The sequence below is a fragment of the Aegilops tauschii genome, chromosome 6 (assembly GCF_002575655.3).
Source record: "Aegilops tauschii subsp. strangulata cultivar AL8/78 chromosome 6, Aet v6.0, whole genome shotgun sequence".
Classification (NCBI taxonomy): Eukaryota; Viridiplantae; Streptophyta; class Magnoliopsida; order Poales; family Poaceae; genus Aegilops; species Aegilops tauschii.
The window spans coordinates 422,905,624-422,977,712 of NC_053040.3; positions in this window are offsets into that span (position 1 = coordinate 422,905,624).

Genomic DNA, 72,089 nt, shown 5'->3' on the forward strand with positions numbered 1-72,089 from the left:
ACGTGATAGGGCGATTAGGTTTCTAGGGAGCGTCTCCTACGCGACTGCTCGCCATCGTTCGTCTACATCAACTACTCCGTCTATGTCTGCGCCGTCGTCGTCATCAACATGGCAACCGACGTCGAAAGACTCGTTACCGAGAAGCTCGCTGCTGACAAGAAGGCCGCCAAGGAGACTGTTGTTGTCGCCGCCGCGGTTTCGTCCTGGCCGACTGAGGGTATAATATGCTTATCCCGCTCCTATTTATTTATGTGTTAGCCGTACTAGTGTTATACATAGACATGTCTGCTATTGGCATAGTACGTGTTTAGGTGATCGAATATCAGTATTTGTTCAATATTGTTACTTTCATGCTCATGATTTATATATGGATTAATGTAATCAAAAAAATTCTAACATACTCAACAGCACAAATTACTCCATGGCACTATTCCTTTGAACTACCTTCGTCCTGATTACGGGCCCCCTTCGTTTTTGTGTCAAATTTGACCATAGATTTAACTACTAAATGCTAATGCATGTCAGTAAAAATTATATTATTTGATTCGTATTTAAGCACAATTTCTGATGATGTTTTTTATGACATGCATTAATATTTTCTTAGTTAAATCCATGGTCAAAATTTAACATAAAATATAAAAGGAATCAATAAACCAGGAGGTGGTATGAGAGACATACATATCAATAAAATGACCATCAAACTTATTCAAGGCTACAATCGGTGTGACAATGTTTGTCTCACACCAGCTAGTAATTTCATCTACAACCCAACACCAAATTCGGTATTCTTTCTAGCCCATTCACGAAAAATTAGATTGATTTGGTACTCACTTCCAAACGGACCCTTACACTTTTTTTTGCGGTGTAAAAGGAGTTTTATTCCAAGATTATGGTGTTACAGCCGAGAGGCAAAAGTTCCTCAATACAAGGGGGATCTTGACCTAACCACATAGCCGTGGTGCTCTCTACGCGACTATATTTTGCCAAACAATCTGCCACACCATTTTGCTCATGATGTAATTTCCGAAGAATAAACTCCTTGTCCTTCATTATTGCCTTGGTCTCCGCCACGAGATGACCATATGCGGATCGAGATAGACTATCAGAGGCCAAAACTGCAATTGCCTCCGAGGAATCTGACTGAACTATGATTGGTAAGCAAGTATGTTGGAGAGTCAACGCCATGCATTGCATGATCGCATGCAGCTCCGCCTTCAAAGAATCGTTACAGTTGAAGATATACCGATAAGCTGCAAAGTTGACGGACCCTTACACTATTGACCGAAAGAATCCAAGAGCAAATTATGGAGAATTGCAAAGGATGCCTGTCCCACTTCTAATAAAAAAATCAAGGATATCTGTGTATCCGAGAATACAATAGGACGCATTGTTCTGCCTTTGTTTGCAAAAACAGAGTAAAAAAATCGCCTACACAACTACTCCCACTTGAATTGATGATGGCGAGGTACACCGCCGTCTTTAAGTACTCCCTCCGTTTAGGTGTGTAAGTCACCTTACGAAACCAAGTAATCTCAAAACACTTAGGCACGGTACATTAACTCAGTTCTCGTTCCTTGTTTCGTGACATATCAACCAATAAAAGATGTGGGCAGTGCATGCTTTAAATGACTTGAGACTAGACTACCAAACATGGCATGCATTGGTTAGTTTATTGCATGCAATGCTATTAATTAGCAAAAAGACATTAAGTTCTCTCATTTTCTCCTCCGCCTTGGTCGTGGTGCATAACCTAAGATGACTTACTCACCTAGACGAAGAGAGTACTCAAGTAGCAAACGCATACTCCCTGATAATCCTGAAAGGGAATACGGCGGGACCACGTTCGGTGAAGAGCATTATGCGCTAATGTGGGATTTGATGTGGACCGGTGGAGCATATCCCGGGACAGCCAGGGCCCTCTGGGTTGCTGTCACATTAAGTGCCTTGTTGGGGTCCTTCTGCTCCCTTCCTGCCCTTTTTTTATCCTCCTTTTTCTTTGCACTCTGCTGTGCTAATCCGCTGCCAATCAGTTCCGTTAGCGCAGGGTTCCTGCTAGTGATATATCATTAAGAGATTAGGGTCCAACAACTGTTGCATCTCAAGAGACTTTTCAGTGTTATAAGTCCCTTTTAACACCACATGAACTATGCAACATCTTCTTTTTATGCAACATTCGCAACTGTCGAACCGGCATCACCCTCTTTCGGGCTCTTAAACCGAAAAAAAATAGCAAGTCTGTTTTTTGTTTTTCTAAAGGAGGGTTAACCCCTGACTTCCAAAAATAGCCTAGCAAGCTTATTACAGGAGCTGAACTAGTAGTCCCTTTTATCTTGTTCCAAATCCTTTTTGAAGCATAGGCTGAAGTCTTTCGTAGCTAGTAGCGGCAGTTTGTTGCGGAAGATCGCCATTAGCGCAGTGTGAACTGAATACCCTAATGCGCCAGTGTTACATAAGATTAGTGTTCCCTTCATTCCTTTTGACAAACGAGGCTCTCCAAAAGGAACCAATTAGCCTCGCGAAGAATGAGGGAATGCGAAAACTTCTTTTTACCAAACAGCATTGACCGGTAAATCAACCGGATCCATTGCATCGGATAAAATGCTAATGCTCGAATATAAAGAACAGAGAAAATTTGCCTCGCTTGAAGTAACTTTTGGAGGGCTCCGGGACCCAATGAGGTGACAAGAAGCTCTCGGCCCACTGTTTCGGAAGATGTCCGGTTTGCGCTTTGCCCGTGCACGAAAAAGTCCGGGGGTGACCACGGGCCAGCTCGCGGCATGCATGCATATGCTATGCTCTGGGCTACCATGTTCACTTGGTCTAGCCTAAGTGATCCACGAGTGTGAGCACTTCACATGTGCTAATGTACGATTTCCCCGTGGCCTTTTAATTACCTGGGATCCAACTGGTCAAAACCTCACCGGCATGAGGATCAAAGTGCATGTGCATGCACGCTCGATGGACAAGCCGTTAGCAACAGTGAATGATGAGGAAGCATCATGCATGCATGCATGCATGGTTAGCAAGTTAACATAGACACGAACGGTTGTCCGAAAGCCAGCGGATCGATCTGGCGAGCGAAACTTTGGTGCGCGACACGGAGTGACAGCGGCAGCGAGGACACTTCGTCGGACGCGCTGGATAACCCGGCCGGTCCAGAGATTCCAGACACGAGCGGGACTTCCATCCGTCGGCGCAAAGGGGACGCGACCAGCCATGGATGGATGATGGATCGGCCGGAGAAGGCGAGAGGGATACAAGAGCGACTGAGCGAGAGGCTGCCGTCAGGGAGCTCATGATGGTGCGCCTGGATGGAGGAGCAGGCCAAGATGGGCAGCCCGTGAGGGCCCTCAGCCCCTCATCATGGCCGCGAAGATCAGAGTGGGTCGTGGAGGAAGAGGATAAGCAAAATCATACACGCATCTTCTGTGTTTCGATACGTCACAAACAACAAAGACAGAGAAGGTGACATGGTCGGTTCATGGGTCGCCGACATGGAGAACTGACTGTCGAACTCAGCGCGTACAGCCGGCATTGCTAGCTCGCCTCGCCGGCGATTGCCTGCCCCGCCGCGTTTTCAGTTGGCACGAGGCTTCTCGCTCTCCCGGCGTCGGCCAGCACGGCGGGGCGCGCGCACATGGCTTGCCTTTTCGCCCCGGGCCTCGATCCAGTTCTGCTCCTGCATTGGCGCCCTTTCGGCAAAAGGCGCCGGTGCCCGATACCGCCGGCACGTGGGGACGCCCGTCGTCCTCGCCCGAGCCAAAGGAAAGTGCCCCGCCATGCCCACGCTTGCAGCAGTAGAACGAACCACGGGAGTTGCGGCTTTTGCACCTGCAGTTCTTCCTCTGACCCGTATCGACCCGTCCATCACCATCAGTGTCGCTGGGACTCGGCTGTGGTTCGATCGGGCATCTGATGATGGCGCTGCGAGACCATGGGCGTTGAACCATCGCATGCATGCCATCCTCTGACACGCACTGACACGGACGCCCGCGCAGAGACATGTCACACCGCCGCGCCATGCCGCCGGACGCCCGTTTCCCCGCGTCGGCTTCCTCTCACCCGGCCCGGCAGGCTGAACTGTGCCCGAGCAGTGCGCCGAGCGGGCGCCTCCGTGTGGCAGCTTCCGATCATCCACCGCCACCACGGGACCATCGATGGACGTCGAGCCTCGCCAACGCCAAGCGTCCTCGGTGTGCACCGTATCGGTCAGCCGGACACGCTCGATCGCGCTGACACGGACGCATGATCCGGTCTTGGCGCGGCGCGCACGATCACCGCTCGCTCGATCCCCTGTTATGTCTGTCGCTAATCTGGATGTCTCGCGCGCATGGGCGCCGTGGCCGCACAGCGGGGCGAGCAGCGCCCATGGGTGGTTCCTCCGCGGACGACAACGCCCTCGCGCTCCGCGACAGCGGCTACCGTCCGTCCGTCGCTGTGCTCGTGGTTCGTTGGAGGCTTCGCAGCCGCGGCCACTTCCCATGCCTGGGCTCATGGCGCCCACACCAACACGGCAGCACGCACAGTAATTAACAGCACATCGCGCGGCCAACATCACGACTATTCGCAGGCCGAAGGTGACGCCCGTGTGGCGCCAAGGCGGCTGGCCTCGCCGTCGCCGCTGTCAGCAGCGACAGCGGGCGCCGGAGGTCAAGCCGGGGCAGCGACGGCGCCCTGTTTGGAGCTTGCACGAGAACGGGTGGACTAGCTCGCGCGAGAGCCCACTAGCAGTGGCCCCCCCCCCCCCCCCCCCCCCCGCGCCCAGGAGCAAGGAGGATCAGCGACACGTGGGCCTGGACCCGGAGCTTCCCCGGCTGCCGGCCTGGGCCCCCACGGACTTTTGGCCCGGCGCCTTCCTCCCTAAAAAAAAGTTACCGTGCAGAGGCAGCCATGAACCACTGAAAAATCGAGTAAATTTGCCCCGACAGGCTTTGGGTCGGGCCATTTCCATCTCGTCTTTCTCGACGCACTGGGCCCCCATTTTTCTGTCCCGTCCACTCGCATGTCAGAGAGAGGAACACCGGAAGCAAGCACTGAAAGAGGACGGGCAAAGCACACGCAGACGACATACGGTTCTCTGAATTTCTGACCTAGGCTGCACATAAAACAACGTCGGTATCATGCCGATACTGCTCCTTCCCAGGTTCACCGTCGTCTACGCCACCGCAGTGCATGCATTAGCAACCCATGCATGCATGCACGCTTCTTCCCCTGCCATTGCCTGCGCCCCTGCATCGACGTCCCGTACGTGGCCCCAACCGTGCCCGTGCAAGCACGGTGAAATCCTTCAACCACAGTGGCGTTTCTGTTCCTCTCATGGTGAAATCGGCACCGTTCATGAATTGCATCGCTGGCGACATGAACTAGATGTTGGCGAAACTTGCGGGGCCATGTGATCGATGCTACGCCTCCGTCTCCGTCGTAAACGTGCTTGTGCCCCGACAGCATCTTTTACGCGGTACAAGAGCCGGACGGGGACGGATCTCCCCTGCTGAGCTTTCGGGAAGAGAGCGGGCTCGATCGATCACCACGTCGCCGTCCGGCATATGCGTCCATGCAGCCCGATGAACGCCCCGAAAGCGATCGTCGAGCGCTCTCGGCCAGGCGGACGCACCGTCGCGCTTGGTGCCGCGTCGCCAGCGCCACCTCACTCGGACACCGCCGCACGCATGGCGTTAATGGCATGCCATTGCGGCATTGCCACGCTCAGACACTCCATCGCCCCTGCCGAGCTCTGGACGTGGGACGGGCAGCAGGCCACCCTGGCTGCGAGCGCGCGTGAACGGCCACATCCGGAGCCAGCCAGCAGGCACGAACGAACGTACGGGGACTTGGGGCAAGTGGACTAGAACAGGCGGGTGTGCAGTTTCTCTCCTGGGCTGCATGCACTTGGAGCGGTGTCCATGGACGCGTCGATGACCTAAATGAGGGCTCCGCCTCCGTGTTGCGTTGCAGTCGACGACATGATCGCGGAGAGGGACGGTGATTAGCATCTGCACCGCAACAATCATGCCCTGACAGCCAAACAGCTTCGACGGTCGATCCGTCGGTTTCCATTGACAGCTCGCCAGCATTCAACCTCCCGACTACGATCATGCATTCCGCACGCGGCCGGAACGAACAGCGCATCAACTTCCGAGCAGTTCACGCTCGAGGCTTGACCGACCGGCGGTTAAAAACTGAAACAGGTGCGTTCGTGTGTGCATAGAAACTGAAACAAGTGTGTAGATAATGGTCAGTGAAGTGAGCATGGCGTCATGGAGCACAGGAGAAGAAGCATCAGGGGCGCGCGACAAGCGTTCGCAAGTTGCGATTAATCCAAAGAATCAAAGATAGTTTATGCTGTGCGTGTGCAGTCTAGGAGAAGAGGACAATGGCCGTCCCATGCGGGAACAGTCGGAGCCTGTAGCCGGACAAGAACGGAGCCTAGCTAGTGACATGGTGGGTGTTCTCCACAACGGAGGCATCGCACATCCACCAATTCCTTCCCGGCCTTCTATTCCATCTATCTACTATCCACATTGATCCCTCAACTGGATGGACATATATGTGCAGACAACGATAGAACCTGGAACAGTCAGGACATTCGTTCTCCGAGGCGCTAAAATATTCAGACCGAGGGGCAGCACAAGCACAACGATGCTTAAACTAAAAGCATTCATCAAGGATAGAAATACACAATTCTGACCGCAATAAGCAAGCAGCGAAATGAATCAGACGACGTAGATTATGCTTCCTGTCGCTCACGAGTGCGCATCAGCTAGTGGACTGAACACCAAACCTGGTATAAATGTGCTGGTTAAACCGCACATGTCTAGGAAAAGGAACGAGCTGATCACCTGGTATTTAAGCATTTTTGGCAACGCATAGGTGCTCGTTTTGTCGGGCGGCTTTATTAAGCTGATGGAGAAGCATCATGTACAGCAGTGTCTTGACCGTCAGGTGGATGGTAATGTCAGTTCATAATTTATAGGCAATAAGATTATAGGAAGATCGTGTCGCGGAGATTTGACAGTATGCGCGGCAAAGGCTCGCGCTTTCAGATGCAAAGTGGTAATAAAAATGAGGAGATTGCATGATGCGTCATCCTCCGGAGGATCGGCCGAGGGCGACGTGAGTGGGTTTTCTCACATCGATCGTCACTTCAGTACGTAGTGCTAACTGCCTAGGCCATTATTTTGCTGGCTCGTTGTGGAGGCTCTGTAGATTTGAAAGAAAGAAAGGAGGGTGGAGGAAAAGGAAATCGCAACAAGGGAGTGGCCCGTCCACTTCGAGTCCCAAATGTGTTTTGGTTTGGAGGCTAGCAAATCCAGTGCTACATTTTCCGATCGCGGGACCGATCTGCGACGAAGGTCCAAACAAATGCAACCCTTCGCCTAAGGTCCCGCAAATGCGACGCCTCGCTCGCAAGGTGGCCATCTATCTATCTATCTATTCCGACAAAATGGATTGATTATCTTTACGTGCATCTTTTTCCACACAAAGATCGTAAACCCGCAACGCCGATACGCTATAGAGAAGTTCCATGTGCAGCATGGGTTTTGGTGAGTTCATTCTGAAGCTTTGCAGGCCTGATGGAAGCTATGCTACAGGAAGGCAATGGGGCTAGATTATATTCGGTTTAATTCTTGACAGAACAGGAACGGGGCTGCCTGTGACAGCCTTGACAAGCAAGGGAATGCTCTATCTGAAAAGGCGAAAATATCAGACACGCTGAAAGATATGCACTGGAATGTTTCCACGGACAATTTGGCACCTTGCTTGCTTGCTTGGCTACGTTGTCGTCCGTTGCCCATAACTCAGGACCTCTCTAGACATCTAGCGCGTAGAGTTCCAGATCCTCCGAAAGCCACGGCTCACTTAACGGAGATGAGATAGGGCGCATCACATGAGAAGAAATCATTCGATGATACCACTTCATGGATTTCATCATAGAGAAAAACCAATCAAGAGAGACACCTGCTCGTCCATGCTGAAATAGGCCGTTTATCACATGGAAATCGACACGAGCGGATGAAGGATCGATGATGGAAACATCGCTCTGCTGCAAATGCTTTCCATGGAAGATTCCTGCTCCTGCAAACGTTCACTGCCAGCTTGGAAGGAGCGCCAATCAGTGGGATCACCCCAAGAGCGAAATCTGCTATAACGGCAGGCTCGGGATTCTCGAAACTGTGCAGATAGTAAATTAATCTGTTCTCCTGATGCGTATGTCGCGATCGTATTAGTGAAGAGCAGCGAGAGTGATGTGTATGATTCGTCTTATCTTTCGCACTGTGGAGTTAGCCTTGTACAGTACTGTTATTATTCAGAGCGATGGGGGCTCGGTCTAACAACATTGGTTAGAAATGGCAATCAGGGCATTAGATTACATCACAATCATTTGCTCATGTCTTGCACCCATACATCAGGCAATTAATGTGCCTGGTCTTTTTTCCCCCTGATTCTCTCATTTGTAACCACTTAAGCAATGATTGAAATAAAAGGGTTAGCTCATGGCAAAATTGGAATAGTTATAAACTCTTCAAAGCAGCGAATCAACATGATCTTTACAAGGCCTCGGCCTAAATTTGGTATGTACTACTCCCTCTGTCCCATAATATAAGAGCGTTTTTTACTTTTTTACAGAGAAGAACATTCAGCCTCAGCCGCCCATAAAAAAGTTCAGTTGTTTCGGTCATAAAAAAGTTCAGTCGTTTTCCAAGAACAGCCAACCTCAGCTCTCAGGTGCGGTACTCTTTACAACGTACAATCCTTCCTTCTCCTGTAAACATCATGATCTTAATCTGTAAAACTGCGATTGCACCTTCCGATCTCCTCCCATGCGCCAAGCTCGTCAGAGTCTCGCCGGCCGATCCGCCTCGACGCTCGTGGCTCGTAAGGCCCAACAAACTCAGCACACACACTGACACGCGTATTTGTAGAGAACTGGAATCTCCCGTGAGCAGGGGCGGCCGGGGCTTCATGCTCGCCGGCGGAGACTGTTTCTGTTCAGCTTTCCTTGGTGTCTGCAGTGGCCTCGCGCATGAGTTTTTTTTTTCCTCCTGAGGGGGTGCATCGAGCGTGAGTCGATCCGCCAGTCGGCGGCCTGGTCACTCTGTCGGTCCTTTTTCTTGCAACCTCTACCGATGGGCTTCACACGCCGTTCCGGTGAACTAAGAGGCTTTTCGAGCCAGCCGCGTTCAGGAAACGAGCCGCGTAAAATGGCGCCGGCATTGTCGGCGAATCCTATATACCGCCCGCGGGCGTCATAGAGGCGAGGCTTCGCTGAAGGCGTTCCACCCAACGCCGCAGTTTGGGCCGGCCCACGGTCGGCTTCACCGTTTCTTTCTCTTTTATGGCAGCAACTAGTTGGCGAGTGCCTCTTCGGAAGCCTCCCAACGATCACTACTTGACGTGCTCTCAGTCGCCGCCATGTGTCGTCCTCTGGCGCTCTCTCTGGATTTTTTTTCAGCTCGCGTTTTCGACTTTTAAAACTGTTTCTTTTACTTTTTATTTTTCACAGGTCTTCCTTAGCTTTTGGACCCAAAGAAATTCTGATTATTATTTTTTTGCACGAAAAAATATTTTTTCCCTTCCGCAAGAGGCACGATTTTCCTTTCGCGAAAGGCACGGCCATGCCTCTCGGAAATAAAAAAATGCGTTTTCGGTTTTTTTCCTTCCACGAGAGGCACGGTTTTGGTTCCGTCAGAGGTACGGTTTTGCTTTCGCGAGTGGCACGGCTGTGCCTCTCGAAAACGAAAAAAAATATTTTTTATTTTTCTTTTCTTCCGCGAGAGGCACGGCCGTGCCTCTAGAAAACGTAAAAAACGTGTTTTTTGTTTTTTTTCTTCTGCGGTAGGCACGGTATTGCTTCTGCGAGAGGCACGACCATGCCCATCGAAAACAAAAGAAAACACGTTTTCTATTTTTCTCTTCCGCGAGAGGCACGGTCGTGCCTCTTTCGGAAAGGAAAAAAATGTGCTTCCGGTTCTGTTTTTTCATCCGTTTTTTTCTGTCGAAAAAATTTCGTTAAAACTTATCAACATGAGTCTAGTTTTGAAAATCTCGACGCGAGGAATCCAACGGTAAAAACAGTTCGAGATTTGGACGCACGGTTTAAAAGATATGGCATTTTGAATAAACGGATGTACGAAAAAAAGAAAACTCCAGGTTGCGACAAATGACGCGCATACAGTGCGTTACTTGTCGCAACCTGAGTAGGTAGGAGTGATCTTTCAAATGAGTACTCCTTAATGAGTGATTTTGCTCTTTTGTTTTTCTTTTCTTTTCTTTTTTATTACCTTTTCCTGTTTCTATTTATTTTATTTATTTCTTTTTTGTGTATTATGAAAAAAATCAATTTTCTATTACAAATGTTCAGCGTATACAAAGAAAATGTTCACGTATAATACAAAAAGGTTCACCGTGTATTATTGAATGTTCATCGTATATTAAGAATTTGTTCAACGGATACTACAAATATTCACTGTGTATTTGAATTATTGTCAGCACATATTACAAAAAAATGTTCAATGTGTGTTCGAAAATTGTTCAATGTACATTACATGAATGTTCAATGCGTATTCGAAATTGTTCAACGTACATTACAAAATGTTCAATGCATATTTGAAAATTGTTCAACACACATTAAAAGATGTTCGATGTGTATTGAATTTTTTTCAGCGTATATATTCATATGTTCAAGATATTCGAAAATAGAACTGAGCAAAAAAAACATGGCGCTACAGTGAAGCGGATGGTTCAGAACCGTCCCACTACAGTGTTCAAGCATTATTTTCTATTTGAACTGCAATTGGGCCGGCCCAGTTGGATGGACCCTGTGTGAAGCCAGAGCTTCTTGACGCACATGGGCGTCCGACAGGGAGTCTCGGCATTGTCTCTATCAGTCTCGCATGTACCAACGAAATCACTAATTAAGGAGTACTCGTTGCAAAGAACACTCCAATTTTTCAGGTCGCGACAAGTGCCGCACATGCAGCGCGCCACTTGTCGCAACCTGGGAGTTTTCCCTTTTTTCGTAGATCCGTTTATTCAAAACGTTTTATCTCTTAAACCGTGCGTCCAAATCTCGAACCGTTTTCATCATTGGATTCCCCGCTTCGAGATCTTCAAAACTAGATCCCATATTGATAGGTTTTGACGAACTTTTTTTCACGAAAAAAACTGGGCAAAAAAACCGGGCGAAAAAACCGAACCGGGAGCACGGTTTTTTCCCTTTCCGAAAGAGGCACGCCCGTGCCTTTCGTGAAATCACAACCGTGCCTCTCGTGGAAGCAAAACCGTGACTCTCGTGGAAGGAAAAAAAATAGAAAACGCGTTTTTTTCCGTTTCCGAGAGGCACGGCCGTGACTCTCGCGAAAGCACAACCGTGCCTCTCGCGAAAACAAAACCGTGACTCTCGCGAAAGAAAAAAAAACAAAAAAAACGTATTTTTTTCCCTTTTCGAGAGGCACGGCCGTGACTTTCGCGTAAGCACAACCGTGCCTCTCGCGTAAGCAAAACCATGACTCTCACGAAAGAAAAAGAAAAACAGAAAACGCGTTTTGTTTTTCCCTTTCCGAAAGGCACGGCCGTGACTCTCGCGAAAGCACAACCGTGCCTCTCGCGGAAGCAAAATCGTGACTCTGGCAAAAGAAAAAAAAACAGAAAACGCGTTTTTTCGTTTCCGAAAGTCACGGCCGTGACTCTCGATAAAGCACAACCGTGCCTCTTGCGGAAGAAAAACTGTGACTTTCGCGAAAAAAACAAACGCGTTTTTTCGCGCAAAAAAATCGAATTTTTTTTATCGAAAAGCTAAGAAAGACCGGAGGAAAACCAAAATGTCGAAACCCCAAAAAAAACCGTTTAAAACGCCGAAAACGCGTGCGGAAAATAAAAAAACAAAATCCGAAGAGAGCGTCCAGAGCGCGATACGTGGCGAATGGTTGAGAACGCGCCAAATAGCACTGATCGTTGCGAGGCTCCCGAAGGAGCGCTCGTTAACTAGTTGCTCCCATGTACCGATCCCTAACAAGAATCGCTAGTGGGCTTGCTCAAAACTGTAGCATTACGTGACTACGTTTTCTCCACTGTTTGTAGCCCAGTTTTCCTCAGGTTTTTAATGGGTTTCTCCATTTTTTCAATTTTTCTTTTCCTGTTCTTTTTGCTATGTTAGTTTGTCCTTTCTTTTGTTTTTCTTCCTTTTATTTTTTGTTTCATTTTTGTTTGGTTTTCTTTGTTACTTTACCAGTTTAGTCTTTCTTTCTTTGGATTTTCCCTATTTCCTTTTTGTTTTTTTCAGTTTTCTTTTTCTTCTTTTCAACACATTTATATATTTTCATGTGCATGGTACATTTTTTAGGAAAAATACACATGTTAATGTTTTTCAAATACATGATTAATATTTTTTACAACATATGTTTTGATGTCTGTTTTTTTGCATACATGGTACACATTTTTCTTATACATCTAAAATTTTATTTATTAATATTTTGTAATTTGAAAATACATGCTTATTTTTTTCCAAAAACATGTTTTGAATATTTTATCAAACACATATTCATTTTTTTTCTTCCAAAAACATGTTTTGAATATTTTATCAAATACATGTTGGAACTTTTTTAAATAAAAACAAATTTTCCGAAAAATGCACACCCTATTTTTCCGAACAATCGACGGCGAAAAATTCCTTCATGAATAGCTTTCCTCTTTTATGACAGATGGCCCAAAGTGTAACCGCTATCCTGGTGAATTGATTGTGTGGGATTGACTCCATCAGCATGAACAACCAATTCCGTGCATTTAGCTCTGTCGTTGCAACAAGGTGCTAAGCAATATCATCATCCACTAGTGCCCACGTACACTGGGCCACGGTGCTCTCCGAAAGTGAGTGCCTCCACGAATCTAGGGAACCACATAAACCGCATGCGTCAGAGTTGGTCATATGGCGATGGGCTCTTACATCCTCGGTTGGAATTGAGTGCTTGGACAATCTCCATAGAAACATCATGATTTTGGTCGGGACTTGTGTTTTCCAAAGCATATTCCAAGACTTCTCTTCAGTATTAGTGGTTGAGCATCCGACCGTGCCCTCTAGCCATGCCTCCCTTATTTGTTTTGTCGCCACAAGCATTCTATATGTTGATATCACAGAAAAGACTCTGCTTCTCTCAAAGTTCCATCCCAGAAATCCTCGAAGTTGCTTGTACACAGCGGGATGCCCATGATGATCGGAATGTCCATTGGCATGAACACCTCAGTCACCCGTTGCATGTCCCAAGTGGCAGATGTAGCATCGATAATTCAGACACCAATACCGGAGGGTTTACAATCCTGCACCCATACGGTCTTAACATCTCATCATGAGGTGACCAGTTATCCTCCCATATATTAGTTGTCGAGCCATTACCGATCCGTCTGATCAAGCCATGTTTCAGAACATCTCTACCTTCTATGGTAGCTCTCCATATCTGACTAGGGTGACTGCCATAGCTAGCATGTAATATTTGATGAGTTAGGGTGATAAATGCTTTTCACCAAGCGAACACTCAAAGATTCAGGTTGTTGCAACATGTGCCAGGCTTGCCTAGCCAACGCGGCCAAGTTGAATAGTTCAAAACCTTTGAAATTCAGACCAACCATACATTTAGACTGTGTCATTACCTTCCAAGAGACCCAATTAGGCTTGTGATGGTCGTCCTTGCTGCCCCACCAATTTTTTTATTAACATATTAAGATGCTCACAAAGCCCTCTGGGCAGTTTGAAACATGACATGGAAAAAACTGATGCTGCCTAAGCCATTGCTTTAACCAAAATCTCCTTGCCAACACACGACATTGTTCTCTCTATCCATCCCCGGATCTTACTCCACAATATGTCCTTCAAGTACTCAAAGGCCCATTTTTTATGTCCCAATGTCAGATGGCATACCAAGATATTTCTCACTGAGAGTTTCATTTTGTACATTTAGGAGCCCTTTTATTTCACCCCTCACTGAATGAGGAACTCCCTTACTGAAGAATATTGAAGACTTATCATAATTAATACGTTGCCCAGTGCCTTGACAATAAATATCCAACAGCTGGTGCACCTCAACAACACCAACACCATTTGCCTTGAAAAACAGCAGGTTGTCATATGCAAATAATAAATGGCTGACTGGTGGCGCCGTGGGTGCCACTTGCAGACCATGAAGATTTGATGACCGTCTTCTAAATTTTAAGAGGCACGAAAGGCCCTCTACCGCTATCAGGAACATGTATGGGGATATTGGGTCCCCTTGCCGTATTCCACGAGATGGTGTAAACTCCTGCCATTTCCTTCCATTAAATAGGACCGAGAATTTAACTATGCTAACTAGTCCCATCACTATATCAACCCAGTTATTAGTGAAGCCATGTTTAAGTATGATTTCCCTCAGGTAGCTCCACTCCACCCTATCACAGGCCTTCATCACGTCAAGCTTTAGAGCACAATGTTGGTTCCTCTTGGCCTTGTTGCGTTTCATAAAAAGAAGACACTCATAAGCTGTTATGATGTTATCTATGATTAACCTTCCTGGAACAAAAGCAGACTGCTCCTCCAAGATTATATCAGGAAAATAAGTTTCAATCTATTTGAGATGACTTTGGATGCAATTTTGTACAACATGTTGCACAAACTAATGGGGCGGAATTGTGTCAACAGAGTTATTTTTTTACCTTTGGAATTAGCACAAGGATGGTCTCATTGATACATTTTGCTGATTATGTTCCATGCACAATTCTGAGAGCTGCCTGGGTCACCTCTTCACGACACACATCCCAATGGTGCTGTAAAAAATGCGCCGAGAACCCGTCAGGTCCCGGTGCTTTTATAGGGAACTTCTGAAAAAGCACTTGTTTTACCTCCTGATCAATTTATGGGGTGTTTAATTTTTGGGATTTCTATTTTCGTGCCCCTGGTACCTTAGTTGTGCTCAGTTTTGTCCAAGCCAACTAACTTCACTCGACTTTCCCCTCCCCCTCCACCACCTGCTCACAAAAGGCCAAAACGAAGCACTGTCATCCAGTCAACGCCTTTGACCATTATCGCCTGACTAGTGGGCCGACGTGATATCCTGACAGGTGGGGGACCTTACTTCCTGTGTGACGTTTTTAACGCATAATGGAAGGAGCGGGATGCGGTTGGTAATAAAAAAGTTGTTGTGCGACGTTTTAAGGCATAAATAACTAAGTTATGACCAGGCGATAAAGGATCGTCAATGGAATGAGCTTATGTTAAGGCAGGTGGGTCCCACTTAATTCAGCAGTGCATCGAGTGAAATGTGCCCCCGTGCCAGACTGAACCCTCCCTGCTCCCCTCTTCGTTCTCGACGACGGGCGGCTGAGCTATCATTCTCGGTTGCGGCGGATGAGGTGAGTGAATTCTGAACCCTACCCAGTGTCGATTTTTCTTGGAAATATGCCCTAGAGGCAATAATAAATGGTTATTATTATATTTCTTTGTTCATGATAATTGTCTATTGTTCATGCTATAATTGTGTTATCCGGAAATCGTAATACATGTGTGAATACATAGACCACAACGTGTCCCTAGTAAGCCTCTAGTTGACTAGCTCGTTGATCAACAGATAGTCATGGTTTACTGACTATGGACATTGGATGTCATTGATAACGGGATCACATCATTAGGAGAATGATGTGATGGACAAGACCCAATCCTAAGCATAGCTCAAAGATCGTGTAGTTCGTTTGCTAGAGCTTTTCCAATGTCAAGTATCTTTTCCTTAGACCATGAGATCGTGCAACTCCCGGATACCGTAGGAGTGCTTTGGGTGTGCCAAACATCACAACGTAACTGGGTGACTATAAAGGTACACTACGGGTATCTCCGAAAGTGTCTGTTGAGTTGGCACGGGTCGAGACTGGGATTTGTCACTCCGTATGACGGAGAGGTATCTCTGGACCCACTCGGTAATGCATCATCATAATGAGCTCAATGTGACTAAGGAGTTAGCCACGGGATCATGCATTACGGTACGAGTAAAGTGACTTGCCGGTAACGAGATTGAACAAGGTATTGGGATACCGACGATCGAATCTCGGGCAAGTAACGTACTGATTGACAAAGGGAATTGTATACGGGATTGATTGAATCCTCGACATCGTGGTTCATCCGATGAGATCATCGTGGAACATGTGGGAGCCAACATGGGTATCCAGATCCCGCTGATGGTTATTGATCGGAGAGGCGTCTCGGTCATGTCTGCATGTCTCCCGAACCCGTAGGGTCTACACACTTAAGGTTCGGTGACGCTAGGGTTGTAAAGATATTAGTATGCGGAAACCCGAAAGTTGTTCGGAGTCCCGGATGAGATCCCGGACATCACGAGGAGTTCCGGAATGGTCCGGAGGTGAAGAATTATTTATAGGAAGTCCAGTTTCGGCCACCGGGAAAGTTTCGGGGGTTATCGGTATTGTACCGGTACCACCGGAAGGGTCCCGGGGGTCCACCGGGTGGGGCCACCTATCCCGGAGGGCCCCATGGGCTGAAGTGGGAAGGGAACCCGCCCTTAGTGGGCTGGGGCGCCCCCCCATGGGCCTCCCCCTGCGCCTAGGGTTGGAAACCCTGGGGGTGGGGGGCGCCCCACTTGGCTTGGGGGGGAAGCCACCCCCTTCCCCCTTGGCCGCCGCCCCCCTTGGAGATCTGATCTCCCAGGGCCGGCGCCCCCAGGGGTCCCTATATATAGTGGGGGGGAGGGAGGGCAGCAGCACCACAGCCCCTGGCGCCTCCCTCTCCCCCTGCAACACCTCTCCCTCTCGCAGAAGCTTGGCGAAGCCCTGCCGAGATCCCGCTACTTCCACCACCACGCCGTCGTGCTGCTGGATCTCCATCAACCTCTCCTTCCCCCTTGCTGGATCAAGAAGGAGGAGACATCGCTGCTCCGTACGTGTGTTGAACGCGGAGGTGCCGTCCGTTCGGCACTCGGTCATCGGTTATTTGGATCACGGCGAGTACGACTCCATCAACCCCGTTCATTGGAACGCTTCCGCTCGCGATCTACAAGGGTATGTAGATGCACTCCTTTCCCCTCGTTGCTAGTATACTCCATAGATGGATCTTGGTGATGCGTAGGAAATTTTAAAATTCTGCTACGATCCCCAACAGTGGCATCATGAGCCAGGCCTATGCGTAGTTACTATGCACGAGTAGAACACAAAGCAGTTGTGGGCGTAGATGTTGCCAATTCTTCTTGCCGCTACTAGTCTTATCTTGTTTCGGCGGTATTGTGGGATGAAGCGGCCCGGACCGACCTTACACGTACGCTTACGTGAGACAGGTTCCACCGACTGACATGCACTAGTTGCATAAGGTGGCTAGCGGGTGTCTGTCTCTCCCACTTTAGTCGGAACGGATTCGATGAAAAGGGTCCTTATGAAGGGTAAATAGAAATTGGCATATCACGTTGTGGTTTTACGTAGGTAAGAAACGTTCTTGCTAGAAACCTATAGAAGCCACGTAAAAACTTGCAACAACAATTAGAGGACGTCTAACTTGTTTTTGCAGCATGTGCTATGTGATGTGATATGGCCAGAAGATGTGATGAATGATATATGTGATGTATGAGATTGATCATATTCTTGTAATAGGAATCACGACTTGCATGTCGATGAGTATGACAACCGGCAGGAGCCATAGGAGTTGTCTTTATTTTTTGTATGACCTGCGTGTCATTGAATAACGCCATGTAAATTACTTTACTTTGTTGCTAAACGCGTTAGCCATAGAAGTAGAAGTAATCGTTGGCGTGACAACTTCATGAAGACACAATGATGGAGATCATGATGATGGAGATCATGGTGTCATGCCGGTGACGAAGATGATCATGGTGCCCCGAAGATGGAGATCAAAGGAGCAAAATGATATTGGCCATATCATGTCACTATTTGATTGCATGTGATGTTTATCATGTTTTGCATCTTATTTGCTTAGAACGACGGTAGTAAGTAAGATGACCCCTTATAATAATTTCAAGAAAGTGTCCCCCCTAACTGTGCACCGTTGCGAAGGTTCGTTGTTTCGAAGCACCACGTGATGATCGGGTGTGATAGATTCTAACGTTCGCATACAACGGGTGTTGACGAGCCTAGCATGTACAGACATGGCCTCGGAACACACGCAATACACTTAGGTTGACTTGACGAGCCTAGCATGTACAGACATGGCCTCGGAACATGGAGGACCGAAAGGTCAAGCATGAGTCGTATAGAAGATACGATCAACATGGAGATGTTCACCGATCTTGACTAGTCCGTCTCACGTGATGATCGGACACGGCCTAGTTAACTCGGATCATGTTTCACTTAGATGACTAGAGGGATGTCTATCTGAGTGGGAGTTCATTGAGTAATTTGATTAGATGAACTTAATTATCATGAACTCAGTCTAAAATCTTTACAATATGTCTTGTAGATCAAATGGCCCACGTTGTCCTCAACTTCAACGCGTTCCTAGAGAAAACCAAGCTGAAAGATGATGGCAGCAACTATACGGACTTGTAGCGAGCAGACCTCAAATGGTCTGTGCTGCTGTGCACCAGTGTCATCCCTGGATCAGTAATGCTGACACGCACAGTACAAATGGAGGATTTATAACAGAGTAGCAATCACACACTTATTACATCGAGTATCTCCAAAGAGAATAAGTATGATAAATATGGCTTAAGGCCATCTAATAACGATAACAGCGGAAGACTTGGAAGATAAGTGAGTCCTTCAACTCCATCGGCATCACTGAGTATAAGACCACGACCTAAGGCACCTTACTCGTCGTCTGAAAAGTCTGCAACATGAAACGTTGCAGCCCGGAAACGGGTCAGCACATGGAATATGCCGGCAAAGTAACACATAGAGAATAATGAACAATAATAAGGCTATACTACATGCATATATGGCTGGTGGAAAGCTCTATGGTTACAATTTTGCGAAAAGCCAATTTTATCCTACTTCAAAGGAATAAATTTTATTTAACTATCATGGTGGTTGTGAAACATTGAGATGGTTGACAGCATCTCAATCCCAATTAAGAAATCATCATTAACCCAACAAAATTAATTAAAAGTAACATGGTGATGAGATTCACATGATAATCCAAGTACTAGATACTCAAGTTGTCCATAACCGGGGACACGGCTAACCATGATTAGTTTGTACACTCTGCAGAGGTTTGTGCACTTTTCCCCACAAGACTCGATCGCCTCCGTTGGATTACTCGCACTACATGGTGTTTGAGTAACGGATGACCGAGACACAGTCTTTCAGAAGTGTTTGCACCTTACGTATGGGTAGACAGTTACACCTACTTTCCCCTACATCTGCTAGTCTACCACTGTAAGAGTTCACACAACTTAATCAACTATGCTAGAGCCCATAATAGCTTGCGGCTACACACGGAAGTTTCTAGCATGAATAATCTTATGATCCCTTTGAACCTGGGTGGCGGTCCAAAAGAAAAACAGGCAATCCTGGAATACCCAGGTACCTCAATCCACCCAGATGTGAGTTTTAGTTGCCACCTTAAGTAAACCATTAATTAACAATCTCACATCTGTCATGGAAATCTCTCAAACCCAATCCACGTCTACGAGCATAGCATGGCAATATAATAGGAGCGTAGAAGTAACTCCCAAGGGTTTGATAAACAAAACAGGTAATAGGTACTACCTCAACTACTTCCCAATACCCACAACTTAATTAGATTCTAATCATGCAATTGTTTGAGGAAAATAGATCTAATGCAATAAAATATGGGTATGGAAGGTATGATCAAAGTGTTACTTGCCTTGCTGATGATCCGCAAAACCTAGCGATTCGAAGTAACAAGCGGCACACTCCGGGTACTCTATCGCAAACAAACAAGCAAACAATCAGTACTCATCTAATGCACAGGTAAAACTCGAATGAAAGATCCAACCAGAAAGTTCAACTTAAGAACTCCGGTTTGCAAAAAGAATCAACTCGAAAGAAACAACGAAAGTCAAACGGCGAAAGAAAGAAGCTTCGTTTACTAATCTGGAGCTGGGTCAAATTTTACAGTATCAAAAACTTGTTTGAGTAGGTTAAACGGAAAGAGAATTTCGAGACGAAACTCTAGGCGCTTGAATCGCCTGATTCCGATAAACGAGCGAAAAGTTAAACAGAAACGAAGATTCGATCAGAAATCGAGATATGAGATAATCGCGGAAAAATCCGACGAAAAGAAAAACGGACGAACGGTTAAAGAACGGACGTTCGTTAACAGAGAAAATCCGACGAACGCGTTCGTTAAAACGAACGGTTCGGTGAACGCTCGCAAAATAATAAAACCGAAAAAAAACGATCTAGGTTTTTTTTTAAACGAATGGTTTTTTTTAAAGAAAACCAGCAAAACGAGGCGAGGCAGTACCTCGTCGGGGCGGGGCTCCGGCGGGGCTTGGCCGGCTCCGGCGAGAGGCGGCGGGGTGCGGGGTACTCGGGGAAGGGCGAGGGGCGGCGGCAAACGGCGGCGGCGGCTCCCGTGCGGGCGGCGGCAGCGGGCAAGTGCGGCGGCGGCGGGGGTGAGGTGGGAAGGGGGGGTGTGGGGTATAAATAGGAGGGGGGGTGCTCCGGTGGCTTGGGGGAGGGGCAAGCCGAGCGGGAGGCGGCTCCCGTGTCCATGGCGGACACGGCGGCGCGGCGGCGTGCTGGGGAAGGAGAGGGGCGCGGGGTGGGCCGGCGGCCTGGCGCGGCTGGGCTCAGCCCGGCGGGCGCGCGCGTTTTTTTTAAAACGTTCCGCGGAAAAATATTCGTAGAAAAATAAATAAAAGTCCAAAAAATATAAAATAAATTTGCCCCATCTAGTTAGAAAATCTAGAATAGGGTGAACATTTTTTAACACAAAATAAATATTTTGAAAACATGCAACATTTTTAATGCAATAAAAATTGCAAATAAATTCCAATAAATGATTTTAACATTTTACCTCCAGTATTTCAATAGTTTTGGAGAAGTCATATTTTCTCCTCTCATTTATTTTTTTAAAATGAAATATTTTTCTGGAGAGAAAATAATTAAAACCAAAATCCTCGTCTTATTATTTGATGAAAATCAAATATGAAAATTCGAGAAAAATCCCCAACTCTCTCCGAGGGTCCTTGAGTTGCTTAGGATTTATCGAGGATTTGTCAAAATGCAATAAAATATGATATGCAATGATGATCTATGTATAACATACCAAATTGAAAATTTGGGATGTTACAAACCTACCCCCCTTAAGATGAATCTCGCCCTCGAGATTCGGGTTGGCTAGAAAACAGGTGGGAGTGGTCCTTCCGTAGATCTTCCTCTCGCTCCCAGGTGGCTTCATCTTCCGTGTGGTGACTCCACTGGACTTTGCAAAACTTGATAACCTTGCTGCGGGTAACTCGGCTGGCATACTCAAGAATCTTAACTGGTTTCTCCTCATAGGTCAAATCACTTTCCAGCTGAATCGCTTCCAGTGGCACAGTATCTCTCAGTGGTATCTCAGCCATCTCTGCGTGGCACTTCTTCAACTGGGAAACGTGAAATACATCGTGAACTCCAGACAATCCTTCGGGCAATTCCAGCTTGTAAGCAACCTCTCCCATACGTTCCACAACTCTGTATGGTCCGATAAAACGGGGCGCTAACTTTCCCTTAACTCCAAAGCGCTTCACTCCTCGAAGTGGTGATACTCGAAGATAAACTCGGTCTCCGACTTCGTGAACTGTCTTCTTTCGTTTAGAATCAGCATAACTCTTCTGCCTGGACTGGGCTACCTTGAGCCTATCGCGAATCAACCTCACTTTATGTTCAGACTCCTTAATCAAATCTGGTCCAAACAACTGACGGTCTCCAACTTCGTCCCATAACAACGGTGTTCTACACCTCCTTCCGTACAAGGCTTCGAAAGGGGCCATCTTCAAACTGGTCTGATAACTGTTGTTATAAGAAAACTCCGCATATGGCAGTTGTCGTCCCAACTAGATCCATAATCTAGGGCACAAGCTCTCAACATGTCCTCCAAAATCTGGTTGACTCTCTCGGTCTGTCCATCTGTCTGCGGGTGAAAAGCTGTACTAAATTCCAGCCTGGTTCCCAATGTTTCATGTAACTGCTTCCAAAACTTTGAGGTAAATTGGGTTCCTCTGTCTGATACAATGGTCCTCGGAACTCCATGCAAACATACGATTCGGGTCATGTATATCTTTGCCAACTTAGCACTGGTGTAAGTGGTCTTCACTGGAATAAAATGAGCCACTTTCGTCAACCAGTCGACTACAACCCATATTGAGTCATAGCCTGAACGAGTCCTGGGTAATCCTGTGATAAAATCCATGCCTATTTTATCCCACTTCCATTCGGGTATCGGCAATGGTTGTAGCAATCCTGCTGGCTTCTGATGCTCTGCCTTCACTCTCTGACACACATCACAAACTGCTACATACTCTGCAATATCCTTCTTCATTCCGGTCCACCAGAAAGTATTCTTCAGATCCAAATACATCTTGGTATTCCCTGGGTGAATCGAGTACGGTGAATCATGGGCTTCTTGCAAAATCAACTTCCTGATCTCCGGATCATTTGGCACATATACTCGGTCCTCGAACCATAAGGTATCGTGCTCATCCTCACGAAATCCCTTGGCTTTACCTTTGCTCATCTTCTCCTTTATCTCTTCAATCTCCTTGTCTGTCTTCTGAGCTTCTCTGATCCTTTCCATCAAGGTAGACTGAATCTCCAATGTCGCTAAATAGCCTCTTGGGACTATCTCCAAACATAGCTCGCGAAGGTCCTCGGCTAACTCCTGAGGTAACTCTCCTGTCATGAGGGTGTTGACATGACTCTTGCGGCTCAGCGCGTCTGCTACTACGTTAGCCTTTCCAGGGTGATAATGCAATCTCATATCATAATCTTTAATGAGCTCCAACCATCTCCTCTGTCTGAGATTTAACTCCTTCTGCGTGAAAATATATTTCAAACTCTTGTGATCCGTGTACACCTCACAATGGTTTCCGATGAGAAAATGTCTCCATGTCTTCAACGCATGCACCACGGCTGCTAACTCCAAATCATGCGTAGCATAATTCTTCTCATGGGGTTTAAGTTGTCGTGAAGCATATGACACAACTCTTCCTTCCTGCATAAGCACTGCTCCAAGTCCTCGACGAGAAGCGTCGCAATAAACTTCATAATCCTTGCGTTGATCTGGCAGAATCACACTGGTGAGGTAACCAATCGTTTCTTCAACTCCTGGAAACTAGCTTCACATTCCTCAGTCCAATTGAATTTGGTGTCCTTCTTCAATAGCTCAGTCATGGGCTTAGCAATCTTTGAGAAATTCTCGATGAATCTCCGGTAGTATCCTGCAAGTCCAAGAAAACTCTGGATTTCTCCAACTGTCGTGGGTGATTCCCAACTTGTCACTGTGTCAACCTTGGCAGGGTCCACTGCTACTCCTTCTCCAGAAATAACATGTCCAAGGAATCCAACTTCCTTCAGCCAAAATTCACACTTGCTGAACTTGGCGTATAACTGATGTTCTCTGAGCTTCTCAAGTACCAATCGCAAATGCTCCTCATGCTCTTCCTCATCCTTGGAAAAGATTAAAATATCATCAATGAACACCACGACGAACTTATCCAGAAATTCCATAAACACTTTGTTCATCAGGTTCATGAAATAGGCAGGTGCGTTAGTCAGACCAAATGACATAACGGTATACTCATACAATCCATATCTGGTGGTAAATGCCGTCTTGGGTATATCCTGCTCTCGAATCTTTAACTGATGGTATCCTGATCGTAGATCGATCTTGGAAAATACTTTAGCTCCTTGTAGGCGGTCAAACAAATCATTGATCATCGGCAGCGGGTACTTGTTTTTGATGGTCACTTCATTCAATCCTCGGTAATCAACAACCATCCTCAGCGATCCATCTTTCTTCTCCACTAGAAGTACTGGTGATCCCCAAGGTGACGAACTTGGGCGAATATAGCCTTTATCCAGTAACTCCTTGATCTGCTTCTTAATTTCCTCCAAATCTTTTGCGGGCATCCTGTACGGTCTCTTAGATATTGGCCCTGTGCCTGGCAAAAGTTCAATCAAGAACTCAATGTCTCTATCTGGTGGCATGCCTGGCAACTCTTCTGGAAATACATCCGGATAGTCCTTCACCACTGGTACTTCCTCCTGTACAACTCCTGATAAGGAATTTACTTGAGTCCTCTTCGGCATATGCCGGGATACATACTTGATCCTTTTTCCTTCTGGGGTGGTAAGCAAAATCGTCTTGTTGGCACAATCGATGTTTCCTCCATACAACGATAGCCAATCCATTCCCAAAATCACATCCAAACCTTGCGACTCCAAAACTATGAGGTCTGAGGGGAAAACATGCCTACCAATGGCCAATGGTATCTGAAAACATCCTTGGGTTGCCATATGCTCTGCTCCTGGCGAGGTTACTAACATAGGGGTTCTGAGAACTTTGGTGGACAGCTTAAACTTATTCACAAATCCCCTTGATATGTATGAATGCGATGCACCAGTATCGAAAAGAACGGTTGCAGTAAATGACTTAACCAAAAACTTACCTATTACTGCATCAGGCTGAGCTTCAACCTCCTCCACGCTCACGTGGTTCACATGCCCTTTGTTGAACGGGTTCGGCTTCTTCCCAGAGCTTCCATTGCCATTTCCATTTTGGGCTTCAGGACATTCATTGGCATAATGTCCATTCTTCTGGCACTTAAAGCAAGTGACTTGGCTCAGGTCCCTCTTGGCTGGGGTAGATGGGTTGGTGCGGTTCTGTCCGTTGCTTCCTCCATTCCCATTACCATTTTTAGAGCCATTATAGTTGTGCGAACTACCTCCTCCATGGGTATGCTGAAACTGTCCTCCCGGCTTCGGGGCAAAACGAGGCTTCTGTTGAGCTCCTGAGTTATACTTCCCTTGTCCATACTTCCTCTTACGGTTTTCAATCTGCTGTTGCTTTCCTTCAATCATGAGAGCTCTATCTACCAGCTCCTGGTAGTTGTTGAAAGTTGCTACCATCAACTGCATACTCAGCTCATCATTTAGTCCTTCCAAAAACTTCTCCTGCTTGGCTGCATCTGTAGCAACGTCATCTGGTGCATAACGTGCTAACTTACTGAAATCCTCCACATACTGGCCTACGGTACGTCCTCCTTGGCGTAGGTTGCGAAACTCACGCTTCTTCATAGCCATAGCTCCTGCTGAAACATGTGCTGTATGGAAAGCTTGCTGAATCTGATCCCATGTGACAGTGTCAATAGGGTGCGTGGCTGTATAATTCTCCCACCATGATGCTGCGGGTCCATCAAGCTGATGTGCGGCAAAACGCACTCTTTCCGCATCTGTGTATCCTGCAGTGGTCAACTCCCTTCCAACTTTGCGGAGCCAATCATCTGCAACAATCGGCTCGGTGCTACTGGAAAACACCGGCGGGTTTAGCCTTAAGAAACGGGCTAAGTGATCAACAGGTGGTGGTGGCGGTGGGTTGTTGTTATTGTTGTTGTTGTTGCCTTGGTTCTGCACTAACACTTGCATCAGGGCATTCTGTTGCTGAATCAACTGGGTGATCTCCGGTGGGAAAACAAATCCGGTGTCGCGTCTCGGAGGCATCTGATGGGTTAGAAAAGATGAGAGTTAAGAATAGAATGAGGTCTAGAGGGAAAACACTACCCATATGCTCATGAGACAAATACAATCAATATCACTCAATCAATTCAAACAAGGCATAACAATCGATCTAACTAGCGTTACAAAGTGCTTGAACTATACTATTAAATGGGGGGGGGGGGGGAACTACTACTGGTATGGTGGTCTACTAGAAATTCTGATCCGTTGAAGACTCCATGATGTCTGCTCCAGCTTCGTCAACAAAGTCATCTTCACTTGGTTCCGAGTCAGTGTCGTCGATGATGATGTAGTTATCCGGACAAGTGCATTCGTCATCCTTTGCTTTTGGCACTGGATTTCCCATGAATACTCCAATCTTCTTCTCCAGGTCGTCATTCTTCCCTACTAGTGCGATGATTTCCTCCATATAATCCTCGCGTGTAGCCTTGAGTTCTTCTTGGAGCTCCTTGATCTTCGTCCATGCCTTCTTCAGTTCTTCCTTGTCCGTGCACATCTGGTTCTCCTGGCGACGAATATGTTGGTTCTGCTCCTGGATGAAAGCTGCAATTGATCCATCCTTCTTGGTTCTGATCATCTCCCATTGCGCGTCTCGGCGTCCACAAATCTGATAAATTGTATCCTTAAGCTCCTGGTGGTAGACTTCTCCAATGCGTCCCATAGCGATGTGAGCGGCCATGCTCTTCCCTAAACTCCAGGTTGGTGCTTCAAAAACCAATCTTATGGGTTCAGTAACTGGCACAAACGTCCTTCCTGGAATGTGAACTTGAATCTTCCAGCTCTCCTCTTCGGGTAATGTGGCGTTGTAGGTTCCGGTGATGCTTGGTATTCCTATGTTCAAGTACTTGGTGACTTCCTTCAAGTGTCGACCAAACGGCGTGTCTTCATCTGGTTGCATGAACTTGCTCCTTGCATCCGCCATTCCTAAAAGAGTAGAAAGAAGGAGAGGGGTCAGAAATGAGAAGAGAAAAGCTTTCTAGGGCTTAAGCTTAGTGGTCGTGTCCTACAGTCAGCGTGTGCTCTGATACCAACTTTGTAGCGACCAGACCTCAAATGGTCTGTGCTGCTGTGCACCAGTGTCATCCCTGGATCAGTAATGCTGACACGCACAGTACAAATGGAGGATTTATAACAGAGTAGCAATCACACACTTATTACATCGAATATCTCCAAAGAGAATAAGTATGATAAATATGGCTTAAGGCCATCTAATAACGATAACAGCGGAAGACTTGGAAGATAAGTGAGTCCATCAACTCCAGCGGCATCACTGAGTATAAGACCACGACCTAAGGCACCTTACTCGTCGTCTGAAAAGTCTGCAACATGAAACGTTGCAGCCCGGAAACGGGTCAGCACATGGAATATGCTGGCAAAGTAACACATAGAGAATAATGAACAATAATAAGGCTATACTACATGCATATATGGCTGGTGGAAAGCTCTATGGTTACAATTTTGCGAAAAGCCAATTTTATCCTACTTCAAAGGAATAAATTTTATTTAACTATCATGGTGGTTGTGAAACATTGAGATGGTTGACAGCATCTCAATCCCAATTAAGAAATCATCATTAACCCAACAAAATTAATTAAAAGTAACATGGTGATGAGATTCACATGATAATCCAAGTACTAGATACTCAAGTTGTCCATAACCGGGGACACGGCTAACCATGATTAGTTTGTACACTCTGCAGAGGTTTGTGCACTTTTCCCCACAAGACTCGATCGCCTCCGTTGGATTACTCGCACTACATGGTGTTTGAGTAACGGATGACCGAGACACAGTCTTTCAGAAGTGTTTGCACCTTACGTATGGGTAGACAGTTACACCTACTTTCCCCTACATCTGCTAGTCTACCATTGTAAGAGTTCACACAACTTAATCAACTATGCTAGAGCCCATAATAGCTTGCGGCTACACACGGAAGTTTCTAGCATGAATAATCTTATGATCCCTTTGAACCTGGGTGGCGGTCCAAAAGAAAAACAGGCAATCCTGGAATACCCAGGTACCTCAATCCACCCAGATGTGAGTTTTAGTTGCCACCTTAAGTAAACCATTAATTAACAATCTCACATCTGTCATGGAAATCTCTCAAACCCAATCCACGTCTACGAGCATAGCATGGCAATATAATAGCAGCGTAGAAGTAACTCCCAAGGGTTTGATAAACAAAACAGGTAATAGGTACTACCTCAACTACTTCCCAATACCCATAACTTAATTAGATTCTAATCATGCAATTGTTTGAGGAAAATAGATCTAATGCAATAAAAACTGGGTATGGAAGGTATGATCAAAGTGTTACTTGCCTTGCTGATGATCCGCAAAACCTAGCGATTCGAAGTAACAAGCGGCACACTCCGGGTACTCTATCGCAAACAAACAAGCAAACAATCAGTACTCATCTAATGCACAGGTAAAACTCGAATGAAAGATCCAACCAGAAAGTTCAACTTAAGAACTCCGGTTTGCAAAAAGAACCAACTCGAAAGAAACAACGAAAGTCAAACGGCGAAAGAAAGAAGCTTCGTTTACTAATCTGGATCTGGGTCAAATTTTATAGTAGCAAAAACTTGTTTGAGTAGGTTAAACGGAAAGAGAATTGCGAGACGAAACTCTAGGCGCTTGAATCGCCTGATTCCGATAAACGAGCGAAAAGTTAAACAGAAACGAAGATTCGATCAGAAATCGAGATATGAGATAATCGCGGAAAAATCCGACGAAAAGAAAAACGGACGAACGGTTAAAGAACGGACGTTCGTTAACAGAGAAAATCCGACGAACGCGTTCGTTAAAACGAACGGTTCGGTGAACGCTCGCAAAATAATAAAACCGAAAAAAACCGATCTAGGGTTTTTTTAAACAAATGATTTTTTTAAGAAAACCGGCAAAACGAGGCGAGGCAGTACCTCGTCGGGGCGGGGCTCCGGCGGGGCTTGGCCGGCTCCGGCGAGAGGCGGCGAGGGCGGCGGGGTGCGGGGTACTCGGGGAAGGGCGAGGGGCGGCGAGGGGCGGCGGCAAACGGCGGCGGGGGCGGCTCCCGTGCGGGCGGCGGCGGCGGGCAAGTGCGGCGGCGGCGGGGGTGAGGTGGGAAGGGGGGGTGTGGGGTATAAATAGGAGGGGGGGTGCTCCGGTGGCTTGGGGGAGGGGCAAGCCGAGCGGGAGGCGGCTCCCCTGTCCATGGCGGACACGGCGGCGCGGCGGCGTGCTGGGGAAGGAGAGGGGCGCGGGGTGGGCCGGCGGCCTGGCGCGGCTGGGCTCGGCCCGGCGGGCGCGCGTGTTTTTTTTAAACGTTCCGTGGAAAAATATTCGTAGAAAAATAAATAAAAGTCCAAAAAATATAAAATAAATTTTCCCCGTCTAGTTAGAAAATCTAGAATTGGGTGAACATTTTTTTAACACAAAATAAATATTTTGAAAACATGCAATATTTTTAATGCAATAAAAATTGCAAATAAAATCCAATAAATGATTTTAACATTTTACCTCCAGTATTTCAATAGTTTTGGAGAAGTCATATTTTCTCCTCTCATTTATTTTTTAAAATGAAATATTTTTCCGGAGAGAAAATAATTAAAACCAAAATCCTCGTCTTATTATTTGATGAAAATCAAATATGAAAATTCGAGAAAAATCCCCAACTCTCTCCGAGGGTCCTTGAGTTGCTTAGGATTTATCGAGGATTTGTCAAAATGCAATAAAATATGATATGCAATGATGATCTATGTACAACATACCAAATTGAAAATTTGGGATGTTAGAGGACTGGGTCCGGAACCTGAGGATCATCCTCATAGCTGCCAAGAAAGATTATGTCCTAGAAGCACCGCTAGGTGAAGCACCAATCCCAGAGAACCAAGACGTTATGAACGCTTGGCAATCACGTGCTGATGATTACTCCCTCGTTCAGTGCGGCATGCTTTACAGCTTAGAACCGGGTCTCCAAAAGCGTTTTGAGAAACATGGAGCATATGAGATGTTCGAAGAGCTGAAAATGGTTTTCCAAGCTCATGCCCGGGTCGAGAGATATGAAGTCTCTGACAAGTTCTTCAGCTGTAAAATGGAGGAAAATAGTTCTGTTAGTGAGCACATACTCAGAATGTCTGGGTTACACAATCGCTTGTCTCAGCTGGGAGTCAATCTCCCGGATGACGCGGTCATTGACAGAATCCTCCAGTCGCTTCCACCAAGGTACAAGAGCTTTGTGATGAACTTCAATATGCAGGGGATGGAAAAGACCATTCCTGAGGTATATTCGATGCTGAAATCAGCGGAGGTGGAGATCAGAAAGGAACATCAAGTGTTGATGGTGAATAAAACCACTAAGTTCAAGAAAGGCAAGGGTAAGAAGAACTTCAAGAAGGACGGCAAGGGAGTTGCCGCGCCCGGTAAGCCAGTTGCCGGGAAGAAGCCAAGGAATGGACCCAAGCCCGAGACGAGTGCTTTTATTGCAAGGGAAGTGGTCACTGGAAGTGGAACTGCCCCAAATACTTAGCGGACAAGAAGGCCGGCAACACCAAAGGTATATGTGATATACATGTAATTGATGTGTACCTTACCAATACTAGTAGTAGCTCCTGGGTATTTGATACCAGTGCGGTTGCTCATATTTGTAACTCAAAACAGGAACTGCGGAATAAGCGGAGACTGGCAAAGGACAAGGTGACGATGCGCGTCGGGAATGGTTCCAAGGTCGATGTGATCGCCGTCGGCACGCTACCTCTGCATTTACCTACGGGATTAGTTTTAAACCTCAATAGCTGTTATTTAGTGCCAGCTTTGAGCATGAACATTGTATCTGGATCTCGTTTAATGCGAGATGGCTACTCATTTAAATCTGAGAATAATGGTTGTTCTATTTATATGAGAGATATGTTTTATGGTCATGCCCCGCTGGTCAATGGTTTATTCTTGATGAATCTCGAACGTGATGTTACACATATTCATAGTGTGAATACCAAAAGAGGTAAAGTTGATAACGATAGTCCCACATACTTGTGGCACTGCCGCCTTGGTCACATTGGTGTCAAACGCATGAAGAAGCTCCATGCAGCTGGACTTTTGGAGTCTCTTGATTACGAATCATTTGACACGTGCGAACCATGCCTCATGGGTAAGATGACCAAGACTCCGTTCTCCGGAACAATGGAGCGAGCAACCAACTTATTGGAAATCATACATACCGATGTGTGCGGTCCAATGAGTGTTGAGGCTCGCGGAGGATATCGTTATGTTCTCACTCTCACTGATGACTTAAGTAGATATGGGTATGTCTACCTAATGAAACACAAGTCTGAAACCTTTGAAAAGTTCAAGGAATTTCAGAGTGAGGTTGAGAATCAACGTGACAGGAAAATAAAGTTCTTACGATCAGATCGTGGTGGAGAATATTTAAGTCACGAATTTGGTACGCACTTAAAGAAATGTGGAATCGTTTCACAACTCACGCCGCCTGGAACACCTCAGCGAAACGGTGTGTCCGAACGTCATAATCGCACTCTATTGGATATGGTGTGATCTATGATGTCTCTTACCGATCTACCGCTCTCATTTTGGGGCTATGCTTTAGAGACTGCCGCATTCACTTTAAATAGGGCTCCGTCGAAATCCGTTGAGACGACACCGTATGAATTATGGTTTGGGAAGAAACCTAAACTGTCGTTTCTAAAAGTTTGGGGATGCGATGCTTATGTCAAGAAACTTCAACCTGAAAAGCTCGAACCCAAGTCGGAAAAATGCGTCTTCATAGGATACCCTAAGGAAACCATTGGGTATACCTTCTACCTCAGATCCGAAGGCAAGATCTTTGTTGCCAAGAATGGGTCCTTTCTGGAGAAAGAGTTTCTCTCGAAAGAATTGAGTGGGAGGAAAGTGGAACTTGATGAGGTGATAGTCACCCCTTCCGAACCGGAAAGTAGCGCAGCGCGGGAAGATGTTCCTGTGGTGCCTACACCGACTGGGGAGGAAGTTAATGATGATGATCATGAAGCTTCGGATCAAGTTACTGCTGAACTTCGTAGGTCCACAAGGACACGTTCCGCACCAGAGTGGTACGGCAACCCTGTCCTGGAAATCATGTTGTTAGACAACGGTGAACCTTCGAACTATGAAGAAGCGATGGCGGGCCTGGATTCCAACAAATGGCTAGAAGCCATGAAATCCGAGATAGGATCCATGTATGAAAACAAAGTATGGACTTTGACTGACTTGCCCGATGATCGGCGAGCCATAGAAAATAAATGGATCTTTAAAAAGAAGACAGACGCGGATGGTAATGTGACCATCTATAAGGCTCGACTTGTCGCTAAGGGTTATCGACAAGTTCAAGGGGTTGACTACGATGAGACTTTCTCACCCGTAGCGAAGCTGAAGTCCGTCCGAATCATGTTAGCAATTGCCGCATTCTATGATTATGAGATATGGCAAATGGACGTCAAAACGGCATTCCTTAACGGTTTTCTTAAGGAAGAGTTGTATATGATGCAGCCGGAAGGTTTTGTCGATCCTAAGAATGCTAACAAAGTATGCAAGCTCCAGCGCTCCATCTATGGACTGGTGCAAGCATCTCGGAGTTGGAACATTTGTTTTGATGAGATGATCAAAGCGTTTGGGTTTACACAGACTTATGGAGAAGCCTGTGTTTACAAGAAAGTGAGTGGGAGCTCTGTAGCATTTCTCTTATTATATGTGGATGACATACTATTGATGGGAAATGATATAGAATTCTTGGAAAGTATAAAGGCCTATTTGAATAAGTGTTTTTCAATGAAGGACCTTGGAGAAGCTGCTTATATATTGGGCATCAAGATCTATAGAGATAGATCAAGACGCCTCATTGGTCTTTCACAGAGTACGTACCTTGACAAGATATTGAAGAAGTTCAATATGGATCAGTCCAAGAAGGGGTTCTTGCCTGTATTGCAAGGTGTGCAATTGAGCACGGCTCAATGCCCGACCACGGCAGAAGATAGAGAAAACATGAGTGTCATCCCCTATGCCTCGGCCATAGGGTCTATTATGTATGCCATGCTGTGTACCAGACCTGATGTAAACCTTGCCGTAAGTTTGGTAGGAAGGTACCAAAGTAATCCCGGCATGGAACACTGGACAGCGGTCAAGAATATCCTGAAGTACCTGAAGAGGACTAAGGATATGTTTCTCGTTTATGGAGGTGACGAAGAGCTCGTCGTAAAGGGTTACGTCGACGCTAGCTACGACACAGATCTGGATGACTCGAAGTCACAAACCGGATACGTGTATATTTTGAATGGAGGGGCAGTAAGCTGGTGCAGTTGCAAGCAAAGCGTCGTGGCGGGATCTACATGTGAAGCGGAGTACATGGCAGCCTCAGAGGCAGCGCAAGAAGCAATCTGGATGAAGGAGTTCATTACCGACCTAGGGGTGATTCCCAATGCGTCGGGCCCGATGACTCTCTTCTATGACAACACTGGAGCTATTGCCCTTGCCAAGGAGCCCAGGTTTCACAGGAAGACCAGGCATATCAAGCGTCGCTTCAACTCCATTCGTGAAAGTGTTCAAAATGGAGACATAGATATTTGTAAAGTACATACGGACCTGAATGTAGCAGATCCGTTGACTAAACCTCTCCCTAGAGCTAAACATGATCAACACCAGAACGCTATGGGTGTTCGATTCATCACAATGCAACTAGATTATTGACTCTAGTGCAAATGGGAGACTGTTGGAAATATGCCCTAGAGGCAATAATAAATGGTTATTATTATATTTCTTTGTTCATGATAATTGTCTATTGTTCATGCTATAATTGTGTTATCCGGAAATCGTAATACATGTGTGAATACATAGACCACAACGTGTCCCTAGTAAGCCTCTAGTTGACTAGCTCGTTGATCAACAGATAGTCATGGTTTCCTGACTATGGACATTGGATGTCATTGATAACGGGATCACATCATTAGGAGAATGATGTGATGGACAAGACCCAATCCTAAGCATAGCTCAAAGATCGTGTAGTTCGTTTGCTAGAGCTTTTCCAATGTCAAGTATCTTTTCCTTAGACCATGAGATCGTGCAACTCCCGGATACCGTAGGAGTGCTTTGGGTGTGCCAAACATCACAACGTAACTGGGTGACTATAAAGGTACACTACGGGTATCTCCGAAAGTGTCTGTTGAGTTGGCACGGGTCGAGACTGGGATTTGTCACTCCGTATGACGGAGAGGTATCTCTGGGCCCACTCGGTAATGCATCATCATAATGAGCTCAATGTGACTAATGAGTTAGCCACGGGATCATGCATTACGGTATGAGTAAAGTGACTTACCGGTAACGAGATTGAACAAGGTATTGGGATACCCACGATCGAATCTCGGGCAAGTAACGTACCGATTGACAAAGGGAATTGTATACGGGATTGATTGATTCCTCGACGTCGTGGTTCATCCGATGAGATCATCGTGGAACATGTGGGAGCCAACATGGGTATCCAGATCCCGCTGTTGGTTATTGACCGGTGAGGCGTCTCGGTCATGTCTGCATGTCTCCCGAACCCGTAGGGTCTACACACTTAAGGTTCGGTGACGCTAGGGTTGTAGAGATATTAGTATGCGGAAACCCGAAAGTTGTTCGGAGTCCCGGATGAGATCCCGGACGTCACGAGGAGTTCCGAAATGGTCCGGAGGTGAAGAATTATATATAGGAAGTCCAGTTTCGGCCACCGGGAGAGTTTCGGGGGTTATCGGTATTGTACCGGGACCACCGGAAGGGTCCCGGGGGTCCACCCGGTAGGGCCACCTATCCCGAAGGGCCCCATGGGCTGAAGTGGGAAGGGAACCAGCCCTTAGTGGGCTGGGGCGCCCCCCCATGGGCCTCCCCCTGCGCCTAGGGTTGGAAACCCTGGGGGTGGGGGGCGCCCCACTTGGCTTGGGGGGGGGGGGGGGGGAAGTCACCCCCCCTTCCCCCTTGGCCGCCGCCCCCCTTGGAGATCTGATCTCCCAGGGCCGGCGCCCCCCCAGGGGACCCTATATATAGTGGGGGGGAGGGAGGGCAGCAGCACCACAGCCCCTGGCGCCTCCCTCTCCCCCTGCAACACCTCTCCCTCTCGCAGAAGCTTGGCGAAGCCCTACCGAGATCCCGCTACTTCCACCACCACGCCGTCGTGCTGCTGGATCTCCATCAACCTCTCCTTCCCCCTTGTTGGATCAAGAAGGAGGAGACGTCGCTGCTCCGTACGTGTGTTGAACGCGGAGGTGCCGTCCGTTCGGCACTCGGTCATCGGTGATTTGGATCACGGCGAGTACGACTCCATCAACCCCGTTCATTGGAACGCTTCCGCTCGTGATCTACAAGGGTATGTAGATGCACTCCTTTCCCCTCGTTGCTAGTATACTCCATAGATGGATCTTGGTGATGCGTAGGAAATTTTAAAATTCGGCTACGATCCCCAACAGATTTAGATCTGACCGCTGCGCCTTTTGTTTTTGGATGATTTAGAATCTAGATTGTTGGGGCTGCGGGTTGGCTGAATGAGATGGAACCGGCATTGACAAATAGGGAGTGGTGCTGCAAGGGTTGCTGCCGTTGATTGGAATTCAGCAGAATTAGATGACCCTATAGATTTGTTCACTGCACCAATGGCCGACCCTGAGATGGCAATTTTTGGCACTCCATTAGATGATAGAGATAAGGAGGAGAGGGATGAATCTAGTTTGCCTACAGATGCTAACAGAGCTTCATCCGAAGATGTGGATGGACAGTTGATGGAAGATGCTGCAGATGGTGTTGATGATGCACATGATGATGAGATGGTAAATTTCTATGACAAAGAAAACCATGTTATTAAAGTGGGGAAGTTGTGGCCAAACATGGATGAGCTTCAAGACTTATGCGCTCAAGCATGAGTTTGATGCCAAGACTAAGTGGACTGGTAGAAAGAAGTTTTATGCGATGTGCAGAGATTTTGATGAAAACGACAATCCTTGCAAGTGGTACATATCTGCTAGATGCCAACCTGATGGAAGTACCACGAGGGTTAATCAAATCCCACATCAACGTACTTGTATTACAATTTCACAGAGAGTACCAACCATGACATCACACATTTGGGTTGCAGAAAAGATCACTCCTGTTTTAGCCAAGAAACCAAGCACTACTACAAAGAAACTTTAGTAGACTTAGAAAATCAGCACCCCATTAAGCTGAAATATACCACAATGTGGAAGGCAAAACAAAGGGCAATGAAACAATTATATGGTGATTGGGCGAATACCTTTAGGATGCTTTATAACTTCAAAGCAGAGGTGGAGAAGAGGTCACCTGTCAGTGTTGTTGAGATAGATACTGAGGTCACAGAGGATGGCAAAAGTCTTGCATTGATGGCTTCAAAGTAGGGTGACGTCCATATTTGAGCATAGGCTCTTCTTCTTTGACTAGCAAGTGGAATGGTCAATTGGCAGCATGAAATGCTCTAGATGTCCACAATTGGATGTTCTCTGTTGCTATTGGCTTGTTTCAGTCAAAGAGAGAGGTTTCATGGACATGGTTCATGATGTAGTTCAAAAGATGCATAGGGCCAGTATCACCTTTGGCATTCCACACGGATGCATGTAAAGAGCTAGAAATTGCAGTCAAGAATATTGTTTCCCATGCTGAGCAAAGGGAGTGCTTCGGCCATATGTGGATTAATTTGATCAAAAAAATTAGTGGGAAAGAATTTGAGCACATGAAGCCAGCAACAAGATCTTACACTACTCAGACACATTCGTATCATCTTGGTAAGATAATGACAGCATGCAGCGAGTTTGTTCCATGGATGAACACCTACCATTCTCTATTATGGTACATGTCAAGATTTAACACTACCATCAAGTGTGATTATATCAACAACAACTTGGCAGAGAGTTTTAACAACAAGGTGAAGCGGTTTATAAACTTGTTTGTGCATGACATGGTTGACCAAATAAGGATCATCATCGTGCGTTTGTGGGAATTGAGAAGAAGAAGTGGTGATTGTCTGCAAGGGGATAAGCTTCCTGTAATGGTACAACAGGTGGTCAACAGGAGCAGAAATGTTACACATTTTTCTGGTGAAAAATCTACAGTGTGGGGTGCTGAAGTTAGAGATACCAAGACTGGAATGCGACATGTTGTTAACACTGAAATGCATGACTGCACTTGCCTAGAGTGGCAAGACACTGTAAAACCATGTGAGTATGCCATGCTTTTCTTGGTCTCCCGCTCGAATATAAACAAGCACCAATATTTCCATGAATATTACTCAGTGGCAAGATTCAAGCTGCGTATGCAGCTCCAATTCCAGCACTTACAGATCAGTCTGAGTGGCCTGAAGTGGAAATCAAATTTTTCATGTGTCCTACCTTAACGAAAAGAAATGCTGGTAGGCCTAAGGAGAGTACATTCAAGGCATCGTGTTGTGAAATCAAAAGCAAGCTGTCGTAAGAGAAGTGAAAACTATTAGTCTATGAGTCTCATTTTGTGTGATGTAATGCTACTTGTATTTTGATGTGTGTTGTACTTTGAAAACTATGTGCCATGTTCCAAATTTGAGCCTGATTTCAAATTTGAACCGACTTTCAAATTTGAACCGACTTTCAAATTTGAGGCACATTTCAACTTTGTACTTTGATGTGTATTGATGTTCCAGTGCATTCTCAACTTTTATGCACGGTAGGTGATCAATCCGAGCACTTTGTTGAAGTAAAACACATATTCATGACAAATGTGCTCCAAAGCTAGGGTAAACAACCCTATTTCTAAGCATTTTTTCAAACTTCTCTAAATGAGCTCAAAAAAATAATTACCATCTAGTGCGCAAATATAGGGCCCATGCCCAATAGGGGATCGTTGGACAAACTATGCCATGGTTAACCCTAAACCATAGCTCATTCCCCTTTAAAACCATGCAACCTTGTTCGTGATAGCTAAGTTATGTGAAGGGAATTTGATGAAAATATCCGTAGTCGTGGTTTCTTATTTTTCCTAGTAACTTAGTAACATAAAACGATGATGTGCGGAAGTTTCACATTTTTTATTTTTTATTAGTTATGCTCAACCCTAACAATTGAAACCCTCTCAAAACCCCTCAAACCCCTCTCGAAACCCCGCACCATCGGGGTCATTGGATTGTTTTTCGGGTATGGTTTGGATCAGGCACTAGGGTTTGCTATGGTCGATCCGCGAGAGGAGACCTGATTGGCTGGAGCAGACGTGAGTGGCCCACCTGGCATCGGCAGCATAGGGACAAGTGACAACGGCCGTAGGCTGGACACCTTTTCTGAAACACATTCATTCGGGACGGCACACTCATCGGACCGATGGGCCGTCGTAGAAAGGCCAAAGTCTCAGCCTGCCATGCATGCGCACGCAGCCACCCAATGCAGCTTCGTCACATCAGGGCAATTAGTGCAGCCTCGATTCAGAAAACATGATGCAGCTTTACCGATCGACACACCTCGATTCAGTGTGAAAAACGCATAGGGCTCCAGTGGGCTATTATTACCATTATTAGCGGAGGCCGTGCTCCGATGAACGCATTCAAATGGGCGCATGACACCAGGGCTATTTAAACACCCCCGTCTACATCTTCCTCTCAACTCAATCTCACATCCATCTACGCCCTCCAAAAGCCAAAGCAAAAGCCAGATCCCGCCCAAGACAAGATGCAGTACTACGTCCCAACCTACCATCTGCCGGCCACCGTGTCGGAGATGCGATACCCTGCCCGGGTCGTCGTGGAGGACACCCTACGCGTGTGGGCCATCTCAAGGTGGAGGGGCCCGACGGAGCTGGCGAACTTCTTCCTCGGTGCCCCCTATCGCCACCTCCCACATGGCTCTCCGGTGATGTTTCGTGTGGAAGAGGTTCGGGGCAACAGAGGCCTTGTGATTGGCCTCATTGCTTGCTTCACCAACCTATGCCTACTTCCTCCTTGGCAAAGTCTTCTGGTGTGGGTGCGAGTTCATCGCCTTCACCGCCTACAACATCTTCACCACTTCGACCACATCTTTCCCACCGCCAACGGCATGCACACTCTCCGCTACAACACCGATGACGAGGAGTGAACATGGTGGCAGAGGCAGGAGATGTCAAGTGTTCCCCAATGTAGGGCTAATATCTATAAGGGCGTTACTATAAGCCCTAATATAATATCTATCTATGTAATGTGTGTCTTCCCTATATATAAGGGAATATATCAAGGGATGTTCCGTTCATGCAATTTGCTTAATATTAATATCTATCTATGTAATGTGTGTGTTCTATTGCTTGCAAGTAGTCATTCATGTGATTGAGATTAGTACTGGCCATTGCAAACATTAGGATAGCGGCCGCTCTAGCGTCTCCATTTTTATCTTGAACAAAAAGGATTTGAGACGGATTTGTTTTGGTCAAACCAAACCAATCCAATAAATATTAAATCCCACACCAAAACACGAGCTCAGTCCGTTTCAATCGAACCAAAGAAGCCGAACATGAAAACAACGGTTTCAGCCCAAACTATTCCCAAGTTTACATTGGAAGACTTAACAAAGAAGAAACGGAAAAATTAAGAATATTTGGTGTTCATTTGAACCATAATATTAAAATGTTGCAACAAATATTGAAAAACAGAAAGAAAGGAAAAGAAGAAGCTACACACCTGGCAGCCCAATAGATGGCCAAATTTGAACTTGTGCCAAATCCTTCACTATTTCTAGAGATTTACGTAAAGTAATTCAAATTTAAACTACAGGCGTGTTGTATTTTATTGCCAAATCCTTCACTATTTCTAGCATTTTCTGCAAAGCAAGTAACAGAAATATGATAAAAATTGCACAAGTACATTTTTTCATCTTATTTGTGCCACTCGTTTCACACATACCCCTCTTTTTGGCAATTGAGTAAAGATTTTTATTGTAACAAAAGGTTGGGAACAACCTCTTTTTGGAAGCTATCTGTTTAGTGTTATTTTTAATACAATTCTCTATAAATCGCGATGCAAATTTTATTAAATTAATGAGGTCAAATAAGGATTTATAGAAATTTTCGTACTGGAGTTGGACCAACAGGGAATTGATTAGGAATTTCTAATGAAGTCCTATATATATTAAATATATATTTAAATCAAAAATACATAGAAAGGCTTCGTGTATAATTATGAAAATTAGCTATTACATAGGCCTGCAGATATGATGAATTTAGGAACTTGAATTAACTCAACTGGATTTGAAATGAATGTTATATGAATTTCTAAGATTGACTAGAAATGGAAAAAGGTATTTGACACTGTTGAGGCAGGTTGAACGGGCCGACCCAGGCTCTTAAGCAGATACGCACACGTGCCGCACTGGCTCAGCCCATGGGCTGGGATGCGACGTCGATGGCACACTTTTGAGGTCCCACTTGTCAGGACATCATCCAAGTAACGGTCAATGATGGGCTTTGACCCAACGGAATGCTTCGTTTAGTCATTTGAGAGGCTGGGGCCAAGGGAGGAGGAGAAAAGTGAGGAACGTTAAGGTGGCGGGGCAAAAGTGAGCACTTCGTTGAAATCTCCAATGACTGCCCAAGGTAAGTTGTTGTTACCTGCAATACCTCGGAGCATATTCCATGTCTTGTACCTCTTCGGAACTTGCGCTTCTCCATAAACAAATGTCACCCTAGTTCTGGTATCCACTAGATCATCAACCAAAGCATCAATATGATCAGTGGCGGTGCCAGAAATGTTGTATTGTGTAGTCTATTTGGAATTGTGTAGTAAAATATATGAATTTATACAAATATGTTCCAATATTTCTACACTTATATGCTAGTTCCACCAAAAAGCTGGGTAGTCAATTGACTACCGAGCCTGTACGTGGCTTCGCCACTGAATGTGATACTCTGAGTAACCAGCAATCTCCACCTTCACTGAGTTATTCCAAAAAAATACCAGGACCTCCGCTTCTACTGGAGCTACTAACAGCAAAACTATTATCATAATTCAAAGTACTAGCCAAACTTTCTACTTGAGAACCCTCTAATTATGTTTCAGCAATTCATAACATTGAGGGGGCATACTGCTTCGCCAAATTGCGAAGCTCACAAACTGTCACGGGTTTGCCAGCCCCGCGACAGTTCTAGCTGAGTATACTCATTGGCATTGGCGGCACTCCTTAAGTGAGACCGCCAAGTGCGCCAAATTAGTTTTTCCCGTTCCATTATTTCTTGATTCCCCCGCTTTCTAGATGCCACACTTGGCCGAGGCCTTTCTGGATCCTGTTTGGAAGGACCCAACTCGGCCATCGTCTTCTTTGTCTCTGTAGCGGATCCCGATCCAGACTCACCCGCCAGTGAAGACCCATATGCTGCCATATTTAACCCTAACCCAAGAAGCTTTCAATCGGGTGTTGTGGAGGGACCCTATCGCCCTTCTCTCCTCCAATAGATGATCAAGGCCCTGATACGTCTCCAACGTATCTATAATTTATGAAGTATTCATGCTATTATATTATCCATCTTGGATGTTTTATGGGCTTTTACTATGCACTTTTATATTATTTTTCGGACTAACCTATTGACCCAGAGCCCAGTGCCAGTTCCTGTTTTTCCCTTGTTTCAGTGTTTCGAAGAAAAGGAATATCAAACGGAGTCGAAACAGAATGAAACCTTCTGGAGAAGTTATTTTTGGAAAGAAAGCAACCCGGGAGACTTGGAGTGCACGTCAGGAAAGCATCAAGGGAGGCACGAGGCAGGGGGCGCGCCCACCCCCCCTGGGCGCGCCCTCCACCCTCGTGGGCCCCTCGTGGCTCCCCTGAAGTATTTCTTCCTCCTATATATACCAATATACCCTAAAACCTTCGGGGAACAGAATGGATCGGGAGTTCCGCCGCCGCAAGCCTCTGTAGCCAGCAAAAACCAATCAGGACCCTATTCCGGCACCCTGCCGGAGGGGGGGAACCCTCACCGGTGGCCATCTTCATCATCCCGGCGCTCTCCATGACAAGGAGGGAGTACTTCACCCTCGGGGCTGAGGGTATGTACCAGTAGCTATGTGTTTGATCTCTCTCTCTCTCTCTCGTTTTCTTGATTTGGCACGATCTTGATGTATCGCGAGCTTTGCTATTATAGTTGGATCTTATGTTGCTTCTCCCCCTCTACTCTCTTGTAATGGATTGAGTTTTCCCTTTGAAGTAATCTTATCGTATTGAGTCTTTAATGATTTGAGAACACTTGATGTATGTCTTGCCGTGCCTATCTGTAGTGACAATGGGATATCACGTGATTCACTTGATGTATGTTTTGGTGATCAACTTGCAGGTTCCGCCCATGAACCTATGCATAGGGGTTGGCACACATTTTCGTCTTGATTCTCTGGTAGAAACTTTGGGGCACTCTTTGAGGTTCTATGTGTTGGTTGAATAGATGAATCTGAGATTGTGTGATGCATATCGTATAATCATACCCACGGATACTTGAGGTGACATTGGAGTATCTAGGTGACATTAGGGTTTTGGTTGATTTGTGTCTTAAGGTGTTATTCTAGTACGAACTCTAGGGCTGTTTGTGACACTTATAGGAATAGCCCAACAGATTGATTGGAAAGAATAACTTTGAGGTGGTTTCGTACCCTACCATAATCTCTTCGTTTGTTCTCCGCTATTAGTGACTTTGGAGTGACTCTTTGTTGCATGTTGAGGGATGGTTATATGATCCACTTATGTTATTATTGTTGAGAGAACTTGCACTAGTGAAAGTATGAACCCTAGGCCTTGTTTCCTAGCATTGCAATACCGTTTACGCTCACTTTTATCATTAGTTACCTTGCTGTTTTTATATTTTCAGATTACAAAAACCTATATCTACCATCCATATTGCAGTTGTATCACCATCTCTTCGCTGAACTAGTGCACCTATACAATTTACCATTGTATTGGGTGTGTTGGGGACACAAGAGACTCTTTGTTATTTGGTTGCAGGGTTGCTTGAGAGAGACCATCTTCATCCTACGCCTCCCACGGATTGATAAACCTTAGGTCATCCACTTGAGGGAAATTTGCTACTGTCCTACAAACCTCCGCACTTGGAGGCCCAACAACGTCTACAAGAAGAAGGTTGCATAGTAGACATCAAGCTCTTTTATGGCGCCGTTGCCGGGGAGGCTAGGTAAGCGGCACCCACACCCCGTCAACTAAGCTCTTTTCTGGCGCCGTTGCTGCGGAGGTGAGTGCTTGAAGGTATATCTTTAGATCTTGCAATCGAATCTTTTAGTTTCTTGTTTTATCACTAGTTTAGTTTATAAAAGAAAACTACAAAAAATGGAATTAAGGGTGCCTCATATGCTTCATCTTTTTAATGTCTTTCGTGAAAATGATGGGAAGGAAAATTGTGCTCAAGGACTAGAAGAAGAATTACATAGAATGCTTGGCATAAAATATGTGAATGATGAGCATGATTGCAATGTTGTTAGTATGAATTCTTTGAATACCCATGATGCTAATGATATGCAAAGCCACAAGCTTGGGGATGCTATGTTTGATGAAGATGATATGCTTAGTCCCCCAAGATTTGATGAGCAAATTTATTATGATGAAAGCATGCCTCCTATTTATGATGATTATTGTGATGACACGTATGCTATAAAGAATAAATATAACCATGAAACTTGTCATCATGATTTTAATTTTCAATTGGATTATGCTTTACATGATAGTTATTTTGTTGAGTTTGCTCCCACTACTATTGATGAGAATAAATTTGCTTATGTGGAGAGTAATAAAAATTCTATGCTAGTAGATCATGAAAAGAATGCTTTATGTGCTGGTTATATGGTTGAATTCATACATGATGCTGCTGAAAATTATTATGAGAGAGGATCATATGCTTCTACATATTGCAATAATATCAAGTTTCCTCTCTATGTGCTTAAAATCTTGAAGTTATGCTTGTTTTGCCTTCCTATGCAAGTTGATTCTTGTTCCCATAAGTTGGTTGCTCACAAAATCCCTATGCATAGGAAGTGGGTTAGACTTAAATGTGCTAGTCATATTCTTCATGATGCTCTCTTTATGTTTCAATTCTTATCTTTTATGTGAGCATCGTTGAAATCATCATGCCTAGCTAGGGGCTTTAAACGTAAGCGCTTGTTGGGAGGCAACCCAATTTTATTTTTGTTCCTTGCTTTTTGTTCCTGTTTAGTAATAAATAAACCATCTAGCCTCTGGTTAGATGTGGTTTTATGTTTTAATTAGTGTTTGTGACAAGTAAGACCTATAGGATCTTCTTGGATGATAATTATTTGATCTTGCTGAAAAAGACAGAAACTTTCTTCTCACGAAAACAATTGTTAAAAATCACCAGAAAGTGATAAAATACTGATTCCAATTGCAGTATATCAATAATCAAATTATCTAGGTCGTTCTATTTTGGCAGAATTTTTGGAGTTCAGAAGTATACATTTGATACAGATTACTACAGACTGTTCTGTTTTTGACAGATTCTGTTTTCTATGTGTTGTTTTCTTATTTTGATGAATCTATGAGTAGTATCGGAGGGTATGAACCATAGAGAAGTTGGAATAAAGTAGATATTACACCAATATGAATTTAGAATGAGTTCACAACAGTACCAAAAGTGGTGATTTATTTTCTTATACTAACGGAGCTTACGAGTTTTCTGTTGAGTTTTGTGTTGTGAAGTTTTCAAGTTTTGGGTAAAGATTCGATGGACTATGGAATAAGGAGTGGCAAGAGCCTAAGCTTGGGGATGCCCAAGGCACCCAAGGTAATATTCTCGGATAACCAAGAGCCTAAGCTTGGGGATGCCCCGGATGGCATCCCCTCTTTCGTCTTCGTTCATCGGTAACTTTACTTGGAGCTATATTTTTATTCACCACATGATATGTGTTTTGCTTGGAGCGTCATTTTATTTTGCTAGTATTTGCTTGATTTTATTTAGAATAATGTTTTGCATCTTTATTTTCAATAAAAATGTCAAGGATAGCCTTTACCATGCTTATTTTGCAAGTATACATGTTGCTGTTTCAAAACAGAAAGTTTACCGCTGTTGCAAAAATTCCCTAGAAAAGTCAGAATATGATAAAATGTTGAAACTTTTTGCATATTAAGCTCTAATAAATTTTCTACAGTATGGTAGAATTTCATAATGTTTGGAGTTAGGGAAGTATGATGAATCTTGCATTCTTTACAGGCTGTACTGTTTTGGCAGATTGTTGTTATGTTTGCATATGTTTGCTTGTTTAATGATTCTATTTGAGGATAGGAGTATTAAATATGCAGAGGCATTTAGTATGCAATGTTGAATAATAATTTTAGTGATTTGTTACAGTAGAAAATGATAAGGTTTTTGCATTGGTTTATACTAACTTATCTCACGAGTTCTTGTTGAGTTTGGTGTGGATGAAGCTTTCGAGATTTAGGAAACCGGGATATAAAAGGAATTAAGGAGACGCAAAAGTTCAAGCTTGGGGATGCCCAAGGCACCCCAAGATAATATTTCAAGAAGTCTCAAGCATCTAAGCTTGGGGATGCCCCGGTAGGCATCCCACCTTTCTTCTTCAACAATTATCGGTTAGTATCGGTTGAGCCTAAGTTTTTGCTTCTTCACATGATGAGTGCTATCCTTGAAATGTCGTTTTATTTTGTTTTGCTTTCTGTTTGAATAATATCCCAAGATCTAAAATTCTTAAATGAGAGAGAGTCTTCACAAAGCTACATAATTATTTAAATACTCATTGATCTTCACTCATATCTTTTTGGAGTGGTTTGTCATTTACTCGTGTGCTTCACTTATATCCTATGAGTAAATGGTTGAATGATTTGAATGTCATAAATCTGAAATTATATATGTTTCATATGCCTTTCCCATGGGGAGTAATGCCTTCGCATATAAGAAGTAGAGGTGGTAATTTTTTTGAGGGTTAGCAAACATTGTATTGGTCACTTGAACAATTCATGAAAGAATATTGAAGGAAGAGAGATTTCACATATAAATATACTATCTTGGACATCTTCTATGATTGTGAGCCCCATTAATTATTTTCAAACCTAAGAAAATTAGTTGAAGTTGGACAAGGAAGACAACATAATGAGTTATGCTTGGGTATATTTGTATAGAAGTTATATTGTTATGGATCCTCTAACATGTGGTGCTTGCTATTTAGAATCCTTTGCTAGCCAAAATATTTATACTAAGCGGGAATACTGCTTGTGCATCCAAATTCCTTGAACCAAGTTTCTTCCATGAGTGTCCACCATGTCTACCTATATGCGGTATTTACCTGCCGTTCCAAGTAAATTTGCATGTGCCAAACTCTAAACCTTCAAATAATAATGTGTTTTGTATGCCCGAATCGCTCATGTAGCGACTAGGGGCTGTCAGTATGTTCCATGCTAGGTGGGTTATTCTCACGACGAGTGGACTCCGCTCATCATTCACAAGAAAATGGCTGGTAACTGGGATGCCCAGTCCTATGATCAAAAGATCAAAAACAAATTCGCAAATAATTTAAACAAGCTCCCCCAGGTTTGTTGAAAGTTGGACGGCACCCGTTGTTTCGGACAAGCCGTGGAGTGTGATTGTTGGTGGAAGGGGAGTAAAATCTTTACCTTTCTGTTTGGGAAGCGCCTATACTGTATCTAGTATGGAAGATATTGGGAACTTTTGGTCGTTATGTTGACAATGAAAGCATACCTCTCAAAATTATTTTCATCTCTGTTTTAGCTTCGACCTCTGGCACCTCTGCAAATCCCTGCTTCCCTCTGCGAAGGGCCTATCTTTTACTTTTATGCAAGAGTCAGTAGTATTCCTTCTCATTCCAACCTACTTTTTAGTTGGCAAGCATCATGTGGTGGAGAAAGATCTCAGCATATATGGCCATTCAAATATATTTGATCATGAATTATTATTGTTGACAATTATCTATATGATAAATAAGTTGGGAGGCGAAACATTAAGCCCCTATCTTTCTCTGTGTTCGATGGATGCTATTTTTTCTAAAAATATGCTTTGAGTGGTAGCAATCATGGAAGACTATATGATAGTTGAATATGTGGAGTTTGCTAAATCAAAGCTCTGACATAGACTCTTCCTGAAAATAAGATGAATTGCAATTGTTTGATGACTGAGAACTGTTTGTTAGTTTTCAAGATAGTTTATGATCTATACTTTAACATGTGAATAGCTTGTTACTTGATCATGCAAAGTTTTATGATATGAGCTACTGTTATGACATATAATGATGCTAGAAAAGGTGATTGAAATTATCATTGATCAAACTTGTGCACCTGCTAGCATTCACACTTCATAAATTCTTTCTTTTATCATTTACCTACTCGAGGACGAGCAGGAATTAAGCTTGGGGATGCTGATACGTTAAGTATTCATGCTATTATATTATCCATCTTGGATGTTTTATGGGCTTTACTATGCACTTTTATATTATTTTTGGGACTAACCTATTGACCCAGAGCCCAGTGCCAGTTCCTGTTTTTTCCCTTGTTTCAGTGTTTCGAAGAAAAGGAATATCAAACGGAGTCGAAACGGAATGAAACCTTCTGGAGAAGTTATTTTTGGAAAGAAAGCAACCCGGGAGACTTGGAGTGCATGTCAGGAAAGCATCGAGGGAGGCACAAGGCAGGGGGCGCCCACCCCCCTGGGTGCGCCCTCCACCCTCGTGGCCCCCTCATGGCTCCCCTGACGTATTTCTTCCTCCTATATATACCAATATACCCTAAAACCTTCGGGGAACAGAATAGATCGGGAGTTCCGCCACCGCAAGCCTCTGTAGCCACCAAAAACCAATCGGGACCCTGTTCCGGCACCCTGCCGGAGGGGGGAACCCTCACCGGTGGCCATCTTCATCATCCCGACGCTCTCCATGACGAGGAGGGAGTAGTTCACCCTCGGGGCTGAGGGTATGTACCAGTAGCTATGTGTTTGATCTCTCTCTCTCTCTCGTGTTCTTGATTTGGCACGATCTTGATGTATCGCGAGCTTTGCTATTATAGTTGGATCTTATGTTGCTTCTCCCCCTCTAATATCTTGTAATGGATTGAGTTTTCCCTTTGAAGTAATCTTATCGGATTGAGTCTTTAATGATTTGAGAACACTTGATGTATGTCTTGCCGTGCGTATCTATGTGACAATGGGATATCACGTGATTCACTTGATGTATGTTTTGGTGATCAACTTGCGGGTTCCGCCCATGAACCTATGCATAGGGGTTGGCACACGTTTTCGTCTTGATTCTCCGGTAGAAACTTTGGGGCACTCTTTGAGGTTCTATTTGTTGGTTGAATAGATGAATCTGAGATTGTGTGATGCATATCGTATAATCATACCCACGGATACTTGAGGTGACATTGGAGTATCTAGGTGACATTAGGGTTTTGGTTGATTTGTGTCTTAAGATGTTATTCTAGTACGAACTCTAGGGCTGTTTGTGACACTTATAGGAATAGCCCAACGGATTGATTGGAAAGAATAACTTTGAGGTGGTTTCGTACCCTACCATAATCTCTTCGTTTGTTCTCCGCTATTAGTGACTTTGTAGTGACTCTGTGTTGCATGTCGAGGGATAGTTATATGATCCAATTATGTTATTATTGTTGAGAGAACTTGCACTAGTGAAAGTATGAACCCTAGGCCTTGTTTCCTAGCATTGCAATACCGTTTACGCTCACTTTTATCATTAGTTACCTTGCTGTTTTTATATTTTCAGATTACAAAAACCTATATCTACCATCCATATTGCACTTGTATCACCATCTCTTCGCCGAACTAGTGCACCTATACAATTTACCATTGTATTGGGTGTGTTGGGGACACAAGAGACTCTTTGTTATTTGGTTGCAGGGTTGCTTGAGAGAGACCATCTTCATCCTACGCCTCCCACGGATTGATAAACCTTAGGTCATCCACTTGAGGGAAATTTGCTACTGTCCTACAAACCTCCGCACTTGGAGGCCCAACAACGTCTACAAGAAGAAGGTTGCGTAGTAGACATCAGGCCCAGAGGTGATCGAGGGATCACCCCTTAACCAGTCCGAACCAAAGTCTAGGGGAGATCGGGGAAGGGAAGCAAGCTCTAGATGGTAGGCGATAAAATCGCCTCAGGGAGGAAAAAAAATCCTAACTAAAGGGAAAGTGTGAGCCCTCTAGGTCGTCAGTTCATTAAAAAGGTTACATGATGATCGGACACGGCTACTGGGCCGACCCATTACCTGCTCCCTGCAGGCGAGCCGTGGTAGGACTCGCAGTGGGTGCACATAGCCGCGCCCCTCATTGTCTCGCTCGAAGTGAGCTAATAGGCCGGCCAAGTAGGGCAATCCTTTGTTAGTTAGTTAGTTAGTTACTTCCTCCATTCACTTTGCTCAAAAAAAACTTCGTCCATTCACAAATATAAGATGTTCTAAAAAAACTGTCTAAAAATATATTCTATTTTTCTGGACTGAATGTATACAAACATGTTTTAGTGTGTTTGTTAACTCATTTCATGGTAGCTTACGGGTTCAAATAAAAGTATGACAAGGGACTAGATAGCTCAAGATTGGGATTTCCTCCTCCGACGATGAAGAGATATTCTTGGGGCCCTCTCAGTGTTATGGTATCCATCGTCGTCTGGCCAGACATAACGTGATTTGATCACGGGGACGGCGGAACGCAGGAACGAGAAAAGAGAACTAAACCAGTAACGAGGAAACTAGCATAGTGAACAAGTTGTTCATTCACGGCTATGTCGATAAATCTCTACTCAAGTTTTTGTAACATATTGTGAAGCAATAGGAATAGCACATGGTATCTAAAGGTTTACTCGAATATCCATTCGTGTGGGCATAAGCGTCAGTACGGATGTCCATGGTTCCGCTATTGATAATTGATTGAAAAGAGTTCCAGTCATGTCTATATTTCACCGAACCTACAAGGTGACACGCTTAAAGGTCATCTATCCCGAGAGAAAGTCACTGGAAAAGTTTCGGAGACATTGAAAATGTTTTGGAGAAATAAAAAAACATTTCGGAGTAAACCATCAAGCCAGAAAACTTTCGGAATGCGTCCGAAATTTTTGGAGGGGTGCAAGAAAAGTTCTGGGACCTCCCGGAATTTTTTAGAATGGACGCTCGCGCAAAAACACAATCTTCCCGCAAGGGGGGCAAGATCCCCTTTTCATGGGAAGCTGTTTTGGGTGGGGCCCCCAAACCACAAATGGTGGAAGCTTGTTTGCGCCCCCCCCCCCGACATTTGGTGGAGAGTTGTTGGTGAAGGAAATATGCCCTAGAGGCAATAATAAAGTTGTTATTTATATTTCCTTATATCATGATAAATGTTTATTATTCATGCTAGAATTGTATTAACCGGAACTTAGTACATGTGTGAACACATAGACCAACAGAGTGTCCCTAGTATGCCTCTACTTGACTAGCTCGTTAATCAAATATGGTTAAGTTCCTGACCATAGACATGTGTTGTCATTTGATCAACGGGATCACATCATTAGAGAATGATGTGATGGACAAGACCCATCCGTTAGCTTAGCATAATGATCGTTTAGTTTTATTGCTATTTCTTTCTTCATGGCTTATACATATTCCTCTGACTATGAGATTATGAAACTCCTGAGTACCGGAGGAACACCTTGTGTGCTATCAAACGTGACAACGTAACTGGGTGATTATAAAGATGCTCTACAGGTGTCTCCGAAGGTGTTTGTTGGGTTGGCATAGATCAAGATTGGATTTGTCACTCCATGTATCGGAGAGGTATCTGTGGGCCCTCTCGGTAATGCACATCACTATAAGCCTTGCAAGCAATGTGACTAATGAGTTAGTTGCGGGATGATGCATTACAGAACGAGTAAAGAGACTTGCCGGTAAGGAGATTGAACTAGGTATGATGGTACCGACGATCGAATCTAGGGCAAGTAACATACCGATGACAAAGGGAATGACGTATGTTGTTATGCGTTTGACCGATAAAGATCTTCGTAGAATATGTAGGAGCCAATATGAGCATCCAGGTTCCGTTGTTGGTTATTGACCGGAGATGTGTCTCGGTCATGTCTACAAAGTTCTCGAACCCGTAGGGTCCGCACGCTTAACGTTCGATGACGATTTGTATTATGGGTTATGTGTTTTGGTGACCGAAGTTTGTTCGGCGTCCCAGATGAGATCACGGACATGACGAGGAGTCTCGAAATGGTTGAGAGGTAAATATTCATATATTGGAAGGTTATATACGGACACCGGAATGGTTCTGAAGAAGATCGGGGATTTTTCGGAGTACCGGGAGGTTACCGGAACCCCCCCGGGAAAGTTAATGGGCCTATTGGGCCATAGTGGAGGAGAGGAGGCAGGCCACGGGAGGAGGCGCCCCCCCTTGCCCAATCCGAATTGGACAAGGGGAGGGGGCGCGGCCCCCTCTTTCCTTCTCCCTCTCCCTCCTTTCCCCTTTCACCCTCTCCGTTGGAAGGAAAGGGGGAATCCTACTAGGAACGGAGTCCTAGTAGGACTCCCCCCTCTTGGCGCGCCCCCCTTGGGCCGGCCTCCTTCTCCCCCTCCTTTATATATGTGGGCAGGGGGGCACCCCAAAGACACAACAGTTGTTTCTTAGCCGTGTGCGGTGCCCCCCTCCACAGTTTACTCCTCCGGTCATAGCGCCGTAGTGCTTAGGCGAAGCCCTGCGCGGATCACATCACCAACACCATCCCCCGCCGTCGTGCTGACGGAACTCTCCCTCGACCCTCTACTGGATCAAGATCTCGTGGGACGTCATCGAGCTGAACGTGTGCTGAACACGGAGGTGCCGTACGTTCGGTACTTGGATCGGTTGAATCGTGAAGACGTACGACTACATCAATCGCGTTGACATAACGCTTCCGCTTTCGGTCTACGAGGGTAGATGGACACACTCTCCCGTCTCGTTGCTATGCATCTCCTAGATAGATCTTGCGTGATCGTAGGAATTTTTTTGAATTACTACGTTCCCCAACAGTGGTATCCGAGCCAGGTCTATGCATACATGATATGCACGAATAGAACACAAATGAGTTGTGGGCGATAATAGTCATACTGCTTACCACCAACGTCTTACTTTGATTCGGCGGTATTGTTGGATGAAGCGGCCCAGACCGACATTACATGACCGCGTTCATGAGACTGGTTCTACCGACGTGCTTCGCACAAAGGTGGCTGGCGGGTGTCTGTTTCTCCAATTTTAGTTGAATCGAGTTTGACTACGGCCGGTCCTTGTTGAAGGTTAAAACAACACACTTGACGAAAAATCGTTGCGGTTTTGATGCGTAGGTAAGAACGGTTCTTGCTAGAAGCCCGTAGCAGCCACGTCAAACTTGCAACAACAAAGTAGAGGACGTCTAACTTGTTTTTGCAGGGCATGTTGTGATGTGATATGGTCAAGACATGATGAGATATAAATTGTTGTATGAGATGATCATGTTTTGTAAAAGTTATCGGCAACTGGCAGGAGCCTTATGGTTGTCGCTTTATTGTATGAAATGCAATCGCCATGTAATTGCTTTACTTTATCACTAAGTGGTAGCGATAGTCGTAGAAGCAATAGTCAGTGAGACGACAACGACGCTATGATGGAGATCAAGGTATCAAGCCGGTGACGATGGAGATCATGACGATGCTTTGGAGATGGAGATCAAAGGCGCAAGATGATGATGGCCATATCATGTCACATATTTTGATTGCATGTGATGTTTATCCTTTATGCATCTTATTTTGCTTAGTGCGGCGGTAGCATTAAGATGACCCCTCACTAAATTTCAAGGTATAAGTGTTCTCCCTGAGTATGCACCTTTGCTACAGTTCGTCGTGCCGATACACCACGTGATGATCGGGTGTGATAAGCTCTATGTTCACATACAACGGGTGCAAGCCAATTTTGCACGTGCAGAATACTCGGGTTAAACTTGACGAGCCTAGCATATGCAGAGATGGCCTCGGAACACTGAGACTGAAAGGTCGAACGTGAATCATATAGTAGATATGATCAACATAGTGATGTTCACCGTTGAAAACTACTCCATCTCACGTGATGATCGAACATGGTTTAGTTGATATGGATCACATGATCATTTAGATGACTAGAGGGATGTCTATCTAAGTGGGAGTTCTCTAGTAATATGATTAATTGAACTTTAATTTATCATGAACTTAGTACCTGATAGTTTTTGCATTCTATGTTGTTGTAGATCAATGGCCCGTGCTACCGTTCCCTGAATTTCAATGCATTCCTAGAGAAAGCTAAGTTGAAAGATGATGGTAGCAACTACATGGACTGGGTCCGTAACTTGAGGATTATCCTCATTGCTGCACAGAAGAATTACGTCCTAGAAGCACCGATCAGTGCAAGGCCCGTTGTAGGAGCAACTGCGGATGTTATGAACGTCTGGCAGAGCAAAGCTGATGACTACTCGATAGTTTAGTGTGCCATGCTTTACGGCTTAGAATTGGGACTTTAAAGACATTTTGAACGTCATGGAGCATATGAGATGTTCCAGGAGTTGAAGTTAATATTTCAAGCAAATGCCCGAGTTGAGAGATATGAAGTCTCCGACAAGTTCTATAGCTGCAAGATGGAGGAGAATAGTTCTGTCAGTGAACATATACTCAAAATGTCTGGGTATCATAATCACTTGACTCAGCTGGGAGTTAATCTTCCTGATGATAGTGTCATTGATAGAGTTCTTCAATCACTGCCACCAAGCTATAAAGGCTTCGTGATGAACTATAATATGCAAGGGATGGAAAAGAAAATTCCCGAGCTCTTCGCGATGCTAAAGGCTGCGGAGGTAGAAATCGAGAAGGAGCATCAAGTGTTGATGGTTAACAAGACCACTAGTTTCAAGAAAAAGGGCAAAGGGAAGAAGGGGAACTTCAAGAAGAATAGCAAGCAAGTTGCTGCTCAAGGGAAGAAGCCCAAGTCTAGACCTAAGACTGAAACTGAGTGCTTCTATTGCAAAGGGACTGGTCACTGGAAGCGAAACTGCCCCAAGTATTTGGCGGATAAGAAGGATGGCAAAGTGAAAGGTATATTTGATATACATGTGATTGATGTGTACCTTACTAATGCTCGTAGTAGCGCCTGGGTATTTGATATTGGTTCTGTTGCTCATATTTGCAACTCGAAACAAGGGCTACGGATTAAACGAAGATTGGCTAAGGACAAGGTGACGATGCTGTCGGATCTGGGGTTCCGGCAAAACCCTTAAGGCTCGAACTCTGGGGTGCGCGCGAAGTTCTTTCCCTCCTACCGATCTATGCTCTAGCTCGCTAAGATCTCGCGGACGAACTCGACCAACTCGCAACACAGAAAGACATGAGATTTATACTGGTTCGGGCCACCGTTGTGGTGTAATACCCTACTCCAGTGTGGTGGTGGTGGATTGCCTCTCGAGCTGATGATGAACAGTACAAGGGGAAGAACAGCCTCCTGAGGTTGAGGTGTTCTTGTGTTTGGTGTGGCTAAGGGTGGCACTCGGTCAGATGAGATCCCGTCCCCTCCTCTGGTGGTGGCTAGTCCTATTTATAGAGGCCCTGGTCCTCTTCCCAAATATTGAGCGGGAACGGAGCCAACAACGGCAGCCAATTTGAAAGGGGGCAGCTAGTACAAGCTATCCTGACAAAAGCGGTCTTCGCCTGCGAAAGGGCTCTGGTGATGACGCCGTCTTGGGCTCCATGGTGACCTCCGTCCTACTGTCCTGCTGGTCTTGGTCTCGTTGCACTGATATGGAAACCTTTGCCTGATGCCTCGGTACTCCGCGCCTGCGCTGGCCTCCTTAGCACCAAAGAGGAAACAAGGACGCTGCGCACGCTGGCACCCGCCTAGTGTCGATCGTCATGGCTCACGTCACGAGAGCCTCGCGAGGTTTGCCCTGCCTTGATATCTCCGCTCCTCGTGAGCCTGCCTGGAGAGGCCGCTCCTGAGGAGGCCTTGCGTCGTTCGCCTCGCGAGGCTTGGACCCTCGCGAGGGTCTTGAATGCCTTGTTGATGAAGATGGGCCGTACAGGCCCGCTAGCATGGCCACGCCATGGGCCGCAGGCAGGCAAGTCTGGGGACCCTCGTTCCCAGAACGCCGACAGTAGCCCCCGGGCCCAAGGTGTGCTCAGGCTTGGCTTCGAGGCGAAGCCAAAGGTCAAGTACGGAGCGCCGCGGGCCCCAAAAGCATGCGGCCTTGGTTGACGCGTGGCGGTTGATTGGACGTGGGCGTCTCCGCTTCCCCACGCTGCCTTAGAATCCGCCTGGCTACGCGGCCCCCGCAACCTACACAGTTATTCCTCCGTCGCCCGCGCCTTGCTTCCCCAATGTCTCTGCTTCCTCGAAACTCTGCTTCTCCTCTCCAATCTGACCTGCCTCCTGCCCGCTCCATCGCCATGGCGCCGAAACAAGCAGACAAGGGGAAAAAGCCCTGTCCTCGCCGAGTGCGCCTTCGGCCGTCGAGCCTGCGGTCGGTCGATCCTTGGTGCTCAACGACGGGGCCATGGACAAGGTCCGCCCCATGCTTGCTTCCAGTTTCAACGAGTGGGGGGAGACGGTGTCTTGGCCCGCGTCTCGCCCTCGCATTGCCCGGGCAGCCACCGAGGTCCCAATCTTCATAGATGCCCTCTGGGCTGGCCTGATTCCTCCCTTATCCGCCTTCTTCAACACCGTGCTCGAGCATTCTCAGATCCACATGCTGCATCTCGACCCTCAATCTGTGACTCTTCTCGCCGTCTTCGCCTTTGTGTGCGAAGCCATGGTGGGCATCGCTCCTTCGGTGGCCCTCTTCCGCCATTTCTTCTCATTGCATCTGACTGACCCTCGGCAGAGCTCGGGGTGTGTGAGCTTCCAGGCCGTGGCCGCGACAGCGGGCGCGGGGATCAACTTTGAGCTTCCTCCATCCACGAGCGAGTTTCGGACACGATGGGTGTTTGTCGACGCCGGTGTGCTCAGCCCCTGCTCCATGCTCTGCCAGGGCCTACTGTTCCCAACTCCAGTTGGGGCCACCAGAGGCTCGTGAGCCCCCGTCTCGTCCCTGTCTGGCTCAGGATGAGGAGGTTGAAGGACCACGGTGTGACTGCGCCTATGGTGGTGAAGGAGTTCGTCAAGCGCCGAGTCGCTCCGCTTCAGCGCCATTCCCGCCCGATGTGGGCCTTGCTCAGCAGTCAGGACCATATGAGGTTTCAGGAGGAGGGGCTTCCTCTTAAGACGCGGCAATCGGTGCTTGCAGTCCTGACGGGTGCCCCTCTGTCGGACGACATGCCCAGGAAGAGCTGTCTGTTGTACCGCTGCGAGAACAAAGTCAAATTTGCTGAGAGCATGCCCTCCTTTGATGAGTGGGGGCTACGCCCGATCGCCTTGGTGGGGCCCCGCGAGAACCCCGTTGATGTGGTCCCCTTCCTCGCCGCCGGTGCCGAGCTCACCCCAAGTGAGGGTGCAGGAGGGCGAGCTCCGACGGAGGCCGGTGGCCCAAGTGCTGAGGAGCACATGCCGCGTGGTGATCCTGGGGCGTCGTCCTCGGGAGCTCGCGATCCCTCCCCTGGGGCATCGGTTACTAAGGCGACGCAGCATGCGGTTCCCAAGGTTAAAGCCCCGGAAGCCTCGGGAGGTCGTGGTGAGACGGCGCCCGACTGTTCACCGCGGCCGGGCACCCCTGAAGTTATCCCTCCAAGCTCTTCTTCGGCCTCGCCTCACGCTGGCCGCCACATCCAGCGCTTCGGTCGGCTTTGCGTGGACTTCGAGGAGCTCCGCAAGAGGAAAGGATCCCCGAGCGGCAACAGCATCTTCGGGCCGTTGAAGCGGCGAAAGTACTTTGCTGTCGACGAGTAAGTACTGCACCTTGCGATTTCTTGATTGCTGCTTTCCTTCCTGACGCTAGCTCTTCAGGACCCCTTCTGCCAGGGCCGTTGGGTCCCTCGTGAAGCAATCCCCGCCTTCCTCGGCACCCCCGTCGGCTTTGAGTACCCCGAGCTTGCACGTCGCGCCCGGAGCGAGGCTGGCCGAGGGGGTGCGCTCGCCTTCTTGGTGCCTTGAATCTGCGGCCCCGTGGTCCTTCCTTCACGGTCCAGCTTGGAGCTTGGCGGGCATCCCCCGGGCCCCTCCTTTGGTCATGGATGGCAGCTGGTTGGCTTTGGCCTGCAGCTCTTCTTCAAGCGGCGGGCGCCGACTGGCCAGGGCCCCTCACGAGGTCAGGCCGGTGCCTGGAGCGGCACCAGCCCCCTGCCGAGAGGGGGGGCGCCACCGCACGCCCCGCCCGCAGCCCCAGTGGCGGAGGACGAGGTGGGGCGTGCGCTGGAGTCCGAGCGCGGGCGGAGCGTCGTTCGTCATGAGCTCTTCCGGGAGGCGATGGGCGCGAGTCGGCTGGGCGATGAACTTGCAGGTGTCGACTCGCGTCTTGAGGCTGAAGGTCTTCGGCTGGCGGAGGAGTGGCGTAAGCTAAGGGTGGCCATCAACCTGGCCGCTACCAGCGTGATCTTGACAATGCGAAGGCCGAGGCGTCCCTCAAGGTTTCCCGTGAAGCTTGCTGCCGAGCCTTGGAAGAGGCTCGCGAGGCTGACTGCCGTCACGAGGCTGCGGAGAAGCGCGCGTGGGAGCTCCAGGCCTGGAGTGCGTCCCTCGAGCGCCAGGTGGAGGCACGCAGAGCCGCCCTTGCGTCGCTGAGGGGGACGCCCGCAGAAGAAGAGGAGGTCCGGAGGCGTGAGGAGGCGCTGGCTCTGGAAGCCGTGGAGCGCAGCCTTGAGCTCGAACAACTGGAGACGAGGGAGCATCAAGTTGCTCAGGCGGAAGATGCTGTTTGGGCTTGCGAGGCCAAGGTCCAGGAGGAAGTCGATCGTCAGGTGGCCCGAGTCCGCGCGGATCTCGAAGGTCGGTATGACTTGAAGTTGAAGCTCGCGGGAACGGAGGATGCGGGCAGGGCCGCTGCCCTCAGGCCCAGGCTCACTGAAGCAGAGAGGCGCGTGGAGGCCTCGGCCGTCGCCCTGGCCGCGGCGCAGGCGGACTTGGCCTCCGCCCGCGCCAAGCTGCTTTTGCTTCAGAAACGGGTTGAGGACGCCGAGGCCGTCGTGCGGCAAAACAGGGAGGAAGTGCTGGAGAGGCGGACGCTGGAGCGCGTTCACGCTCCCATGCTTCAGGATCTTCGGAACAGGGCCAACACTGCCCTGGGCCACGTCTGTGACGCGAACGCCCCCCATCCTCAGGTGAATGACTACGCCAGTCACCTGCGCTTCTTCACCAACGCGGTGACCCACCTGGAGGCGCGATCTGACAAAGCTCGCAGGCTCGTGGAAGAGAGGAGTCGCGGCCTGCTTGAGCGCGCTTTCTCCCGTGTCTTCAGCCATCTCCTGAACGCCAACCCGGACTTTGATTTCAACGCCGTTATCACCCCCGTACCTACGGTCGTCCGGGACGACCTGGCGCGGTGGGTAGAGGACAACGTAGATGCGTTGGTCAGGGCCTTCACTTCATAGGACGACGCGGTGGTGGTCGCCGCAGACGGAGGCGACGTGGTCGATGATGGGGACGCCGACGCTGGTGACAGTGGTGGCGGCATCAATGACGGCGACAGCGACGCGAGCAGCGCGTTTGAAGACCACGCGGAGGACACGGCGAGCGACATATCTGGCTAATTCTTCGTTCCCTTATTGCTTCGCCCTGTATGCAAAAACTCGGGCGTGGCCCCTAAAGATTGTGAGAGCATTTTGAGAGGAGGAGCCCCTCACGTAAACAAATCTTAACTTCTACTCCTTTATGCTAAACCGAGGGTGCGTTTCGGTTGGTCATGAGTCTGGCGGCAAGTTTCGCCGCTGCGGCTTACCTTAGCTGGGGCAGGCCCTGAATCGGATTGTAAGGTCGAGAGCCGCCACGGGGCTCCTGAAGGGTCTGCCGACTCGCCTGAGTGGGCCTCGCGAGGTTCCTGCGCCGATCGGTGCGCATGGCGCGCGTGCTGTGCCCAGCCCCACTCGCGAGGGGCCCGCGAGGGGGAGGCGGCGAGCGTGAGCTCCAGAACAAGGCAAGAACCAGATGGCAAGAAATCGCTTGAATGAGAAAATTCACCCCCTGCACGCATTGACAAAAACTCGACTTCAACTTAAATCCAAATCCAGAAAGCAAGGCTACAGAAGAAGAGACCCAAAGCAAATGGCCACGTCCGGCGCCTAGTCTAGTCTTCTGGTCTTCAAGTCTTCTCACCAGCGCGAAGCTAAGTGCTGCCACTAGGCGTGGGAGGGAGCCCCAGGGCCTGAGGCCGGCACCCCTGAGACTCCGGGGCGTGTACAGCCCCACTCATTACTACGTGAGAGTGTCACGGGCGGCGAGCTTCACAGGCACTGGGCCTTCTTCACAGGAACCGGCCTTGCTTCATATCGCCAGACAAGGGCCCCACCTTGCGCCACCCTCGACCACCTTTGAGCTGACCGGCAACCTGGACGGCACAAAGGGGGGAAAGGGGACGCCAGCGGTGCCCTCGGCGACCACGGGTCCTCTGCCGGGGGAAGGCTCGCCGGCACCTCCTTGGCAGAGGGACTACCTCTGGGCGTTGCCTGGCTTCGCGCAAAGTGGGGAGGGCCTTGCTCCTGGCTCCCTCCTTGTGGCCCCCAGTGTGCTTCCCCCGGCGGAAGAGATGCTACTGCGCCGGGGTCGTCGATCGACGCTGTGACCTGATTCACTTGCAGCCCACGGTTAGCGTAAGCCTGCTCCTGAGAGATTAGTGGTACCCTGTAGTTGCTGTTGCTGGCGCGATCGTTGCGGTTCTCCGTCGATTCTTGGAAAGCTTCAACTTCTAGCATCCCTTCTTCCCAATCTTCTCCGAGGAACAAGCCAGGGTCGTCCTCTGGTGCGTACTCCTGGTCCATCATGCGGGGCACGTAGGCCTCCGGGGCCGTTACCCCGAACACCTCGCCGTAGTGCCCCACACTCCATGTTGCCCGGCCCAGCGCGGCGTCCTGAGGATGGTAGCGCGGCATCTCACTGGGACCATGGGAGGCGACGCTTATGCCCATGCTTGTCGCGGGCGGCATGGGGGCGGTGGAGCCCCCGTCGCTGCCGGCCGTCCTGGTGTTGACGAAGCCCCCAGGCACGCCCGATGGCGCATGGTTGCGGCGAGGCCCGCCATGAGACCCCATAGTGGCCTGAGGAGGAAGCTGATAGCAGAAGGGCGGCGCTCCCGATGCCGCTGCATCCAGCAGCTCGGCAACGCGTTTTAGCAGTGCATCCCGACCGCCCTCCATCAGTCGGCACCGCAGCAGCTCTCGCGCCATCGTGAGCGCTGCCCGCATGTTCGCCTGCTCCCGCCGTGAGTGCGGCGCCGTTGCTGCGGCGTGGCTTGCTGCCCTTGCAGCGGCTCGCACTTGCCGTAGAGTGAGGGTGGACGATGCCTGGCCGTGCCGCCCACGTCCCGCAGCGTTGGACGGCGCTCGCGCCGCCTGGAGCGCGGGGTCGAGGTCTTCATGGGCAGGTGACACCGCTCGGGTTAGCCAAGCTGCCCAGCGGTCGGAGTCTGGCCTTGGATTGCCGGACATCGGGGCGCAGAGCGTCGGTGGATCGATTGGCGGGTAAGAGGCTACGGCGCACCCCTACCTGGCGCGCCAAATGTCGGATCTGGGGTTCCGGCAAAACCCTTAAGGTTCGAACTCTGGGGTGTGCGCGAAGTTCTTTCCCTCCTACCGATCTAGGCTCTAGCTCGCTAAGATCTCGCGGACGAACTCGACCAACTCGCAACATAGAAAGACACGAGATTTATACTAGTTCGGGCCACCGTTGTGGTGTAATACCCTACTCCAGTGTGGTGGTGGTGGATTGCCTCTCGGGCTGATGATGAACAGTACAAGGGGAAGAACAGCCTCCTGAGGTTGAGGTGTTCTTATGTTTGGTGTGGCTAAGGGTGGCACTCGGTCAGATGAGATCCCGTCCCCTCCTCTAGTGGTGGCTAGTCCTATTTATAGAGGCTCTGGTCCTCTTCCCAAATATTGAGCGGGAAGGGAGCCAACAACGGCGACCAATTTGAAAGGGGACAGCTAGTACAAGCTATCCTGACAAAAGCGGTCTTCGCCTGCGAAAGGGCTCTGGTGATGACGCCGTCTTGGGCTCCATGGTGACCTTCGTCCTGCTGGCCTACTGGTCTTGGTCTCGTTGCACTGATATGGAAACCTTTGCCTCATGCCTCGGTACTCCGCACCTGCGCTGGCCTCCTTAGCACCAAAGAGGAAACAAGGACGCTGCGCGCTGGCACCCGCCTGGTGTCGATCGTCATGGCTCACGTCACGAGAGCCTCACGAGGTTTGCCCCGCCTTGATATCTGATATGTCTCCGTCATATCTACTTTTCCAAGCACTTTTGCCCTTGTTTTGGACTCTAACTTGCATGATTTGAATGGAACTAACCCGGACTGACGCTATTTTCAGCATAATTGCCATGCTGTTATTTATGTGCAGAAACAAAAGTTCTCGGAATGATCTGAAACTCCACAGAACTTATTTTTGGAAAATATTAAAAATACTGGAAGAAGAATCCACGTCAGGGGGGCCTCCACCTGTCTACGAGGGTGGGGGCGCGTCTGCCCCCTGGGCGCGCCCCCTGCCTCGTGGGCCCCCTGACGCTGCACCGACCTCAACTCCAACTCCATATATTCGTGTTCGGGGAGAAAAAATAAGAGAGAAGGATTCATCGCGTTTTACGATACGGAGCCACCGCCAAGCCCTAAAACCTCTCGGGAGGGCTGATCTGGTGTCCGTTCGGGGCTCCGGAGAGGGGAATCCGTCGCCGTCGTCATCATCAACCATCCTCCATCACCAATTTCATGATGCTCACCGCCGTGCGTGAGTAATTCCATCGTAGGCTTGCTGGACGGTGATGGGTTGGATGAGATCTATCATGTAATCGAGTTAGTTTTGTTAGGGTTTGATCCCTAGTATCCACTATGTTCTGAGATTGATGTTGCTATGACTTTGCTATGCTTAATTCTTGTCACTAGGGCCCGAGTGCCATGATTTCAGATCTGAACCTATTATGTTTTCATGAATATATGTGAGTTCTTGATCCTATCTTGCAAGTCTATAGTCACCTACTATGTGTTATGATCCGGCAACCCCGAAGTGACAATAATCGGGACCGCTCCCGGTGATGACCGTAGTTTGAGGAGTTCATGTATTCACTATGTGTTAATGCTTTGGTCCGGTACTCTATTAAAAGGAGGCCTTAATATCCCTCAGTTTCCGCTAGGACCCCGCTGCCACGGGAGGGTAGGACAAAAGATGTCATGCAAGTTCTTTTCCATAAGCACGTATGACTATATTCAGAATACATGCCTACATTACATTGATGAATTGGAGCTAGTTCTGTGTCACCCTATGTTATGACTGTTACATGATGAACCGCATCCGGCATAATTCTCCATCACCGATCCAATGCCTACGAGCTTTTCACATATTGTTCTTCGCTTATTTACTTTTCCTTTGCTACTGTTACAATCACTACAAAACCCAAAAATATTACTTTTGCTATCGTCACCGTTACTATCATATTACTTTGCTACTAAATACTTTGCTGCAGATACTAAGTTATCCAGGTGTGGTTGAATTGACAACTCAACTGCTAATACTTGAGAATATTCTTTGGCTCCCCTTGTGTCGAATCAATAAATTTGGGTTGAATACTCTACCCTCGAAAACTGTTGCGATTCCCTATACTTGTGGGTTATCAAGACTATTTTCTGGCGCCGTTGCCGGGGAGCATAGCTCTATTCTTTGAGTCACTTGGTATTTATATCTGCTGGTCACTATGAAGAACTTTAAAGACGAGAAAACAAAAATTTATCCCTCAACTACGAGGGGAGGTAAGGAACTGCCATCTAGCTCTGCACTTGATTCACCTTCTGTTTTGAGTAAGCTTGCGACACCTAAACCTGCTTCTGCTATTAATTCTCATATGTCGCATGTTATTGATGATGCCACTTCTGCTATGCATGATACTTATGATGAAACTACTTCTATGCTTGATACTACTGTGCCACTTGGTGAATTTCTTGATGAACAACTTGCTAGGGCTAGAGAGAATGAAATTATTAAAACTGATAATATTGAAGATAGTGATGATGAAGACTCTCCCCTTAATAAATATGAATTGCCTGTTGTACCTGAGGGTTATGTTCTGGATGAAGAATCTGCTAGAGCCATTCTTGCTTGCAATGATAGAAGTGATCTTAAGAAGTTATTAGCTAAATGGAAGCAGCAATCTCTTAATGCTAGAATGAAACCTGACCCTGCTTTTTCTACTTCACCTATCTGTGTTACTGATAAGGATTATGAATTCTCTGTCGATCCTGATATAATTACTTTGGTTGAATCTGATCCTTTTTATGGCTATGAATCTGAAACTATTGTGGCACATCTTACTAAATTAAATGATATAGCCACCCTGTTCACTAATGATGAGAGAACCCGCTACCTTTATATCCTTAAAATATTTCCGTTCTCATTAAAGTGTGATGCTAAGATATGGTTTAATTCTGTTGATCCTGGTTGTGTGTGTAGTCCCCAGGATATGATTTATTACTTCTCTGCTAAATATTTCCCTGCTCATAAGAAACAAGCTGCTTTAAGGGATATATATAATTTTGTGCAAATTGAAGAAGAGAGTCTCCCACAAGCTTGGGGGAGGCTTCTCCAATTACTTAATGCTTTGCCTGATCATCCTCTTAAGAAAAATGAAATACTTGATATCTTTTATAATGGACTAACCGATGCTTCCAGAGATTACCTGGATAGTTGTGCTGGTTCTGTTTTCAGGGAAAGAACACTGGATGAAGCTGAAATTTTATTGAATAATATGTTGACAAATGAAAATAATTGGACACTTCCTGAGCCAATTCCTGAGCCTATTCCTAAACCAACTCCGAAGAAGAGGGGTGTTCTATTTCTCAGTCCTGAAGATATGCAAGAGGCAAAGAAATCTATGAAAGAAAAGGGTTTTAAAGCTGAAGATGTTAAGAATTTACCTCCTATTGAAGAAATACATGGTCTTAATTTACCGCCTGTTGAAGAAACATATGATCTTAATCCATCACCTATTGAAGAAACTCATGGTCTTGATAACCCGCCACAGGTAGTAAAGGTAAATTCTCTCTATAGATTTCATGAAGGTGATATCCCTCGTTACAAGTCTGCTAGGCAATGCTTAGATGAGTTTGACAACTTTATTGTTAAACAAGAAAACTTCAATGCTTATTTTGCTAGACAATTAAAACAAAATGCTTATATGATTGAACACTTGGGTGATTATATGTCTAGAGTTAAAGGTGAACTTAAACTCATTAGTAAACACACTTCTATGGTTACCACTCAAGTAGAACAAGTACTTAAAGCTCAAAATGATTTTCTCAATGAATTGAATAGTAAGAATAATGATTATGCTATTAGAGTGGCTACTAGAACTGGTAAAATGACTCAGGAACCTTTGTATCCTGAAGGCCATCCTAAGAGAATTGAGCAAGATTCTCAGAGAAATAATATTGATGCACCTAGTCCTTCTAAAAGTAAGAAAAAGAAAAATGATAGGACTTTGCATACTTCTAGTAAACCCATAGCTGAACCACCTGAGAATCCAAATGATATTTCTATTCCTGATGCTGAAACACAATCTGGTAATGAACATGAACCAAGTGAAAATATTAATGAAGATGTTCATGATGATGCTCAACCTAGTAATGATAATGATGTAGAAATTGAACCTGTTGTTGATCTTGATAACCCACAATCAAAGAATCAACGTTATGATAAAAGAGACTTTGTTGCTAGGAAGCACGGTAAAGAAAGAGAACCATGGGTTCAGAAACCCATGCATTTTCCTCCCAAACCATCCAAGAAAAAGGATGATGAGGATTTTGAGCGCTTTGCTGAAATGATTAGACCTATCTTTTTGTGTATGCGATTAACTGATATGCTCAAAATGAATCCTTATGCTAAGTATATGAAAGAAATTGTCACTAATAAAATAAAGATACCGGAAGCTGAAATTTCCACCATGCTTGCTAATTACACTTTTAAGGGTGGAATACCTAAGAAACTAGGAGATCCAGGAGTACCAACTATACCATGCTCCATTAAAAGAAACTATGTTAAAACTGCTTTATGTGACCTTGGAGCCGGTGTTAGTGTTATGCCTCTCTCTTTATATCATAGACTTGACTTGAATAAGTTGACACCTACTGAAATATCTTTGCAAATGGCTGATAAATCAACTGCTATACCTGTCGGTATTTGTGAGGACGTGCCTGTTGTAGTTGCAAATGTTACTATTTTAACGGACTTTGTTATTCTTGATATTCCCGAGGACGATAGTATGTCTATTATTCTTGGAAGACCCTTTTTGAACACTGCAGGGGCTGTTATTGATTGCAACAAAGGCAATGTCACTTTTCATGTTAATGGCAATGAGCATACGGTACACTTTCCGAGGAAACAACCTCAAGTCCACAGTATCAATTCTATTGGAAAAATTCCATCGATTATTTTTGGAGGTTTTGAATTTCCTCTTACTACCGTCAAGAAGACATATGATATTCTTATTATTGGGGATGTGCATATCCCCGTTGAGGTAACATAGTGTTATTCGAAATTTCTCCGGTTCCATGTTAGTCGGAATGAGTTTGTTAACAAGACTTGATCAACCTTGTTAGTGGATTCCTTTTGATGAGCATGAGATGGATGAAACTAGAAAGCACAACCTTCTGTACCCTCTCTCTACTTTCTGTTATTTAGTTGAAAGAAAGTAAAAATAGTATTTTTCCGTCTGTTTTCTGATTTATCCGTGCAATATAAAAGTAATATGATTTTTTCTGGAATATTTGAGAATATCTGGCACTGAGAACACAGCAGGGGGAGCAAGCACCTGGCCACGAGGGTCCAGGGCGTGCCCCCCTGCCTCGTGGGCCCATGGTGGCTCCCCTTCACTTATTCCTGCACCCACACACTTCTTCTTCCTCTCAAAAAAATCACCATCCAGCTCAAGCACGAGTTCTAGCTCATTTTGCTGCGATTTTCGATCTCCTTGCTCAAGGCACCTCTCACAAAACTACTTTAGGGGATTGTTCCTTGGTATGTGACTCCTCCATTGGTCCAATTAGTTTTTGTTCTAGTGCTTTATTCATTGCAAATTTGTGCTGCCTAGGTGACCATGTGCTTGAGCTTGCATGTCAAATTTATATGGTTCCAAGTAGTTCTAATGCTTGATATAGTCTCTAGGCACTTGTAGGAGTAGTTGCTATCAATTTTGTTGAGCTTGGTTCACTTTTATTTGAAGTTACTAAAAATTTCAGAAATTTTTCAGAGGAAGAAATATGCTTAGGAAAATATACCAAGGTGGTCCTTCAAGGAAGCAAGGCCCCAGGCTCGCAATGCGCGATGCCGATGATGAACCACTAAGGAACGCTCCAGTGCGGCCTTGTGAATGGCCTTCAGAAGGCTTTATGGATCGAGCGGGAATCAAGGAAGAATTTAACGCGTATTTGCGTAACGCTGATCTTGTGAGCTTCGAGGGAGAAAAGTGCCGCCAGTACCACTATCTCACTAGTTCCTTTGTGAGGAGGTTTGAATTTTCATCTTCACGCAATTCTCAAACTGTCCTGTTTGATCTCTATGAAAAATCTTACACTATGGACTTAGAGGATTTACCAATGCTTGCAAACTTCCACAATGGGGTAGTACTAGTGAACCTCGCAAATCTGAATTTAGAGAATTTCTTGCTAGTATAACTGTGGGGGAATCTAGAGACATAACACAAGCTACCATAGGGAGCATTCATTTTCCTGCTATACATTATTTTGCTCTCTTCATAGGTAGGTGCATAAATGGTAAAGATGAAGCATGTCACATGTGTGTCCCTGACCTCAGTATTCTTAGGAGTGCTGTGTTAGGAGATAAATATTATAACTTGGGAGCCATTGTTGCACGTAGGTTGCATCATAATAGATTTAATGGAGATTTCTTTGGTGGAATTTATGCAACCCGCTTAAATAATTTTCTTGGTGTAACCATACGTGATGATGATATTGAACTGCCTCCTACTTATCTAGACTTTAATGCTATGGTTCATCATCAGGTTGTCGAGAGGAATGAACCACCTCTCCAGTACAGACTAATCTTTGACAGGTGTCACGCTGTCAATATTGTTCTTCCTGCCCCTACTCTCTTTGACTTTCAGGGAAAAGGGAGACATTACATAACCAAAGAGGAGGCGGAGGACTATAGGAGGAGGGCTCAGATAGATCGCCTCCAAGCTGCAGCACACGATGCAATGACCGCTGCATCTCAGTACGACCCCAACTACAACTATGGATATCCGCCAGGCCACCCGTGGCAATAAACCAACTTAGGCCAAAAGCCTAAGCTTGGGGAAGTACGTATTTCTCACCGACATTACATTCATGTTCACACACTCATTGCTAGATGTCGGTGCTCATACTTTTTCATTGTAATATCCATGCTAGTTTATTTTCCTTTTTCTTGCTTTCTTCTTGTGTGTTTAATAAACCTTAAGAAAAAAATAGTTTTAGCTTTTAGCTAGTTTACTTTCTTGCTGTAGTAGTAATAATTAAAAGAAAACCCAAAAAATATTTCATGTTTTTCTTTTTCTTGTTGGGAGATTTCCCGTGTAAATAATTTTATTTCTTTTCTTTTCTTTGGGGATCGATAGGAGAAGACCATGATTAAATTGTTGAAGTGGCTCTTATATGCATTATTGTCGATTTAACCAAGAGCCCATATTGCCTTGTCTTCTCCTGTTTATTAAATGCTTGCAGATTCCAGCTTAGTCCATTGCACGTGCACTATTATTATTATTCACATCATTCGGTCGTGCAAGTGAAAGGCAATTATGACGATATATGATGAATTGATTGAGATGAGAAAAGCCGGTATGAACTCGACCTCTCTTGTTTTTGTAAATATGATTAGTTCATCGTTCCTGATTCAGCCTATTATGAATAAACATGTTTGCAATGACAATTAGAGATTATAGTTGCTTATGCCATGCTTAATTAGCTAGGAGTTTATAATGGTTTACCTTGCGTGCCAACATGCTATTAAAATGGTTGTGATGTGGTATGATGGGGTGGTATCCTCCTTTGAATGATTTAAGTGACTTGACTTGGCACATGTTCACACATGTAGTTGAAACAAATCAACATAGCCTTCACGATATTTATGTTCTTGGTGGATTATATCCTACTCATGCTTGCACTTAATGTTTATTAATTTTAATGCATCTTCATGACTGTTGTCGCTCTCTAGTTGGTCGCTTCCCAGTCTTTTGCTAGCCTTCACTTGTACTAAGCGGGAATACTGCTTGTGCATCCAATCCCTTAAACCCCAAAGTTATTCCATATGAGTCCACCAATACCTTCCTATATGCGGTATCTACCTGCCATTCCAAGTAAATTTGTATGTGCCAAACTCTAAACCTTCAAATGAAATTCTGTTTTGTATGCTCGAATAGCTCATGTATCAACTAGGGTTGTCCTTATCTTCCATGTTAGGCGGGTTATTCTCAAGAGGAGTGGACTCCGCTCCTCACTCATGAGAAAATGGCTGGTCACCGGGATGCCCAGTCCCATGCTTTATGCAAACTAAATCAAAATAACTGCAAACAAAACTCCCCCTGGGACTGTTGTTAGTTGGAGGCACTCGTTGTTTCGAGCAAGCCATGGATTGGTGCTTGTTGGTTGAGGGGGAGTATAAACTTTACCATTCTGTTTGGGAACCGCCTATAATGTGTGTAGCATGGAAGATATCGCCATCTCTTGGTTGTTATGTTGACAATGAAAGTATACCGCTCAAAATATTATTTATCTCTATTTCAAAACCGAGCTCTGGCACCTCTACAAATCCCTGCTTCCCTCTGCGAAGGGCCTATCTATTTACTTTTATGTTGAGTCATCACCCTCTTATTAAAAGGCACCAGCTGGAGAGCACTGTTGTCATTTGCATCCATTACTATTAATTTATATTGGGTATGACTATGATTGGATCTCTTTCACCATGAATTACAATGTTTAGTCAGTCCTTGATCTTTAAAGGTGCTCTGCATTTATGTTTTGCGGTCTCAGAAAGGGCTAGCGAGATACCATCCTGTTATATCATATCATGTTTGTTTTGAGAAAGTGTTGTCATCCGAGATTTATTATTATTGCTCGCTAGTTGATTATGTCATTGATATGAGTAAACATGAGACCTAAGAGTTATTGTGAATGTGGTTAGTCATAATATTTTGCTAAAAAATTGAATGTTGGCTTTACATATTTGCAACAATAAGAGCAAACAGAGTTTGTAAAAGTTTTTCTTTATCACTTTCAGTTTATCAACTGAATTGCTTGAGGACAAGCAAAGGTTTAAGCTTGGGGGAGTTGATACGTCTCCGTCGTATCTACTTTTCCAAACACTTTTGCCCTTGTTTTGGACTCTAACTTGCATGATTTGAATGGAACTAACCTGGACTGACGCTGTTTTCAGCAGAATTGCCATGGTGTTATTTATGTGCAGAAACAAAAGTTCTCGGAATGACCTGAAACTCCACGGAACTTATTTTTGGAAAATATTAAAAATACTGGAAGAAGAATCCACGTCAGGGGGGCCTCCACCTGTCCACGAGGGTGGGGGGCGCCTGCCCCCCTGGGCGCGCCCCCTGCCTCGTGGGCCCCCTGACGCTCTACCGACCTCAACTCCAACTCCATATATTCGTGTTCGGGGAGAAAAAAATCAGAGAGAAGGATTCATCATGTTTTACGATACGGAGCCACCGCCAAGCCCTAAAACCTCTCGGGAGGGCTGATCTGGAGTCTGTTCGGGGCTCCGGAGAGGGGAATCCGTCGCCGTCGTCATCATCAACCATCCTCCATCACCAATTTCATGATGCTCACCGCCGTGCGTGAGTAATTCCATCGTAGGCTTGCTGGACGGTGATGGGTTGGATGAGATCTATCATGTAATCGAGTTAGTTTTGTTAGGGTTTGATCCCTAGTATCCACTATGTTCTGAGATTGATGTTGCTATGACTTTGCTATGCTTAATTCTTGTCACTAGGGCCCGAGTGCCATGATTTCAGATCTGAACCTATTATGTTTTCATGAATATATGTGAGTTCTTGATCCTATCTTGCAAGTCTATAGTCACCTACTATGTGTTATGATCCGGCAACCCCGAAGTGACAATAATCGGGACCGCTCCCGGTGATGACCGTAGTTTGAGGAGTTCATGTATTCACTATGTGTTAATGCTTTGGTCCGGTACTCTATTAAAAGGAGGCCTTAATATCCCTCAGTTTCCGCTAGGACCCCGCTGCCACGGGAGGGTAGGACAAAAGATGTCATGCAAGTTCTTTTCCATAAGCACGTATGACTATATTCAGAATACATGCCTACATTACATTGATGAATTGGAGCTAGTTCTGTGTCACCCTATGTTATGACTGTTACATGATGAACCGCATCCGGCATAATTCTCCATCACCGATCCAATGCCTACGAGCTTTTCACATATTGTTCTTCGCTTATTTACTTTTCCTTTGCTACTGTTACAATCACTACAAAACCCAAAAATATTACTTTTGCTATCGTTACCGTTACTATCATATTACTTTGCTACTAAATACTTTGCTGCAGATACTAAGTTATCCAGGTGTGGTTGAATTGACAACTCAACTGCTAATACTTGAGAATATTCTTTGGCTCCCCTTGTGTCGAATCAATAAATTTGGGTTGAATACTCTACCCTCGAAAACTGTTGCGATTCCCTATACTTGTGGGTTATCAATATCTCCGCTCCTCGTGAGCCTGCCTGGAGAGGCCGCTCCTGAGGAGGTCTTGCGTCGTCCGCCTCGCGAGGCTTGGACCCTCGCGAGGGTCTTGAATGCCTTGTTGATGAAGATGGGCCGTACACGCCCGCTAGCATAGCCATGCCGTGGGCCGCAGGCAGGCAAGTCTGGGGACCCCCGTTCCCAGAACGCCGACAGATGCGCATTGGAAATGGTTCCAAAGTCGTATTGGTGTAGTGATACACATATTCATAGTATTGAAGCCAAAAGATATAAGTTTAATAATGATAGTGCAACTTATTTGTGGCACTACCGTTTAGGCCGTATTGGTGTAAAGCGGATGAAGAAACTCCATGCTGATGGGCTTTTGGAATCACTTGATTATGAATCACTTGATGCTTGCGAACCATGCCTCATGGGCAAGATGACTAAGACTCCGTTCTCCGGAACAATGGAGCAAGCAACTGACTTGTTGGAAATAATACATACTGATGTATGCGGCCCGATGAGTGTTGAGGCTCGCGGCGGGTATCGTTATTTTCTGACCTTCACAGATGATTTGAGCATATATGGGTATATCTACTTAATGAAACATAAGTATGAAACATTTGAAAAGTTCAAAGAATTTCAGAGTGAAGTGGAAAATCATCATAACAAGAAAATAAAATTTCTATGATCTGATCGTGGAGGTGAATATTTGAGTTATGAGTTTGGTCTTCATTTGAAACAATGTGGAATAGTTTCGCAACTCACGCCACCTGGAACACCACAGCTTAATGGTGTGTCCGAACGTCGTAACCGTACTTTATTAGATATGGTGCGATCTATGATGTCTCTTACCGATTTACCACTATCGTTTTGGGGTTATGCTTTAGAGACGGCTGCATTCACATTAAATAGGGCACCATCTAAATCCGTTGAGACGACACCATATGAACTATGGTTTGGCAAGAAACCTAAGCTGTCGTTTCTTAAGGTTTGGGGCTGCGATGCTTATGTGAAAAAGCTTCAACCTGATAAGCTCGAACCCAAATCGGAGAAATGTGTCTTCATAGGATACCCAAAGGAGATTGTTGGGTACACCTTCTATCACAGATCCGAAGGCAAGATATTCGTTGCTAAGAATGGATCCTTCCTAGAGAAGGAGTTTCTCTCGAAAGAAGTGAGTGGGAGGAAAGTAGAACTTGATGAGGTAATTGTACCTTCTCCCGAATTGGAAAGTAGTTCATCACAGAAATCAGTTCCAGTGATTCCTACACCAATTAGTGAGGAAGCTAATGATGATGGTCATGATACTTCAGATCAACTTACTACTAAACCTCGTTGGTCAACCAGAGTACGGTCCGCACCGGAATGGTACTGTAATGCTGTCCTGGAGGTCATGTTACTTGACCATGATGAACCTACAAACTATGAGGAAGCGATGATGAGCCCATATTCCGCAAAATGGCTTGAGGCCATGAAATCTGAGATGGGATCCATGTATGAGAACAAAGTGTGGACTTTGGTTGACTTGCCCGATGATCGGGAAGTGATACGTCCATTTTGCATCATGTTTTCTTACTGTTATTTATAATGTTTTTATCCATAATAATACTTTTTGGAGTAATTCTAATGCCTTTTCTCTCATAACTTACAAGGTA